This window comes from Zophobas morio, unplaced genomic scaffold (genome assembly GCF_036711695.1).
Source record: "Zophobas morio isolate AGI-343-1 ecotype UQ-CSIRO unplaced genomic scaffold, CSIRO_AGI_Zmor_V1 ptg000030l, whole genome shotgun sequence".
Classification (NCBI taxonomy): domain Eukaryota; kingdom Metazoa; phylum Arthropoda; class Insecta; order Coleoptera; family Tenebrionidae; genus Zophobas; species Zophobas morio.
The window spans coordinates 13,091,939-13,163,926 of NW_026972135.1; the positions used below are offsets into that span (position 1 = coordinate 13,091,939).

Consider the following 71,988-nt stretch of genomic DNA (forward strand, 5'->3'; position numbering starts at 1 on the left):
ACCTCTCCACATTTCTTCCGTCGTTGTGATTCCTTTATTTATTTTGCAGCATTTTTCCGCACAACCTCCCAATAATTTAATAAAGTGTCTTTTCCATTCATGTATTTTGATTTTCCTACTGACTTCAGTTTTCCTTCTCCGTTCCTTGTTTATATATCTCCATACTTCTTCTTCTGTTTTCAGGGACTTTATTGTCTTCTCTTCTTGTTCTCGTTTTACTCTTTTTCCTTCTTAACATTTTCTCCTATAATTCTATCTTGCTTTGAAGTATACTCTTCTTTCCTTCCCCTGTTATTTTTCCATTTTCTAAATTTTTCCTTTGCTTTTCTCTGCAACTCACTACATTCTCATTTTTCTATTTCTTTCCTTTCGTTTCTTCTCTCTTGTGTTTGCTCTTTACCCTTGATTTTTATTTCCAGGAGCATGTGTTCTGATTCTACCCTTTCTACCACTTTGAAACTCTCTATTTCTTCCCACGCCTCTTCGTTGACAATCCCATAGTCTACAATTGATTCTCTCCTAGCCCTTAGGTAAGTCCATTCTCCTTATTCATCTCATTCCTTGTTTCCATTCAAAATTTCCCATCCCATTTCTTTTATTATCTTCCACAATATTTTCCCTTCTTTGTTATTTGCTTTGTCTTTTGATCCTCTTTTCTGTTCCTTTTCTTTATCTATTATTTTTGTCTCCTTATCACCTAGTCTTACGTTAAAATCCCCTCCTATAAGTATTTTTTCATCTCTTTTTCTTTTGTTTCCGTTTCTATGTTTATCTTGGTTTCCTCCATTTTCTTGCTATGAACGATTATTATTTCCCATCAATTATTATTATCCAGCTGTATTACTTTCTTCATTAGTCCGTTTTTATTATTACTTCCCTTTTCCAATTCTTGCATTTCTTTTCGAATTCCCATTACTATTCCCCCGCTTGCGCTCCCCTTTTTCTTTTCCTTTATCGCCCCTTGACACTCCCACACATATTCTTGTGGTAACGTCTTCAATTTTTTATACTTTAGATATTTGAGTGGAACAGGTACGCTGGGACACCCGGTATATGCAATATATGTATACCCATTTTTAACAGGCGCCTACATCTTTTGGACAGGGTTTACTTCTGGGTGATATGAAGGTAACACATTTTTGAACCTTCAATAGCTTTATCAATTCATACAAGTGAGGTTTTGTCTGTGTCGGATCAACAACAATCTCTTTTTCCTTTCAACCACTAGCACAGACTTCGGAAGTAAATCAGTATTTCGCTGAAGTTTTAACCACTGCGGGAAGTGTTTGCCCTGACGGGAACAAATAAATACTGTAAAACAATATAGAAAACAGGATCTTTACAAAACCGCTTTCATTTCCTGCATGGACGTTTCCCTTTGCTACTGGTTTATGTATTATTTTTCGACTTCCATCCATCCACTCGGTCCATTCCGTTCTAAAAAAACATACACATATTACAAAATAAAAAAATGGTATAAAATTATTTAAACAGAACACTAAAAAACTTAATTTTGCGAATGTAATTTTTTTTGCCTTATTCATTAATTTTTTTGAGTCACCTTGTCTAAGCAATTCTTAAAAATATGTATGCAGTCTTAAACCACAAGTATACAGTGTGTAGTTACAAGTGTATGTCCGATAAATACTGAAATCGAATGGGTGAAGAATCTAATGATAGAGAATTATATTTTATATTTTAATTTAAATCAAAAATATTTACGTACGATTTTTATAGTTAGTAATAACTTAAAATATTATTGTTTGTCATTGCTAAAACCTAAATATTGTCGATAACCCCTTCCGCCTCATCTTAACCATATCATTATCAACCATAAAATTTCATGAGACACAAACAATTGTGCAGAGTTCAACAACTTTAATTATCCGAAATCAGTTTTTAACGGAAAAAAGTGTCATGCAGAAATCTAAATCCAAGAATTGTCATTTGCGTTTTTGGGTCAAAAAATTGTGAAGAGAGGTAGAAATTATAACAGTGAAAGTTGTGATTACTCTTACCTTGTGATGTAAGCGTGAGAGCAGTTCATGTAATTGTGTTCCAGTGCTCATAGTTTGTTGCGTATTAATACCTCACACAGTTTTAGACAAAAAGTCATGCTAAGATCAAAAATATAAAACTGTGTTGCTTAAAGTACACGCAAAATTTGGTACAGTGATGTGTTTTAATTGCGAAGTGTGAGAAGTCTCGTGTATATCGCCTTCCTGAAACTAAATTTATTCATGTTATGTTAATTAGTTGATATTTTTTGTTCTCGCTGACGTCTAACCCAATAAAAAGAAAAATTTAACAGGAATCTTTCTTTTTATTGGTTCCATTTTTGAGGTGCCGGTTTATTTACCTACCGCCGGGAAACGATACAGTGTTAGCTGCAAATGCAAGCCTGAAGGTATGTTCCGTCTCTCTTGAACACTTTCGTGACGAAAACACAAGCCTGTTTTAATAAATATATAGCAGACGTCTGGGTGGTATGTTTTTAGTGTTCGATATTTTCTGGTCCGATTTACTACACTCACACCTACTTATAAATTACAACTTTTGAATATTTAAAAAAAAATACTTTTGTTATTATTGCTGTAAGTAGGTTTGCATTTTTTTTCGGTCAAGGTATGCCGGCTTTTGTGGGACTTTAGCAAATGTCATTCAACTAGATTGACAGTGTACTGTGATTTTGTTTTACTCGTGTGAAAAATTTCCATCACATCAGAAATGTCGTTAGAAGAAGCGTATCCTGTTAACATAAAATGCAAGGAAAAAATGGACACTACAAAACAGGATCTAGAAACCATCAAGGAATGGCTTAAAAAGCAACCACATCTACCAGACACATGGGGTATGTAATTTTTTCCTTATTGTTGAAAGTGTTTTCAAAAAGTTTAACCGAAAGTCGTTTGATAGTTCGTTTTTTAATTATTTTATTTGAGAATAAAAATTCTCCGGTTTATTAATGTTGCTAATAATAATAAAAATGAATAAAATTAGTCATTTAAATCGCAAATTTTTGTTTAGTAAATATTCATCAGTAGAGAGCGGATTTTATGAAATTTGCATATCCGTTATTTTTTGCATATAAGTCTTGATATTTAATATGTGAACGAATCATGCTAATTAAAAATGAATACAGCAATAAAAAAAAAGTGCATATTTGCATATATTTGCCTTCTGCTGCATATTTCACGTAACGGGTGCATATTTTGCATTTTTATCAATTTTTGTGCTACTTTGAAAAAAAAAAATGCCATTCGATCGGCATTTTTCTAGAAAGACGAAATTTCATGAATTATATTGCAAATATTGCCCTGAGCTTCAAATAACTGGGAAAGGTTTGGGTTTTATGGTAATTTGGAGGAACCACTGGGTGTTAAGCCATCCTTACAGGTAAATTCGGGTCCTAATTACTTTTGGAAATACCGTTCATTTCAATATTTTTGTTCGTTACTTAAGTGTATTAATGGTATGTTTTATGGTAGTCGAAGGGACGTTATCCTATTATTTTTCATCGTGAGTTTGCATTTAAGTATTTAAAGCGATAGAGATGTGTGTCAATATGTAGATAACTCAAATTAATTTATGAATTAAACCTTTTCCTGAACTTATTCTTCAAGAAGGAACGGTTTTTTGTTGTGCCTGCTCTAATCCGATAAGTATTTTTACATCTGTGGACGCAGTACGCAGTTTTTCTATTTACAAATACATACTTTAGAATCATCGGAAAAATTTCTGTTAGAATATTTCGAAAAATATTTAAAAATAAATTGTTACCAAAATAGTAATTAAATAGGTGATTACTACTATTTTTTAATTCGTTCTGTTTACCTATATTTATTTTTTAGTATAAGAATTTTATCTTAAAAAATGTCATTTATTTGTCAGTGAGATCTAATTAAACACTTTGCAATGTGATTTATGTATTTTTTGTAATAAAAGGTAAGGTGTTTTTGCAATTTGTAAATAAATTTAGTTTGGTTATTACGCTTTTTTTTATTTTTGGAGCATATGCAACTGCATATCTCTGCATATATTAAGAAAGTTATTGCATATTTGCATAAATTTGATGCATATCATATGATCATATTTCCCAAAATTTTGCTGCATATTTTCCGCTCTCTATTCATCAGTAATTTAACACCTTCGGTCTACGTTTATTTAAACTTAAAATTATTTTTAATTTGTATTTTTGTTTTAGATGATGAAATGCTGATGGGATATCTAAGAAACTGCAGTTTCTCCTTGGAAAAAACTAAAACCAAACTAGATAAATATTTTACCATGAAAACTGCCCTTCCAGAAATGTTTGCAAATCGTGACTTTACAAAACCAGAGTTCCAAAAATTGCTGAAGTTGGTGTAAGTAAAGCGTGTTAAATATATTTACTGAGCGAAACATGCGTCAGTCATATTAATTCATTTTATCCGCTAATTACTCACGTTATTTTAATGAGTTATTTTGACGCCACGCATTTTAACAAAACAAGATAATTATTTTTTTCTATTGTAGAGAGTAGTATTTTAATTTACAAGAAAAACTTTTTTTTAATACACTTAAACCAACTTCTAGGATTTCTAAGTGGTTAACATTGACTTTTTATAATTCAATAAAAACTCATTATTAAGTATTCCCGTTTAAGCTGCAAATAGGTTATATTAGAAACAGCTTACTAAATCTTGAATTTTTTTTTACATTCTGTGTACAAAGTTATAAATTGACACGAAGTATTTTAGTGTGAGCTTTCTTATTACTTTTGAAAGTTCGAATATAATAGTTTTTTATAATCTACTTTTTTCCAGTGAAGTGGGTGTTATGCCCGGTTTAAACTCCGATGGCTACTCCGTCTACGCGGCTCGACTCCTAGCTTCCGAAAACGACGATTTAGATTTTTCCCTTGTCCCTAAAACAATTTTGATGATTTGCGACATCTACATTAAAAAAGAAGTCGTAGGGGGACCTGGCGACGTTTTCGTTGTTGACGCGAGCCGTTTCCACCTTAAATATCTCGCCCAAATAACACCAACTCTGGCTAAGAATTTCTTCACCTTCGTGAACGACGCTATTGCTGTCAAAATTAAGCAGTTTCACATCATTAGAGCAAGCGCAATTGTGGAATTCTTTATAAAATTTCTGTCGCCATTTATGAAAGAAAAAATTAGAAATAGGATACATGTGCACGAAGACTTGGACACGTTGTTCGATTACGTTCCAAAAGGTTTATTACCCGAAGAATTTGGAGGAACTGCTGGAAAATTGGAAAAGCACATGGATGAAGTGCTGGTCGCTGCGTATGAATATAACTCGTGGTTGAAGGGGCAAGAAGATGTTAAAGCAGATGAAACGAAGAGAATGGGACGATCTGTGAACCAAGACAATTTGTTTGGGATGGATGGTAGTTTCAAAAAATTAGTGATAGACTGATGGCTGACGAAAGTGATATATTTATTTAGAATTTCTCTAGAAAATAAGTATGAATCTATTTCAAAGTGACTGTGAAAATTTTCGTATTAGTGCAGAAATATTTAAAAAAATGTTGTTACAACTACAGAAAAGTTGTTACAATTTTCAGAAAACAAAGGTAGATATCGAAGTTTCAATAAATGTCTGTTTATACTCCTTTAACTTATGTTAAAAAGTTAAAAAAAAAATGTTATTTTTTTATATAAATATTTACTTCAACTTATACTTCCAGTTTAGAAATAGTGACTACTGTAAGTGGATATAAGTTGTAATAATAAACGCATACTATGCTCATTAGGGTCCTTATTTTACTTAATTCAAATAAATCTTGATCCTTCACTAGCAAAATCTACATTTTTTGTCAAATTAGCCATAAATATTGTTATGAAATTCTTTCTAATTCATGTAAATAGAACTGAATTTTGGTAACACTACATTCAATCTAATTTACATATACAACAATTTTACAGACGTGTTTACAACAATAACACAGCGGTTTTTTATACCGTGTTCAAAATGCATCCACTATGAAGTCGTTTTTAATGGCTACTATAAATTGTTTGTCCTAGGTCGTGAAACTGAATCAAAAGTTCAAATTAAATGCAAAACAATATTTAAAACTAACTGTCATTTTACACGTTTATGTAGGTAGATAACTGTGGTAATGACCTTCCTGACGCACTAGTAAATCACTCGCGGCGATGGAATTACCGAGGTTGTTGTCTTCAGAAAAAAAGCATTCGGAACTTTGGATATATTTTGTTCAGTTCCTTCGATGCAAAAAAATGATGCGCTGTCTCGTGGAAAATTACCTTGTGTACCATGTTATCTTACCGACTTTGATATATATTTTATGTTTGGGTGTTAAGTTTTTACTGGATGTATCCGTATGATTAACAACTTAATTTTGAATCTGTAAAAATCGAATGCTTTGAAATAATGCAGATGTTTTATGGTTATCGTAAACATGTCAAATTTTTAATCAAAACATATTTGTTGGCTCTATAAGTTATTATAAGTCAAAATTTATCCGTTAATACCCCCCAGGAGTTGATGATGTCATCTTACAATTTTGTCGAATAAATGTTATTTAAGTGTTAAAAAGTAGCATAGTCCTGAACTTGTGGTTCATAAATACCCTATTAAGATTTTTCGGCTTTTCGACTTCTCGATTTTTCAATTTTAGATGTTTTAATTTTTCAATATTTCAATTTTAACTTTTTCAATTTTTCCATTCTTCAAATTTTCGGTTCCTCGATTTTTATCCTCTTCAATTTTACGGTTTAAAAAAATTTCGATTTTTCAATTTTTCAAATATTGACGTTTCTAAATTTTCAGTTTTTCGATTACCGAAGAAATCGTTTACCTATTTATTTTCCGATTTCTCCACTTTCAAAATTTTTATTTTTCAATTCTTCAATTTTTCGATTTTTCAAGTCTTTGATTTCTCAATTTTCCCTTTTTTTTAATTTTTCAAATCTTTTCGATATCTCTTTCAGTTTTGGAATTTTTCAATATTCGATTTTTTGACTTTTCGATTCTTGCGCTTCCGGGTTTTTGATTTCTCGATATCTTACTTTTTGGATCTTCAATCTTTCGTTAAATTTTAGATTTTTCAATTTTTCGACTGCTTTATACTTCGATTTCTTAATTTTTCAACTTTTCGATGTTTTAATTTTTCAATTTTTAAAATTCTAGGTTTTCCATTTCTCGAGTTTTCAGTCCTTCTATATTTCAATTTTTCATTTTTCCGAATTTTTAAATGTTTGATTTTCCAATTTTTCTTTTTAAAATTTTTCGATTTTTCAATTTTTTGATTTCTCGATTTGTCGAATTCAGATGTTTGGATCTTTCGATTGTTCAGTTTCTCGATTCATCAATTTTGCAATTTTTAACTTTTCTTCTCGGCTTTCGAATTCTCGATTTCTCAATCCCTTGATTTTTCGACTTCTCGGTGTCTCAGTTTTCGAATTTTTCAATGTTCGATTTTTGGATTCCTCGGTTTTTCGATGTTTGGATTTTTCAGTGTTTAGATATTTAAATTTTAGATTTTCGAATTTTTATTTTTTGATTTTGCGATATTTTAATTTAATGTTTTAGATCTTAGATTTTTTGTTTCCTCGATTTTTTGATTTTTGAGTTCTTTAGTATTTCTATTTTCCACTTTCTCAAATTTTGACGTTGCTAAATTTTCAATTTTCCGATTTCTCAAGTAATCTATTTTTGATTTTCCCATTTTTCGACTTCTCAAAGTTTCGATTTTTAGGCTTTGCTTTTTTGGTGTTTCGATTTCGCAGTTTTCCAATTTTTTAATTTCTCATTTTTTTTGGATATTTCTTTCAGTTTTGGAATTTTTCAGTCTTTCGATTTTCCGACTTTTCAATTTTTGCACTCCTGGATTTTTTGATTTCTGGATTTCTTACTTTCTGGATTTTCAACTTTTCAGCTTTTCGATGTTTTAATTTTTCAATTTTTAAAATTGTAGGTTTTCCATTTTTCGATTTTTCGAATTTTTAGATGTTCGATTTTCCAATTTTTCGTTTTTAAAATTTTTCGATTGTTAAATTTTTTGATTTATCGATTTATCGAATTCAGATGTTTGGATCTTTCGATTGTTCAGTTTCTCGATTCATCAATTTTTCAATTTTTAACTTTTCTTCTCGGCTTTCCACTTCTCGATTTTTCAATCCCCTGATTTTTCGATTTCTTGATGTCGCAGTTTTTGAATTTTTCGATCTTTCGATTTTTGGATTTCTCGGTTTTTCGATTTTTTACTTTTGGGCTTCTTAATTTTCCGATTTTCCAATTTTTCAATGTTCCGATTTTTCAGTTCAATTTTCCGATTTCTCAAGTAATCTATTTTTGATTTTCCCATTTTTCGACTTCTCAAAGTTTCGATTTTTAAGCTTTGCTTTTTTGGTGTTTCGATTTCGCAGTTTTCCAATTTTTTTAATTTCTCATTTTTTTTGGATATTTCTTTCAGTTTTGGAATTTTTCAGTCTTTCGATTTTCCGACTTTTCAATTTTTGCACTCCTGGATTTTTTGATTTCTGGTTTTCTTACTTTCTGGATTTTCAACTTTTCAGCTTTTCGATGTTTTAATTTTTCAATTTTTAAAATTGTAGGTTTTCCATTTTTCGATTTTTCGAATTTTTAGATGTTCGATTTTCCAATTTTTCGTTTTTAAAATTTTTCGATTGTTAAATTTTTTGATTTATCGATTTATCGAATTCAGATGTTTGGATCTTTCGATTGTTCAGTTTCTCGATTCATCAATTTTTCAATTTTTAACTTTTCTTCTCGGCTTTCCACTTCTCGATTTTTCAATCCCCTGATTTTTCGATTTCTTGATGTCTCAGTTTTTGAATTTTTCGATCTTTCGATTTTGGGATTTCTCGGTTTTTTGATTTTTTACTTTTCGGCTTCTTAATTTTTCGATTTTCCAATTTTTCAATGTTCCGATTTTTCAGTTCAATTTTCCAATTTCTCGATTAATCAATTTTTGATTATCCCATTTCTCGACTTCTCGAAGTTTAGATTTTTCAGTTTTTCAGTTCTTCGATTTTTCAGGTTTTTCATTTTTTGGTATTTTGATTTCTCAATTTTTCAGTTTTTTAATTTCTCGATTTTTTTGGATATTCCTTTCGGTTTTGAGATTTTTCCATGTTTTATTTTTTGGATTTGCCGTTTTTTAAACTTTAGATTTTTTAATTTTTCGACTGTTTTATATTTCGATTTCTCAATTTTTCAACTTTCTGATGTTTTAATTTTTAAAATTTTAGATTTTTCGAATTATCGAGTTTTCAGATCTTCTATAGGTATTTTAATTTTCAATTTTCCGAATTTTTAAATTTTCGATTTTTTAATTGTTTCAAATCTCGATTTATTCTTTTCGAGTTTTTGACTTCTCGGTTTCTCAATGTTTTAATTTTTCGACTTCTCGTTGACTCAGTTTTTGAATTTTGCGATGATTCGATTTTTCGATTTGTCGCTTTTTCGATTTTTTACTTTTCAGCTTTTCGATTTTTCGATGTTTCGATTTTTGAATTATCCCTTTTTTTCAATTTTCAATTTTTCGATTTTTTAAATTAGCGATTTTTTGATTTTGCTTTTTTGACTTTTCGATTTCTCAATTTTTCAATTTTTAAATTTCCCAATTTTTAGATGTTTCGTTCAATTTTGTGATATCTCAGTTTTTTGATTCTACAAGTTTTCTCCTATTTTTCAATTTTTCGGTATTTGAGTTTAGGGATTTTTCGATTTCTCAATTATTCAACTTTCTGATATTTTAATTTTTAAAATTCTACATTTTTCAATTTCTCGAGTTTTCAGGTCTTCTATATTTTAATTCTTCAATTTTCCGAATTTTTAAATTTTCCATTTTACAATTTTTTGAGATCTCGATTTATTGAGATTCGGATGTTTCGATGTTTTGATTGTTCAATCTCTCTCAATTTTTTGAGATCTCGATTCATTCGTTTCGATTTTTCGATTTTGGCCCATTTTGGTTTCTCAATTTTTAAATTTTTCGACTTCTGGGCTTCCAATTTTTAAATCTTTCGATTTTTCGACTTCTCGATGTCTCAGTTTTTGAATTTTTCGATTTGTCGCTTTTGTGATTTTTTTACTCTTCGGCTTTTCGATTTTTCGATTTTTGAATTATCCCTTTGTTCCATTTTCCAATTTTTTAATTTTCGAGTTTAACTATCTCGATTTGTTGATTTTGCAGTTTTTGGATTTTTAAATTTCAGATTTTAGAAATTTCATTTTTTTGACTTAGATTTATCCATTTTTCAATTTTACGATATTTTAATTTTTCACTGTTTTAAATTTAAAATTTTTCGGTTTTTCAGTTCTTCAATGTTTATTAATTTTTCAAAGTTTGACGTTTCTGAATTTTCATTTTTCCCATTTCTCAATTAATCTATTTTTTCATTTTCCCATTACTCGATTTACCAAAGTTAAGGTGTTTCAGTTCTTCGGTTCTTCAATTTATCGATTTTTCAGGTTTTTGATGTTTCAATTTTTCGATTTTTTAAGTTTGCGATTTTTCGACTTTTCGATTTCTCATTTTTTTTTAATTTCCCAATTTTAGGTTTTCGTTCAATTTTGTGATTTTTCAATTTTTCGATTTCTCGAATTTTTGCTTTTTGGATTTTCACTTTTTCGGTCTTTAAGCTATGGATTTTTCAATTTTTAGACTGTTTTATATTTCGATTTCTAAATTTTTCAACTTTTCGATTTTTCATCTTTTCAGTTCTTCTATATTTCAGTTTTTCAATTTTCGGAATTTAAAAATTTTCGATTTTTCAATTTTTATTTTTTTGATTTGTTCATGTTTGGATTTCTCGACGTTACAGTTTTTCGATATTTGAAATTTTCAATGTTTTAAATTTTCAATCTTTCAATTTTTCGGTTTTTTAATTTATCCATCTTGGTTTTTCGATTTCTCAATTTTTTCAACATTACCAGTTTTGGGAACTGTTCAATTTCTGTTTTTTTAATTTTTCGATATTTTAAATTTTTTATTCTTCGACAGTTTTTCAATTTTTCGATCACTATTTTCGGAGGCTTCCACGTTTGGAGTCAATATATGATCATTTTCCGGGTTGGGACCGTGTCAATTGAGTTTTTGGGCCCAAGGTTTCGCACACTTTCGTAAGTGGCATCTTCAGGACCAGGGTTGAGAAATTAGGACAATAAGGCAAAAGAACATGGTACTTAACTCAGTATGTCAACCATACCAGAGGCGAACAAAAAATATTTGACGTAAATATTGAAAGAGATATTGCCCAGAATCCAAAATCGTTCTGGTCATTTGTTCGTTCCAAAGCGGAACAAAGCAGAATTCCAGATATGTTGCAGTATAAAGATAAAGAACTTAATTGTCCAGCTTAAATAGTTAATGCGTTTAGTGATTATTTTGGTGAGGTCAATATGTCAGTCATGATTGATGAAATTTCTCCACAATTATTTGGAACTCTGACCTCAGTTTCTGAAGGATATACTTATTTTGGAGGTGCTTAAAAAAACAAAAAATTCTTTTACCATGGGACCAGACGGTATCCCTAGTTTTATTTTAAAAGATTGTGCTAATATCTTCCAAACTTTGTTAAAACTCTTGACCTTGATATCAAAAAGTTTTGAAATTCCGAATATATGGAAAAAATCTTTTAGCTGTTCGATTTTCAAGTCTAGAGATATTACTGACGTTTCTAATTACCGATCTATTAGTTTGTTGTGTAATGTAGCCGATCATTTGTATAATCAACTGTCATTAGGTGTTTTATATAGCAACATCAACACGGCTTTATTCCGAAAAAGTCTACGGTAACTAGTTTGGCATGTTTCACTCAACATACTTCAGGGTCAATAGACATAAAAAAAAGAAGTTGACACAGTTTATACTGATTTCAGGAAAGCGGGAAAGCTTTCGATAGAATAGATCATTTCATATCGTTAGATAAACTTATTAGACGTTTTGGCTTTTCAAATTCGTTTTTACAATTATATATTTTCATCTTATTTTATTGGAAGAAGTCGACTGGCACGATACCAAAATTTTTATTCCAAAATCTATTCGCTCACACCGGGAGTACCACAAGGCTCCAATTTGGGGCCACTGCTTTTCCTATTTTCATTAATGACGTCCAAAATACATTACGTGAGAAACTTTTGTTTGCTGACGACCTTAAATTGTGCACGCAAATAAATAGTGCTGAGGACTGTGAGTTTCTCAAGGTAATATAAATGCTGTTGTTGATTGGTGTGAATAAATGTTTTATTGTTTCTTTTTCAAAAAAAGAACAACTTATAATTTTTAACTACCAAATAGTAAATGTAGTAATTAATAGAAAAAGTGGTTTGAAAGATTTAGGCCATTATCGCCAAGGTTTACAAAATGTATGGTTTCATTATATAGAAATTGTACGGAATTTTGTGATGTTCGCACCAGATTCGCACGCTATGTAACTATCGCACGCAAAATTATTGTCGGTACCCAGCAGCAAGGGGTATTAAGTTCCTCAGACTTTTCTCTGCGGTTTGCCAGAATTCCTTAAAAACTTAGGTAGAATAAAATGGATAAGAGTTAAAATTTCCTTGCTTGATTACAGAAATTGATTAATGAGTACACAGTATCTTCTCCAGGTAGAAACTGGGTTGTAGTATCACACAATATTTTTTAAGACTTACATTTTTCGAGTTTTCAGTTTTTTGATTCTTCGATTTATTGATTTGTTTGTTTGCTCGATTTTTAAAACTTTCAATTTTTCACTTTTTTGTTGTTTCGATTTTTCAATCTTTCGATCTTTTGCCTTCTCGTTTTTAGATTTTTCGATTTTTCAATTTTCGATTTAACGGTTTTCTTTCGATTTTTCGCCTTCTCGAAAATTTTAGAATACAGTAATGTTGGGTCCGCCGAATATTTAATGATGATAAAATAAAAATTGGCATAATAACATCGACTTACCCAAAATATGTAATATATAGAACGTTTTGCTGCATTGTAGTTTAATTAATAATTTTAATCGATTCCTCTATTTTGATGAGACAATTTGCTGCGTGCTTTAATTGTCGCATTCTTTCGATGTATAAACATAAACAATTGAAGCTAAGCATGGACTGATAATATATTTTTACTTCAGAGGCAAGGGAAGATTTGTCTAAATAACTTAAGACCAATTTTTTGCGTTTAAAAGGGAAAGTCTTGTTCTGTTTTGTTTTTAAAATACTTTTAAAAAATTTCGAGGATCTATGGAGTTCTTTATTCGGAAAGGATTTTAGAGAATCTTAGGAGCTCCTAGCGTCATTTTTTTAAATATGTCATGTTTCGTTTTTGAAAGAGAAATCAAAATATTGTCAAACCCGAATAATTGAAAAATCAGGAATTTTCAAAATCTAAAAAATCCAAAAATCAAAAAATTAAAATATCGAATACATGAAAATGTTGAAAAATGTAACATTTAAACAATCGCAAAATTTTGAAAAATGGAGTAAGTAAAAACTCAAAAAAAACAGAAAGTCGAAATGACGAAAAATTGGGAAATCGAAAACTGAAGAACTGAAAAATCGAAAAATCTAATATTAATTGAAAAGCGAAAAGTCGAAAAATCGAAAAAGCGAGAAATTCGAAACACCCAAAAATTGAAAAACTGAAACATCGAGTAATAAACAAATTGGAAAGCCGATTTTTCGTTTTTCGCTTTTTAAATTTTTAATTTTCAAATTTTTGATGTTTCGATTTTTAGATTTTCAGTTCTTCGATATTTCTATTGTTCAATTTTTCGGTTTTTAAAATATTTACATATCATTTTTCGAATTTTGAATTTTTTTATTTTTTTTTGTTTCGATTTCTTGACACCTTTGTTTTTCGATATTTATTTTTTTTTTACGTTGAAATCGACTTTTTTCGAAAACGAAATAATTGACGAGTAAAAGTTAAACTTGTAGAGACAAACAACTCGCAAATTTTTAAAAATCGAGTAAGTAAAAAGTCAAAAAGACAGAAAAATATAAAAATTTAAAAATCGAAATCTTAAAAAATCCCAAAATTGAAAAGTCCCAAAACTTAAAACAGAGAAATCGAAAAACTAAGAAACCGAAAAATCGGAAAATTAAAAAATCCATTAATCGAGAAATTGAGAAAACGAAAAATCCAAAAATTTAGAAACGCGAAAAATTGAAAAATCGAAAAATCTGAAAACGAAAAAGCAAAAAATCGAGCAATCAAAATATCAACAAACCGAAAAATCAAAAATCTGAAAAATCTAAAAATGTAAGATTTAAAAAGTCGCAAAATCGAATAAGTTAAAAATCAAAAAACAAAGTCGAAAAATTTAAAAATTTAAAAATCGAAATACTTACATATTGAAAAATCCCAAAACTTAAGTATTGAAAATTTGAGTATTTGAAAAAATGAGAAATCGAGACATCGGAAAGATGAAAAATCAAAAATTCGAAAAATTAAAAAATCGATTAATTGAGAAAAATCCAAAAATTTAGAAAGCCAAAAATTGAAAAATTGAAAAATCGAATAATTTAATAAATAAATCCCAAAGCTGAAACGTTGAAAAATTGGAATCGAAAAATCGAAAAGATGAATTGTTGAAATACTGAGAAATCGCGAAATCGAATCGAAAAATGAAAATATTCAAAATTGAAAAATTTTTTTAGAATTTTTTGACATCACAATGTTTCGTCTTTTCATTACGTTCTGTTTTTTCAATTTTTCAGTTTTTTAATATATATTTCGATTTCATAATTTTTTGTTTTTACAATATTAATTTTTTCAATTTTCAATTCCTGCACTTCCAAATTTTTCAATTATTCGTTTCATCAGTTGTTCGATTTGCAGTTTTTCAATTTTGCAATTTTTCGGTACTACAATTTTTTATTCTTATTTTTTCAATTTTTCGGTTTTTTAAATTTTCAGGGTTTTGATTTTTATTTTTGATTTGCACTATTTTTTTCTATTTTCATTTTGTCGATTTTATAACGCAATTCTTCGTTTTTCTTTTGTTCAATTCTTCAAACTTTCGTTCTTTGATTTTTCAATTCGTCGAGTCTTTAATTTTTGATCTGCAATTTTTCGTATCGGTTTTTCTTTTTCTTTATTCTTACAATTTGTCGAGTTTTTGGTGTTCGGATTTTATAAAGATTTGTTTTTTCAATTTCGATTTTTTCAATTTTAAAACTAAAAATTTTATTTAAAATTGAGAAATTTTAAATCGAAAAATTCCAAAATTTAACAGTGGAAGAAACAAAAAAAATTGAAAAATTTCCAAATCGAAAAATTGGAGAAATAAAAAATTCAAAAAATTAAAATGAAAAAACCAAAATATAAATTGTAAACACTAAAAAATTGAATATTTGAAAAAATGAAGAAAATAAACGAAACGCAAACTTGCAAAATGAAAAATTGAAAAATAGGAAAGTTTAAAAATGAAAATTCGAAGAGTTCAATGTCATAAATTCGAAAGAACAAAAAAAATTTTAAATCAAAAATGAGGGAAATCGAAATTGAAAGACAAAACTATAAAATTGGAAACTCGAATAATCGAAAAACTGAGACTTGGGGGAATGAAAAAACGCGAAATCGAAACATCGAGATATCGAAATAGCTACTGATCGAAAAATGGGAAAATTCAAAATTGAAAAATTTAAACTTAAAAATCCGATAAAACGAAAATTGAAAAATCGAAAACGAGAAAGAAAAAAATTGAAAGACTGGGAAATCGAAACAACAAAAAAGTGACAAATCTAAAATTTAAAATTTCGAAAAATTTAAATTTTAAAAAATCGAGCAATCAAAACATCAACAAATCGAAAAATCAAACAACTGAAAAATGTAAAATTAATGAGTCGTAATATTTCGAAAAATGTAAAAACTTAAAAATCGAAATACATATTGAAAAATCCCAAAACGTCGACACTGAAAATTTGATAAATCGAAAAATTGAAAAATCGAAAAATCGAAAAGATGAATTATCGAAAAACTGAGAAATCGGGAAATCGAAATCCAAAAATTGAAACATCGTTAAGTCGAAACATCAAAAGATCAAGAAGCCGAAAAATCGAAAAATAGGATAATTCAAAATCGAAAAATTTGGACTCAAAAAACCGATAAACCGAAAAAGTGAAAAATCAAGACATCGAAAAACTGAAAAATTAATTCCGAATATAATGTACATTATATTTTAGTTTAATAAGTTCGCATTATGAATATGGTACCATCATATGGTTCCCCATATACGATGTACACACGCAAATTCTTGTAACTTTTTTAATTGAATTTTTTTTGTTAATTTATTGATTTTTTATTGTTCCCTGCAATTGGGTGCTGTATAACCTATTGGGAATAAAATTATTATTATAATTATTATTACTTATTATTATATCTCAAGCTTCAAGCGTGTACTATGAAAATCATTGTAGATAATTTAGAGATTTTCCTTCCAAACTAAAACAGAAACTTGTTAGTAAGAAAACCCTGCAATTATATAAGTAGGTATACAAATTTTTGGTAAGATTTGATCGATAAGTACAATTTCTTTTATTAGGTAATTATGTCGGTCACCAACCGACAGAAGATGTCTGTTGAACCAGTTGTCTCAAAACTTTTCAAAGTAACCGGCATTTTAACGTCGCTGACCAGGGATACACAAATGTATGCTAGTGTGTCGACTCATTTTTACTTCCCGAGCGTAAGCAAAGGAAGTATTGTAATCGAGTCCGTCGGCCGACTCTCTACTGTTACGTTTTCTCGATCTTTCATGATCCCTAGAAGACGAAGAAATAGGTCTCCCATTTCCGTCTGTCTGTCCGTCTGTCCGTCTGTCCGTCCGTCTGTCCGTCCGTCTGTCCGTCCGTCTGTCCGTCCGTCTGTCCGTTCGTCTGTCCGTCCGTCTGTCCGTCTGTCCGTCTGCCCCCGGATTTTATTAGACAGATAATCTCCGAAAGTACTCGACCGATTGTTGTGAAATTTCGTACTTATATTAAGAATATCATGTAGATGGTAAAACGCTAACCAAAATTTGTCTAATCATCCCCACCACTAATGCGATGACGTCACTTCAAAATTGTACATAGTAAATGGGTTTTCAATTGCATAAAATAACATTGTCCTACACATGTAGTTTACAACTCTGAATCGTCTTTTCACCCGAAACGTCCAGATTTTTGGAAAAAAAATCAAAATTATAAAACAACATTTTGAAATTTAATTTTTAATCTGCTAACCAGAATACTTTGAAATGTTGCAGATGTTTTAAGGCTATAAAGAGCATCATAAATCTTTAGTCAAAAAATATTTGCTTATAACCCTCCAAAAACTTGATGACGTCAGCTCAAAAGTTTGTGGAATAAATCATATCTAAAATGTACAAAATATGATGAGTCTGTACTTGTGATCTTACACTCCATTCATATTTTTTGGATTTGCATATACAGGCTGACTCAAAAAAATTAATGAATGCGTAAATATATTTTATTGATTTAATCAGGAACTACAAAACCGAATGCTCTGAAATCTTGCAGATGTTTTAAGGTCATGAAGAGCATAATAAATGTTTAGTCAAAATATATTTGCTTATCCCCTCCAAAAACTTGATGACGTCAGCTCGAAAGTTTGCCGAATAAATCATATCTAAAATGTACAAAATATGATGAGCCTGTACTTGTCATTTATCACTCCATTCATATTTTTTGGATTTGCATATACAGAGTGACTCAAAAAATTAATGAATGCGTAAATATATTTTATTGATTTAATCAGGAACTACAAAACGGAATGCTCTGACATCTTGCAGATGTTTTAAGGTTATAAAGAGCATAATAAATGTTTAGTCAAAATATATTTGCTTATCCCCTCCAAAAACTTGATGACGTCAGCTCGAAAATTTGCCGAATAAATCATATCTAAAATGTACAAAATATGATCAGTCTGTACTTGTGATCTATCACTCCATTCATATTTTTTGGATTTGCATATACAGGGTGATTCAAGAAAATAAATGAAAGTGTAAATTTATTTTACTGATTTACTCAGGAACTACAAAACCGAATGCTTCGATATCTTGAAGATATTTTAAAATTATCATAAGCATGGTAAATTTTTGATCAAAACGTATTTGGTCGTCCCCCCTAAAAAATTTATGACGTCACCACAAAATTTTGCTGAATAAATCGTATCTAAAATGTACAAAATATGGTGAGTCTCTTCTTGTGATTTATCATTCCATTCAAATTTTTTCGATTTGCATATACAGGGTGACTCAAAATAATTAATGAATGCGTAAATTTATTTTATTGATTTAATCAGGAACTACAAAACCGAATGCTTTGAAATCTTGCAGATGTTTTAAGGTTATAAAGAGCATAATAAATTTTTAGTCAAAATATATTTGGTTATCTTCTACAAAAAACTGATGACGTCAGCTCAAAAGTTTGCCGAATAAATCGTATCTAAAATGTACAAAATATGATGAGTCTGTACTTGTGATTTATCATTCCATTCATATTTTTGGATTTGCATATGCAGGGTGACTCAAAAAAATTAATGAAGGCGTGAATTTATTTTATCGATTTAATCAGGAATTACAAAACCGAATGCTTTGAAATCTTGGGAATATTTTAAAGTTATTATAAGCATGGTAAACTTTTGTTCAAAATGTATTTGTTCATCCCTCCTAAAAAAAATTGATGACGTCACCCTTAAATTTTGCTGAATAAATCCTATCTAAAATGCAAAAAATATGATGAGTTTGTACTTGTGATTTATCATTCCATTCATATTTTTTAGATTTTCTTAAGAGGTGGTTCAAAAAAATTAATGAAGTCAATTTATTTTATTGATTAAATTAAAGGCAACACTTATTATTATTATTATTATTATTATTATTATTAAGAATTACAATGTCCAACAGGCGAACCCAATTATAGGACAAGGATAATCTTCGGTTTGAATTAAGCATATCTGAAAGTCATCATTTTGATGTCAGCTTTGCTGCAACAAAATATATCAAGACCATCTTGTTCAATGCGAGAATAATTTTTTATCATCTTATACACAGGAGACATCTGCAGTGCGTTAGATTTTGGTGTTTGTAGCTGAAAAATATTCAGATTTCGAAAATTGAACGATTTGAACTGAAAGAACAATTTGGACAACAGATCACTGCAGTCAACAACTCCTGATACAAGCTGGTGAAGAAAGTTGATTGAGAGGTATTCTCGCCTGCTGGATAGAGATGGGAGGTCAACATCCTTAAGGAGAAAGCTATGATCATACCCTCTGGGCGGATATGAACCAGTACGAAAATAGAATAGAGACTTTGCAAATCGACGTTGCACCTTTTCTACAGAAGTTGTATGGATATTATATATTGGAGACCATATAAAATTTGCATATTCTAGCTGAGATCTAACAAAAGTTTTAAACAGAATTAAGAATGTTTCATTTGAATTAAAAAGTTTACCATTTCGCAACACAAAGCCCAATGTTTTATAGGATGACGCTATGATGCTATCGTAATGGTCACAGAAAGACATTTTACTGTCAAACATGACACCCAGGTCCTTGATCGTTTTAGAGCGCTTTAGAACTGATCCATCCATTGAATATTCAAAAACAGAACTGTTCAATTTTCTTGTAAAACTCACTACACAACATTTATCTGTATTTAAAATGAGATTGTTATTCAATGACCAGTTTAAAATAACGGCAATGTTTGATTGTAGTTTTTCACTATCTTCAGGTGTTGTAATGATATTATATAATTTCAAATCATCAGCGTACAATAAAAATGGAACATTAAAATAATCGGTACAATCATTTATAAATATGTTAAAAAATAATGGGCCCAAGACTGACCCTTGAGGCACTCCCGAACGCTGAACGAAGGTATCAGAACGAAATCCTCGGTATTGCACAAACTGACATCTGTTACAAAGGTAAGAGGAGATGAGTTTCAACAAGTCGTTTGAGAGACCAAAGTACTCTAGCTTCATTATCAATAGTTTATGATCAACTCTATCAAAAGCCTTTGAAAAATCTAGGTAGGCCACGTCAACCTGCTTATGCTGATCTATATTTTCACAAAGGAACTGAGAGATACAAGCTAAATTAGTTATTGTCGACCTACCCGCCATGAAACCATGTTGATGGATTGAAATTCTGTTTGAGACATGAGAATACACTCTATCAAATAAAATAATCTCAAAAACCTTATTATTAGTATTACACCCCAACCAACCCAATTTGGTAGACACAAAATTTGTTAAAGGAAAAACTCGGTTGAAACATAAGGGTAGCACGCTTATTTACATCGACTTTAACATTACAGACCTGGATTTGTTTTATGCGCTCACTTGGTACCGCGAATGTGAAATAGACATGTTTATAATCAACCAATTGTGAATTTCACCGTCAAGAATTAAAATAAAACCCAATGTTTTATATAATAAGCGGAAGTCGAAGCAATAAAACCGATGGTCGTTTTGTTTACAGTTTCTCTGTTTGACTCTCATGTATGCTGTTACGCTTGTCATCTTAAATTAAGAATGTTTATACATAAACGATTTTCAGTTGCCGTATACGTGAGTAAATTGTTTCGTTATTTTATTGATTATAAAAAATCAATATTCAAAACAATTCATTTTCCCGAAAATTTGGGAATACAATAATTTTATTCTTAGTATTACACTACATCTATCCCAACTGATATACGTGTCCTTGCAAAAATGTTGATGACGTCATCGCAATTTTTTTTAAATTCCCACTACAAAAATGTAATGAGAAAAAAACACAATAGCCATGCAGTCGTCAAGTTTCCGACAGCGAGGGAAGTACTGTCTAAACTCTTTAGACCAATTTTTTGTATACAGCATGACACAAGTCTAATCTCATTTCATACAAGAAACGAGGTTGTAAATTTATCCATAGTCACCCAATACATCAATACGTAATGTATTTTAGATGATGCCAAAACTTGCAGACTTCTTTAAATTATTAATTAATCAACTCTTCACATCTCACGAGAGTAGACGTGTTTTCTATACGCTGCTGTATTATTTTATTCAACTGTAAAGTTATTTGTTATATCGCTTTTATTGTTACTATTATTTTTTTTTTATCAACTAGTGGTGATAATGTCTTCAAAGTGCCAAGTTTGTAAAAGAGTCTGTAAAGATGGGCTAACGTGTGATATCTGCGGGCAGAGCTTTCATCCCAGTTGTGCCGATGTCTCACCACAAGAGGCAGAATGCTTGAAATCTTCAAGCAGGAAAGTCCGCTATTTTTGCGAAAAATGTAATATTGTAGACGTTGTTTCGAACCTGCAGCAGGAAATGAGTGAGTTAAAAAAGCAAATCACCGAATTGAAAAACTCAGCTGGAGGACGCTCCGATGATAATACCGCGCTCATTAATGCTGATAAGCAGTCAAATGATGAAGATCTAATCAATGAAATATTCGATCGTCAACAAAGAGCCAATAACCTTATTATTTACAACCTTCCGGAATCTAATGTTAATGATGGTAATGAAGAAATTAGCGACACAGAAAAACTTCTATCTTTAGTCGGAAATCACATAATCAATGAGACTTCAATATCTAAGTGTGTTCGTTTGGGGAAAGATGCCAGTAAAATAAGACCTTTACTGTTAAGACTCAGAACTCCTCTCGACGTATTTAAGGTACTCAAAATGTATCGGACGCGTAATAATGTATATATTAATAGAGACCTTACAGTGCGCCAAAGAAATTTTGCTTTTAACATCAGGAAAGAATTTAAGAACCGAAAAGAAGCTGGAGAATTAGATATAAAAATAAAGTACACAAACGGTATTCCTAAAATTATTAAAATAAACGAGGCGAGAAAAAACTAAATTTTATCCAACGGTCAAATCATATTTTCAAATTTAATGCAGTATACCAGAACGTACGCGGGCTGAATAGCAAAACTAATGAATTTTACTTAAATGTTCTTAGCATCGATCCTGATTTTATATTTCTTACTGAGACATGGCTTGATGACAATGTATCTTCTAGTGAGTACTTTACAGATAAGTACAATGTATATAGATCGTCTAATGGGCGAAAATGTGTTACGAATTGAAAACTCGCAGTAGCTATTTCGGTTTTTATTGGCATTCTCGGATCTGATTACATTTTGTTTACTCATTTTTTTTTGTTTCGTCATTTCGTGCATTGGGTGGTTGGGTTGGGCACGGTGGCAATGAAGGACAACTTTGGTGGAGGGTTTGTCCCGAGCTTTTGACTCCCCCAGTCGCAAGACTGTCGCGATGATTCTGAGCTTGGAGGGGCTCAGATGAGTGTTTCAGCCTCGCTGTTGTAGATCGGTCTTTTGGATCGTTTCAGCTTGGTTCTTGCTATAAGGAACTGGATGGATCGCGCCATCGCAGAGCTTCACTCTGAAAATCGATTTTCGTTCTTTTTGTTATTTTTGTTCGCGAATTTCATTTGCTTACCTAGGTGGGTACAAACGCCGTGGAGCGTCCCCTAGGATTTTCGTCATTTCTTGAATCCTGATAGACTTGTTTTTTTTTTTCCTTTTGTTAATAACCATCGCATCCACTCATTAGTTACATCGATTAGGGATTTTCGTCGGAATTCGACGTTTCGTAAGTTTGCCACTAGAGGGCCAAACTTCCGTGAACTCTCGCTTCGTCACCTTGCCACGTCATCACAGGTGGAAGGGAATCCATTTTGCTTTGGTACTCCGTGCTGACTGGTGTTGGGGGATAGTGCTTTCCTCTTTTGCAGTTCGTTTTAGCAACCTTTTACTCGTCGTTCGTTTGGAATTGCATTCGTCGGATCTGCTTGGTCCCCTAAAAGGTGCTATCGCTTAGAGCGCTTTTGTGAGCTGCAAGAGAAATAGTGCGTTCGAGCACTACGACTTCGTCGGATTTTTTGGTTAAGGGCACTAGACCATCCCGCTAAAATCGGAGAAGCTGCAGTCGATCCGCAGGTAAATCTTTTGATTAGCTTTTCCCTGGCATCCCTTCGAACAGTGGTTATGGTTATTTTCATGTTAACGATAATATTTTACTACTTACCAAGTGCATGTGACATGTGGAACCCTTGGGGTTGACTGAGTTCGAACATCTTCTCAGACTTTGCTCTCCTTGCAGCTTTTTTTTTTTGTTGCTGATCTTATTATCCCCGAGATTGAGAATCGGATCCAGTTTTGAGTGGGAGAACGAATTCTATGAATTCCGACTGTTGTGGGCAGTCGTGAGCCCTCCCATAACAGCTGGAGAGTTATCATCTGTTGGATAGGCCGTCACACAATCCCCGACTGGACATCGCCCTGGGAATTCGCTGCGACGCCGCTGTTTCGACATCTCGTCGTTGATACCGCAGGAGGCAGGTGCCCATGGTACTTCCATTCCTTCTTATTAGATTTAAGTATTAATAGACTTACCTTCTTCATTGTATCGTAAATCGTTTTCGAATTTTGGCGTAACTAGCACTAGTACATAACCTATTAATAACAACCGGTACGACTGTGACGCTCCGCCCCACACTGATACCTTCGTACGATCGTTAGAACTACCGAGCGTGTGACCTACCTCGTCTTTTCCATTGCACTCGAAATATTTAATCAAATCGTTATTCGTGACGACTTCAATTAATTTGATCGCTTCGTAAACCTCGTTCGTATCGCTCGTAATTCCCGTAAATAGTTAGTCGCCTTTAGTAATTAAACCTCGTTCGTATCGCTCGTAATTATCGTCAATAGTTCGTCGCATTAAATCGTTAACATCTTACTCATTTATTTTTCTGCTTAATTATCTAGTTATTTCTCACTCCTATTTTTCTTTTTAATTAGTGACCTTAGGTTTTATCGTAGTCAGATATTTTAAGTAACAGCTTGCAATTACAATATTTATATTTTTCCGGTTTTTTTTTCTTGTTGTAATTGTGTATTAATAAAAAACTGGTGGCGCCCTGGCGACGTCGCTACACAAAACAGTGTGCTCTATTCTTTGCGAACCTCTAGCGACCTGACACTTTGCACCCGCAGGAACTCACCCCTTCTCTACGAGCAGGCCGGCAGCGAGCTGTGAATTTGGCTCGTAACAAATGTCGTGGTACATTGATTGCAGTAAATCACAAATATGCTGTAGACACAATAATGTGTGAATCTCCGTACCCTGAAATTGATTTATTGATAGTTAAAGTAATAATATGTGGAGTTCATATCTTGATCATTAATTTCTACTTTCCACCTTCAACAAGAGCGGATTTGTATGAAGAGATATTCGAATTTTTAGAAACATCCTACATCTTGACTAACAGTTGCATTATCATTGGAGATTTTAATATTCCAGAATTTCAGGCTTGCCTTGATAGAAATCAACAACTTACAACCATTTTCACTAGTTTTATGTCCATTCTAAACTATTTCAATCTGAAACAAAGCAACCGCATACTAAATAATAACTCAAGAATTCTGGATCTTGTTCTTTGCTCTGAGAATATTACATGTTTGGTTTCTCGAAATAATTTACCTCTTGTTAAAGAAGACGGCCATCATCCATCTTTAAATATGTTATTCTCATTTTCTCTTAACTTTTTTGAGAGTGTAGTGCCTGAAACCAGTACTCCGACATATAATTTCAGAAGAGGTGACTTACCAAATTTGTATCAAGCAATTAATAACACTGGTCAACAGCTAAGCTCTAACTTTTATTATAGCAGCCAATTATTATTTAATTAACAATTTTAAATGATATTATAAACGGCTAAACCCAAACTTAGCTCTCATTTAAAAGTAATCTTCAATATTATCCTTTGAAAAATACAAAAATCGTACTATTAAGTAATAGGAAACTTTCTATAAGGTGTATTTTTTTGTGGTCAAATTGCTACAAACTTCTTGGGAAACAATAAGAAAACTACGTTTAGTAAGTAGAAAACATGTTATCATCATATAAAAAATTTAAAATTAACATATTCTTAAAAGTGCATTTTATGTATTCGCATCTTGATTTTTTCCCCAAAAATTATGACGACGTGAGTGACGGACATAGAGAACGTTTCCATCTGGGCATTTTGTGGATACAAAAAGGTTACCAAGATCGATGGAACCCCTAAATGCTCGCAAAATACTGCGGGACCATCAAGCGAGAGATCTCCAATGAAATTCATAGTAGGCAACCGAAAAAACGTCGGTCTTAGCTGTTTCTTTTGTTTTTTTCTTTTTTTAATCTACAATCGTTGTTTTTTTCTTAATTATGGTTGTTCTTTTGTTAATACATCACTTTTTGCCGTTAAAGATACAAAAATTAAATTGTTTTACCTGCTTTTTTGTTTTTAACATCAAATATGCATTTTTATTTTTAATTGAGCTAAGTTGTAAGATTTATGCCCTTTGTTACAAACACAGAGACAAATTAAACGAAAACATTACAATTATGTCAAAGTTAGAGAGAAAAAATTGAATTTTGTTGACCAGTGTAATTGGAACTGGAATGACGTCCTTCTTCTTCAAAGCACCGAGCAGGTATGCAGGGGTATAAATGATACTGTTCTTCAACTATTTGATATTTATGTTCCGAAAAGCCAAAAATCAAACAAGAAATACCCTATTTGGTTTACACCAGAGATTATCAGTTTGTTAATTAAAAAACAACACCATTGGAAACTATTTAAAAAATGCGGTCTGTTACATCATAAAGATACAACAAAGAAACTGAGTAGCGAGTTACGGTCGTTAATACGACGTGAATTTAATTTATTTGTTACACGTTCTCAGATTGATATGAAAACAAATCCATCAAAATTTTGGGCATATGTCAATTCTAAAAAGCAAACATCAAGAATCCCAAGGCAAATGAAGCTCCACGACAACGTTTTATCGGACCCACAGTCTATTGTCGATGGTTTTGCACAACACTTTTCTAGCGTTTTCTGTGATTCTTCTACAGCTCCTCTATCAGGTGATTCCAAATGCCAAATACTGTGATATGTCCAATTGCGATCATTCTGTCTGTGATATGTGTAACTGTGATATGTTGATATGTGACATAATTCTTGGTTGTGATTTTAATATACCAGTGCTACACAAATTTCATATCACGGAAAATGACATTATTGAAGCTAGTCGGAAGATAAGACCTAACTTAACGATGGGTACTGACAACATTCCTGCTTTCTTTGTTCGTGACTGTATTTCATGTTTAGCAAAACCTTTGTGTTATTTATTCAATCTAATTGTTGAGTCGGCGGTTTTTCCATCTGTTTGGAAGACAGCGAAGGTCTGTCCAATATTTAAATCAGGATCAAATAAAGATGTTACTAATTACAGACCGATAGCTATCATACCTAATTTCGCAAAACTGTTTGAGACCATATTATCTAAGATTATTTATAGTCATGTTATACATCAAATATCCGACTTTCAACATGGATTTGTTCAAGGTAAATCAACCAGTACTAATCTTTGTGAATTTATACATTTTGTTTCATCCTCTTTAGACCTAAGATTGCAAATTGATACTGTTTATACAGATTTGTCAAAAGCATTTGATAAGGTAAATCACAGGATTATGTTACATAAATTAAAATCTTTTGGCTTATGTAATAATTTAGTGTCTTTGGTTAGATCTATACTTGCTGATCAAAAACAGTTTGTAGAATATAGTGGTTACAAATCTTTTGTTTACGATTGTCCATCTGGAGTGGTGCAAGGCTCAAATTTAGGTCCCCTATTGTTTGTCATATTTATAAACGATATTGTTAAAAGTGTAAGTCCCGACTGTAAAATCTTATTATATGCAGATGATCTTAAAATAGTCAAAGTCGTGGATAACATAAAAGATTGTCTAATTTTACAACGTAACATAGATAGTGTTGTCGATTGGTGTAATGTTAATAGGTTGTTTATGAACAGAGACAAATGCCGAATTATGACTTATAGCCGCAAGAATTGTAATATTTCTTTTGATTATAATATGCTAAATGTTTCTTTAAAAAGATGTACGGAGTTTAAAGATTTAGGTCTCATTATGGATACAACTTTGTCTTTTGTACCTCATGTACATTATATTATTAATAAGGCCATGCGTACGTTGGGTTTTATTGTAAGAAATTCTCGTGAATTTAGTAACATTAAGTGCATTATGCAACTCTATAACTCATATGTAAGATCCATCATCCATCTTAGAATACAACTCAGTTGTCTGGAGTCCTTATTATATTGTCCACATAGCATCTTTAGAACGAGTACAACGAAAGTTTTCTAAATATCTTTATTTTAAGAAATATGGTAAATATCCAACACTACATTATCCTCATGATATACTTTTGCGGCAATTAAACTTAGTACCACTATCTGCAAGAAGAGACTATTATTTACTTATGTTTTTATTCAAAATTTTTCATAATATCATACAAGATAGCGCTTTACTAGAATACATACATATATTAGTGCCCAGATCGAATAATGTAAGACAACCTATGCTTTTCCATTGTAATATAGTTAAATCAAATCAACATTTTTACTCTCCATTAGTTCACATGCAACGGTTATATAATAAGTATAGACAGTCTCAGGATTTGTTCGGTATGACATTGCATCAATTCTCTGATAAATGTAAATTTTTGTTCTTTAATTTTTAGTTTGTTGATCCGTTGTAAGATTTTATTTCTTTATTCATTTTAATGTTTATGTCTACTCTTAAAGTATCTGTACTATATTACTATTTATGTGATTATGTAGCTAGAAACACATGTACTATTTTTTCCTAGATGGGCTTCTGCCCGTTGGATAATAAATTACTAATTACTAATTATTATTAATTAATATTTGAAAACTATCAAACTGTAATAACTATATTTATCCACCTGTATCCTACCAAAAAAATATTGTTACAAAATTCTATACGTAATTATATATTTTGGATCAATGAGAAATTTTAAAATAATTTTAGTTATAAACCAGAACAGTTCAACAGTTACCTTGCCTTACACTTTTGTGAGTTTACCAACTTGAAAATATCGACTTCGAGACAAGGTCGGCAAGGTCACTCGCAAAAAAATACAACAAAAGTGAATCTGATGCAAGATATCGCCCCCTATTAATTTTCCATTCCTCACCGACTACAAATTAAATGCATAATGGGATCGAACAGTGTATAGGCAATGGACGTGAGGCTATAATGATAAAGAAACAGCCAAAAAAACACAAAGAAAATTTACATTTTTCGAAAATCTGTTGTCACGAAAAACAAGTTTTTTTATCCATTTTTAGTTTAAAAAATCTGTCTAATGAGTATAAGAAATCTCACTTGATTTAATTTACTTCATACATGATGTAATTTATTCAACAGGAGACAATGAACTTTGGAAAATTAATGCAAACATATTTCATCTAAATATACCTTAAATTTAAATAACAATAATTGTGAATAGTTTTTTCGATTTTTTCACAATAAAATTTTTATTAAATATTTTACATAATTTAGAAAATTAACTAGCTTGTCTTTTGAACCATAAAGATAATAATGAACAACCAAAGGAATATACTGTCGTCCCAATAAAATAATACAGGGTTCAATGAATTTATTAAATGAGCAACTGAAAAATCTGGACTTATTTGTTTCAATTTTATTCCATCAGTCCCAAACAATTAATCTAATGACAATTCATGCAAAAATCTCTTGTCAAACAACTTTTTTAACAATACAATTTTAGTTGTTTAACTTAATTCGCAAAATTAAAATAAGTGGTCATTTTATTAAACCACTTCAAATAACGTGACACACGAATAAACGTGGAAATATCCCAAATTAGTCGAAGTCAACTCTTTTTATGTTCAATTTGTCATTTCTCCGTATAGAACCGGCTGGCGAATTTTTTTGTGCACAACATGGAATCTTTTAAAGTCGTATTCTTATTTTCGTTGATTTTTGTATTTGTTAACGCACAACGAACTCACAAAAAAGAATGGAATTCAACACTCCCCAAAAAACTGTAAGTGATACTTGTACTAAATAAATATAAGTATGTTTCCATTGTTTTAGGAATGAACTGAACGTTATAATGTTGAAAAAAGCCGATGACGCCTTGTCTAACCTTGTTAACATGATCAAAACTGGTTCGCCAATAACCAATTTTTTTAGAAAGAGACTTGAGGAACGTAAAAGTTTCAATCATTACATAGATAATTTTTTACTGCGATTGGGAAACCCGGCTTATATAGGAAGAAGGTTTTGATCAAGGTCACATTTAATTAAATGCCAAAAGTGCTAATAATCCTAATTTAATTGTAAATAATAAAAATTTAAAAATGTGTCGACTGTGCTTAGCACTGTTCATGATGTAAAGATGTAGTATTTTAGTTTTGCAGTAGAAAACCGTGGCATAATTAGAACGGTATTTTGAGGCAAACATTTTATTTTTAGGTTTGCGGCAACATTATCCGGTTAGCGACTAACTATAAAAATAAAAGAATGCACTACCTATTCGAATTTGTTCTAGAATCAACAGCACTGAAATTATCATCGTCAGTATTACTATTAGTGTGTCACTGGCGGCAGGTTTATGTTTCACTATATTTTTTCGAAATTTGAAAATACTCTAATGTTGCGCCTACCTATACTTAATAATAATAAAAATAGGAATTATGTTAATATATTGTAGCAAAACTGCAAACCTAAATTTTAGTTCTGCAGGTATTCGATTTTCTCCGGGGTTTTTATGACTTTTCATTTCTTGTATCATTCTACTCACTTCTTGTCTTGTTGGTTCTTCTATTTTTTCTTGTTTTACATTATTTTCTTGTCTTCTTCTTTTCACTACTTTTGGCTGTTGTCCTTCCTCAGTCTTGTCATTTAGTAGGTCTTCAATGTTTCTACTTATCAAGGCTTTCTTACATTCTTCATCATACCAATCTTGCTTTCTACTTCTTCGTTCGGTGTTGTCCACGTATTTTTTTGGTGTTTCTACCATTTCTGCTTCAATTTGGCTCCATTCACTTTCTTTGTATCTTTACTTCCTAGTCTTTATTTAATTCTCTTTCAATTTGTTGTTATTTTTTTGTCCTTTAGTATCTCAACATTGACTCTTTTTCTTTCTTTTTTCAGTTTTCTATTGGTTGGTAGTTTTTCTTTTATTTTTGCTATAACTAATATGTGGTCGCTGTTAGCATCTGCTTCCCTGTAGCTCCTACAATTGTGAATCATCGTATGGTTTCTAGTTTCTATTAGCACATGGTCTATTTGGTTCTTTGTCTTGTTGCTCGGGGAGGTCCATGTTTCTTTATGTATATTTTTATGGTCAAAATGAGTGCTTATTATTTTCATTTAATTTTCTTGAGCAAACTGTATAAGCATTTTTCCATTTTCGTTGCTTCCTTTGTGTAGACTTTTTCCTCCGGTGATATGCCGGAAGTCTTCTTCTCTTCCTACTTTTGCATTTGTGTCTCCGACAAATATTTTTATGTCATATTTTGGAATTTATCTTATTATATCTGCACTCGTTTCATAAAATTCATTTTTTATTTCTATGCTTTTCTCTTCTGTAGGTACATGTCCATTTATAATGCTTATTTTTTTATATTTTCCTCGGATTCTTATGTAACATATTCTGTTCGATATTGATTTGAAGTCAATCATGGTGCTCTTCGGCTTTTCATTCACAATAAATCCCGTCCCAAAGGACTTTTTGTTTCCTCCACTTTTAAAGAATACGTTTTTTCTTATCTCCATAACTTCATTTCCTTGCTGCTTTGTTTCTTGTAGAGCTAATAAGTCCAACCGATAATTTTCCATTGTGTCTATCAGGTTTCTCAGGGCTCCTTCTTCGTAAGTACCTCTTACGTTCCATGTTCCCAATTTAATTACTGTTCTACCACCCTTGTTCTTCGTTCCTGCTGCTTTTTTCTTGTTTTTCCATTTCGTGTCTCTTTATCTCACCATGTCGTCTTCGTTCGTTCCGAGTTTTTTTTCCACCTTGTCTAATTTTTTAATTCTTTGCTTTTGTCTGTAACAATCTCATTTTTTTCCTTATTCCATCTCTATGTTTCTCTCTCTATTATGATCTTTTGATATCCTACCTTGCTTTTCTTCCCCTTATTCCTTTCTAGTTGTGCTATTCTTCTTTCTTCCTTTGTCAAGTCATCATTTATGTAAATTGGTTCATCATTTCTGTTTTTGAATTTACTTTTGTTTTCCATTATTTTCATTTTATCCTACTGTGTTTACTTTTAGCCTTACTCCCATTTCTTTGTCCATAAAACTTTTCATTGCCTCTTTTAAAATGCTCTGTTTGTTTTCATTTATTTTAATACCTTGTACTACTATATTTTTCTTCCTCTTTTCCTTTTCTATCTCTTCTACTCTCTCTTTGGCAGCTATTATTTCTGTTTTAGCCCATCTAGTACTCTTACCAATTTCTCATTAGATTCTTTTAACTGTCTTATTTCTTCCTTATATTGTTCTTGGTTTTGTGCTATTTCTTTTCTCATTCCCTTTATTTCTTCGCTTGTTCTTTTTTGTTCTTCTCTAATTGTTCTCGTGTCCTCCACGACTGCTATTTCCGTCCTCTGTTTTTCTGTTTTATATTCGCCATTTTGTGGTGTTATTCTCAATCTTCTTGTGATGTCGATACCATCTTCACCTTTCCTTTTCCTCCGCTCATCGGCTGAAAATTTACTTTTAATACGTGAAATAACTATACTGGTGAAAGTATGATTTCTTCTGAACACCTAAAAAAAATGTATTTCCTTCAAGAATATGTATTTGCTTATAAAACCTGTTAGATATTTTTAACAAAAATCCGAGGTCCGATATATTGCTCTGCCGTTATGTTTTCGGACTCTTTTAAGGCCAGTTAGCAATATAGTACTATTAGATATATGATTTCAACAATGAAAATGGACATATTGTGACGGCCGTACAGAACGCAGTGGAGGCAGATTAAGTTGGCGGTGAAATTATAAATATATCTGATTGTTACAAATCATTGTAGTTTGTAGTCTATCGTAAGATACGATGACAGCAGTCGCGATAACGAATCAAACCGCGAATCGCAACAACTGTCATCGCAATTACCATAGCAACGGCACTTGCGATTTTGCAAATCCAACTTGAAATTACCTCCTAACTCAACTTCTCTGTCCACCAACCTATGCAACTAACTATACATTCTACCTATTCATACACAACCCGGTATAATAATAATACTTAATTATACCACGACAGTAGCTAAAAACAAACAGCGAAGATAATAAAAGAAAGAAATCTGATAAATGTTTCAATTTAATTGAACAGTGTTATGCAGGTAATTTCGAAATGTGTGTAATAAAAAAACTGGGGAATAGCTCACAATAAGATTTATCGTTGTGTGAAGTTCACGTTCCTCAGTGGTAGCATCTGAACTGGTTTCGTCGTATCTTAAATATATGAAAGGGGAACATCATCCAGGTTTCATTATACACTGCGCTTCAAAAAAATATACCACCCTGAAGGAGGAGACTTAGAAGGCAGAAATTTTGTAGAAATAAGTAATAAGTCAAACAATTGATTAGTTTATCATGTCTAGCTTGGAATCGACTCCCGAAATAATGTTCTAAAACGAAATCAGAAAACCACTAAATAATAATTCCATCGCTTTTGTCTTGTAGTTGTTTTTAGGTTCCAGGGGTGACTGCTATAGAAGTATCATCAGTCATCATTCACCAGTGTAGATTGTTGTGCAGTCTGAGAGTAGATCTCAAGGAAAATCATTAATAAATAATATAAAAATAAGAGGCCCGAAGACCGATTCTTGTGGTGCTCCGTAATCGATTAATCATAATAATGATTTCCGTTGATTAATTTTCTAGTTGCACGTAGGATATCATCCAATTTAATATTTGTCCTCTAATTCCAACCACAATCAGTTGGGCAAACTTGAAATCTGTGTGGTCAAATACTTTGCATAAATAATAAAATAAACCAGAAACAAATTTATTTTGATCTTGCTGTTTTTATACATATTCAATATAGTCATACATTGCTGTTTCGGTCGATCTTTCACAGCGCAATCCATGTCGACAGTCGTTGTGAGTATATATCTATTCTATTACATTAAATTATTATTAACAAAACTAACGAAATATGGTGTAATCGGTAATATTTTTAAATGGTTAACTTCATACTTAATTGGTCGTACCCAAAAAGTCAATCTTTAGGATTTTCTGTCAAAAGAAATCCAGGTAACATCCGGTGTCCCCCAAGGGAGTCACTTAGGCCCAATCTTATTCCTCTTTTTTATAAATGATATTGTTCATTGTTTCAAATATTCAAAGCGTTTATTATTTGCAGATGATTTAAAACTCTTTTTAGAAATAACGGACAATAATGATATTATTAATTTTCAAAAAGACATTGATTCATTAAATAATTGGTATAAGGATAGCGACATGTCATTAAATATAAATGAGTGTAAAATTATAACTTTCGCATGGATAATACATCCCCTTGAATATCAGTATTTTATTGGTAACATCAGTCTTCAGAGACTTCGGACCTAGGCATTATTTTGGATTCTCGACTTAAATATAATTTTCATATAGATAGTATCATAAAAAGAGCGTATAGATTAAGTGGATTTATAAAAAGACACTGTAAACATTTCAATAATGTATAATAGTAATCATTAAATTATTTCATTCGTTAGTTAGGTCTATTCTTGAATATGGGTGTGTCATTTGGAATCCATATTACAGAAATGGAGTTGAGCGTATTGAAAAGATACAAAATTTCATTTTATTTAAACTTAAAATAGACAAAAATAAATATTCTTATGAGGATGGTCTTCAGTTGCTAGGATTGGAATCATTTGAATTTCGTAGGAATAAATTTGTGTTAATTTACGGCTATAAAATTTTGCATAATAAATTTGATTGTCCAATTTTAATTAATTTTTTTAGCTTTCGAGTTCCTAACTATAATACTAGAAGTAATGATTTATTTTTTATTGAGCTTCAAAGAACTAATTATGGATTTCACTCTCCTTGTATGAGAATTGCAAAACTAATTAATGACTTAATTAACTTGTAACTTGTAATTTGAATCTCTTTAGAAAAATGTTATCCTATAATCATATTTATTGAGTTTTATTATTTCTGTTTGTTTTTAAGGTACAATCTACATTGTTTAAATTAGATTAAGTTTTATTAACTATGTCTCATTAGTTTTAGGTCTAAATTACTTTGTAAATTGCCTATTTGGATTTTTCTGTTGGCAATTAAGTAACAATAAACAATAAACAATATTTGATCAGATATTCCCACAGTTACTTGTAAATTATTATTTCCATAATTTTAGAAATTACGCACAAGACACAGATTGGCCGGTAATAATTTAAGATGTTGGTGTTATACCAGAATTTTTATGCATTGGAAACATAATGCTATTTTTAGATCATTCGGGAAACGTCCACTTTGAACCGAACGATTAATTAAATATGTAAGAATTTCTGCAACGTTATGCCCCAGTAATTTGACTAAATTAGTGGAGATACAGTCAATGCCAACGGGATTCATATTTTTTAATGTAATGACGTCAATAACATCTTCTTACATAACAGGAATATATGCAAATGAATTACATTTGACTTCTATAATTGTATAGGTAATTATCGCGGAAGATGTATTAGTTATAAAGTGAAATTTGGAAAAATGATCATCGAAATATTCCCAAATTAATTTTTCATCCGCGGTAGCATAGTATCATTAAATTTATATTGATAGCCAATGTTGTTGGTTTTTTGAAGAGCTGTATATTTCTCTGACCATGTTCCAAATTAATTTAGATGAGTTAGGAATTGTTTACAATTCTGTCACTCAAAAAAATTTATGAATTTGTCGATTTATGTTATTGAATAAATCAAGAATTGCAAAACTGAATACCTTGAAATTTTGCAGACGTTTTGAAGTTATTGTAAGCATAGCAAATTATTAGCCAAAATCTGTCTGTTTTTCCCCCCAAAAAATGGGGGGTCATAATTAAATTAAATTGAGTTTTTTTTTACATTTTTTGCTTTTATGAAGGCTATTCTAGTCGATAATTTTGTTTAATTTTTAAACGAAATTTTTATTGCAGAACTTGATAGCTTTACTGAACCTGTATAAAAACTAAGAAGTTATCATATGCATGGTCTATTTTTGATCAAAATGTGTTTGCTCATCACCCCCTAAAAAAATTGATGACGTCACGTCAATACATTACTGAATGAATTCTATCTTAAAAGTGCAAAATGTGATGCGTGTGATTTATCACTTTTTATTTATCTATTTTTATCCTACACATCGAGATTTTTTCGAAGTTTTATAAATTTCAGTCTTGCGATCTTTTCAGTATTTCAATTCTTCAATTTGTCAATCTTCATATTTTTAGATTTTTCAGTTTCCTCGATTTTTAGTATTCAAGATTTTGCAATTCTTCAGTTTTTTAATTTTTCGATTTATTGAACATTAAATTTTTTGCTTTTTAGATTTTTCGATTTTTCAATTTGTCCTTTTTTTAATTTTTCGATTAATATAGTTTTATCAATTTTGGAATTTTTCAATATGTAGATTCTACAATTTTTCGAATTCTGGACTTTTGGATTTTTCAATCTCCTTTTTTTTGATTTTTTAGCTTTCTATTCTTCTAACGGAACTTGATTAAAAAAAGAAGAGTGGGCTGATTAGAAAAGGTTGACAGATAGAAAATAGTATCTGAATGATTAATTTTGTTGATGTTTTGTACATTTAAATAAATGAATCATATTATATTCTTCAATTTTTCGATTTTTTAAATTTTAGGTGTTAAAAATTTACATATTCCTAAACGTGTGGTTTATTAATCTGCGTTAAATTTTTATTCCACACATTGAGATTTTTCGGAAAAAATCAAACTTGTGTGACAATTTATCGAATTTTCGATTTTTGTGATTTTCAATTTTTCAATTTTTAGACTTCTAGATTTTTCAGTTTCGATTTCTCAACTCCTCAGTTTTTCAATCCCTCGAATTATTAAAGTTTAAATTTTTGGTTTTTTAGATTTTTCAATTTGTAGATAAAAATACGAGTATCAATTTTTCGGTATTTCAGTTTTGGAATTTTTCAATATTTAGATACTTTAATTTATCGATTTCTCAGCCTTTTGATTTTTCGATTCCCATTTTTCTTGATTTTTTAGCTCTTCGATTTTTCCGTTGTTCGATTTTTTAATTTCTTAATTTTTTAAATTCGATTGATCGTTTTTCGATTTCCCAATTTTCCAAATTTTTGATTTCTTAATTTTTCAACGATTCATTTTTTGACCAATTTCTAGATTTTTCAATTTTTTGTTTCTTCAATCTTTCGATATTTTAATTTTTCAATTTGCCATATTTCGGTTTTTCGATCTTTCAAGTTTTACATTCTGAGCGTAAACTAAGTAAGTACTGGTCCCTTAAGTAGGGACAAATAAGACTCCCGTTTCCGTCCGTACCGCCATGCCTGGTGGGTTTATATCCTAGACATTCAAATTTTTGGAAAAAAAAAAATTAAAATTGTATAACAATTTTTTACTGTTTAACTTTGAAACTGCAAAACCGAATGCACTGAACTCTAGCAAACCTTTGACGTTATAGCCAGCACGATAAATCGTTAATCAAAATGTAACAATTCTCCGAATAAATGTTTGTTTGTTTTGAGTATGCAGCATATTTTTTACATATCTCTTTAGCCTCTTCTTAATTTATTCTTAAATTTCGTTAAGACATTGCCATGTTATGCCGATTCTCTTCAAATTGTTTGGCAATGCAAGGATTGGCTGAAAAAGTTGCACAAATAAGATCTATTATCTGTTCGTCAAATATAAATGACAAGCAATGTAAAATTTTCAATAATCGGAGTGAGGCTACCAGAGCGTAGCCATTATTAAATTATAGGTCATGTCAACAGGTTTGTTTAGTTTATTGATAGATATACATTATAAATGGTATTGTGGTGTCCGGATTTGAAAAATAAAATTTCATGCTTAGAAGAAAACAACACTGCGGAACCGCATAACGAAAATAAAAAAATAGGTAGCGCGTTAAAGACATTGGCAGAAGATCACTCTTAAGGCTGTTAGTTTAGGAGTTTTGAAATGTTGCGAAAGCAGATATGAAAAGGAGTCTTTTGGTGTTTGTTTTTAACTTCACAAAAGGAGAACAGTTTAAACAAAAAACAAACGCATTGGACGCTAGTGTCTTCTTCAGGGTGTGTAGTTAGAGTAAGACCATTTAATTAGCGATTTTCTAATCAGGAATGGTGTGAAATTTTGAAAAACTCGCAGACTGAATTCGAAAATAACTACAACTTTAAAATTGTTGATCAAAAAATTTGCGTTTGGTATCATTTTCGACTTTTTCTAATAATACATCTAAATCTGTCAAAGATATCGGGCGTTACATTTAACAAATGCAAGTACTTATGTATTGTTATTTTGAAACGAAACGCTTGTAAATGAGAGTAACTTGTAAAAAACCAGTTTGTGTAAAAACAAAATTTCTTCTGCACATAGTTATTTTAATAATTTTTAATCGAAGTGCAATAGTAACAACTTGTTAATATATGTGAAAAATATTCTCTGTGTCTATGTACCTACTAGTCTATGTTCAGCTGTTTGAAACTGCCATCTAACCCAAACAAATCGTCGCACCATTGTGGCTTTATTATTCTTTTCGTTTCATCCGATTTGATATTTTCTTGTTCTTTCAGCCATGAGGTAAACTTTCCATTAACTATCGTAATAAATTCGTCCATATATGGTTGCATTTTACCAGCGGCTCCTCCAAACTCCTCTGGTGTCATACTGTTGGGAATATGATCAAAAAGGGACTCAACATTCCGGTGCAAACATATTCGATTTCTTAGTTTTTCTTTAAGAAATGGAGATAAAAATTTTATAAAAGTATCCACAAGTGTTGGTGCATTCATTACATGAAATTGTTTAATTTTGTAACCCAGGGCATTTTGCACTAAATTTAGAAACTTCTTGGCCCGCGTCGGAGTACTTTGAGCAACATGTTTCAAACTGAAAAAACTTGCATCTAGAACCACGACCTCACCAGCCACTTCCACATTTTCGATTTTAACATAAACTTGGGAAATCATTATTATTAGTTTTATAAATGTGATAAAATTAAAATTATCTGGTTGCGATTCAATGACGCGACCAAAGTGTAGTCGGTACCCTTCAGATGTGAGGCGTGGACTCGTATAGAATTGGCTAAAAAAAGAGGTAATTAATATTTAAATAAAAATAAAAGACTGTTTCAGAATTTACACATTAATAGATACGTTAACCTGTATTTTTACTTACACTGTATGCATGCACTCTTGTAACTCCGGTCTTGTGATATCAAAATTTGCAAAAACTTCCGGGAGTACATTCTTGATAGTGAAGTACTTATCTAGTTTAACCTTGGTTTTTTCTAGCGAAAAATTGCAGCTGCGCAAGTAACTAAGTAACATCTCGTCATCTAAAATGTAAAAAAATATATTAGGACCACTTTTGTCAATTCCTTTTATTTTACTCACACTAGTTTTTTTTTATGAAAAATACACTCACGTTTGGGAAAATTGACTACTTACCCCAAGAATCTGGAAGGTGTGGCTGTTTTTTGAGCCATTTTTTAATTGTTTCGAGATCTTGATTTCTAGTTTCAATGTTTTCATTGCATTTTATTCTAATTAGTGCTAGTAATTCGGGGGAGGGTTTTTCTAAAATCATTCTAGTTATAACTCACTTTTAAGAGATTCGGTAGTTTGAAGGCTAGTGCAGTCTACAACGACTGTTGAAAGATGTGACACAAAAATAGACTTTTGTGTTAAAAACTTGTTGGACTAGGTATTTAAACAAGGAAGAAATCCTTGAGTTCGAGATGAATGTTCATAAAGTGTATAATTTCGAAAGTGTCGTCTAAATTACTACAAAAGTACATCCGGTATAAGTGATACATCTATATGGACAACCATTAAAAGCTTTCCAGCTACTGGTTACGAAAGTGTGCCTTACGTTATAAGAAAAACAAAATATAAGCGGCTCGTGACATTTCTTGGTTCGAACAAAGTTTCTAATCCAATTAAGAATTTAACTTAATTTAGCTTTTAGATAAAGCTTACTTTATAGTTATATTGTAACCGTTTTATGGTTATCATAACCATGGTAAATCGTTAAAAATAATTTATCAGTTTAGGCCTCTTAGGAATTGATTACATCATGTTACAATTTTCTGGAATAAATGTTATTTAAATGCTAAATTTTTGTTTTTTTTACTTCTTAAGTTTTTAAATTTTTCGATTTAATGAACCTGAAACTTTTTTATTTTTTCAATTCTTCAGTTTTTCAATTTTTCCGTTCATTGAACTTTAATTTTCTTGATTTTTAGATTTTTCGATTAATCAATTTATTAATTTTTCGATATTTCAAATTTTCGATTTCTCGGTTTTTTGATTTATTGGCTTTCCCTTTTTCTTCATTTTTTAGCCTTTCGTTTCTTTAAATTTTCGATTTTTTAAATTTTAAATATTAAAAAGTAATATAGGTATTTTTGAACGTGTGGTCTATTAATCCGTATTAAATTTTGACCCTACACATAGAGATTTTTGGGATTTTCCAATTTCCTGCTTATCCCTTTTTTTAGAGTTTTAGATGTTTCAGTTTGCGATCCTTTCAATATTTCAGTTCTTCAATTTTTCAATTTTCGCATTTTTAGATTTTGCAGTTTCGATTTCTCAACTCCTCGATTTTTCAGTTTTTCAATTCTTCGATGTTTAAACTTTAAATTTTTTGATTTTTCAATTTGTCCGTTTTTTGATTTTTCAGTTTTGGGATTTTTCAATATTTAATTTTTCTGGGTTTAAGATTATCGCTTTCTCTTTTTCTCGATTTTTTAGCTTTTCGATTCTTTAATTTTTCGATTTTTTTAGATGTTAAAAAGTAATATAGAACTTGTGGTTCATTTTTATCCGACACATCGAGATTTTTGAGAAAAAATCAAAATTGTATGACAATTTTTTGAATTTTCGATTTTTTGGATTTTCATTTGTTGACTTCTCCATTTTTCGGTATTTGAGTTTTAGAGGTTTCAGTTTTGCCATTTTCTCAATATTTTAGTTCTTCAATTTTTCAATTTTATATTGTTAGATTTTTCAGTTTCAATTTCTCAATTCCTCGATTTTTTGATTTCTCGATTTTTCAGTTTTTCAATTTTTCTATCCACTAAACTTCAAATTTTTTGTTTTCTAGATTTTTCGATTTACTAGTTTTTCAATATTTAGATTCTTAAATTTTTCAATTTTTACATCTTCAAAATTTTCAGTTTCTATTACTAAATTCCTTTATTTTTCGTTTTCTCGATTTTCACTTTTTCAATTTGTCAACTTTTCAAATTTTTGATTTATTAAACTCTAAATTTTTTGTTTTTTTCAAATTTTTCGATATTTCAGTTTTGGAATTTTTCAAAATTTAAAATCTTCAATTTTTTGATTTTTTAAATTTTAGATGATAAATTTATATGTTCCTGTACGTATGGTTTTTTAATCTGTGCAAAATTTTTATCCTACACGAAATTTTTTGAAAAAATCAATATTGTCTGAAAATGTTTCGTCTTTTCCGTTTTTTGGATTTTCATTTTTCGGTTTTTCACTTTTGGAATTTTTCAATCTATTGGATCTAGATTTTTTCAAAGTTTTAGATATTCCAGATTTGCCATCTTTTCAACATTTCATTTCTTCAATTTTTCAATTTTCAAATTTTTAGGTTTTCAGTTTCTATTTCGCGACCCCTAGATTTTTCATTTTCCCGATTTCTCAGTTTTCCAATTTTTAAGTTTTTCGATTATTTTTCGATTCATTAGACTTTCTTGATTATTGTATTTTCCGATTTGTCCGTTTTTCGGTTTTTCGATTAATCGATTTATTAAGTTTTTGATATTTCAGTTGGGATTTTTCAATATTATAGATTTTTGAAATTTTCGATCTCGGCCTTTTTATTGTTCATTTTCTCTTTTTCTTAATTTTTTTAACCTTTGTAAAAAAATAAAAAATTTTGTGACAATTTTTCGAAATTTCGATTTTTTGGATTTTCAATTATTCGATTTCTCGATTTTTTGGTATTTCTGTTTTGGGAATTTTCAGTTTCTTGGTTATAGACTTTTTCAAAGTTTTAGATGTTTCAGTTTTGCATTTTTTCAATATTTCAATTCTTCAGTTTTTTCAATTTCCACATTTTAAGATTTTTGAGTTTCGTTTTCTAAACTCCTCGATTTTTCGGTTTTCCAATTTTTCAGTTTTTCAATTCTTCAATTTTTTAAACTTTAAATTTTTTGTTTTTTAGATTATTCTATTTTTCGATTTAACAAATTATCGATGTCTCAGTTTTGGGATTTTTCAATATTTAAATTCTTCAGTTTTTAGATTTCTGTGCTTTTAGATTTTTCGTTTTCCCTTTACCTTTATCTTTTAGCTTTTCGATTCTTCAATTTTTTCAATTTTAGATGTTAAAATGTAACTCATTCCTGAATGTGTGCTGTATGAATCCGCGATAATTTTTTACCCTACATATCTGGATTTTTGGGAAAAAATCAAAGCTGTATGACAGTTTTACGAATTTTCGATTTTTTGAATTTTCAATTTTCCGATTTCTTAATTTTTCGGTGTTTCAGTTTGGGGATTTTTCAGTTTTTTGGTTCTAAATTTTTTCGAAGTTTTCGAAGTTTCAGTTTTGCGATCTTTTTAGTATTTCAAGTTTTTAATTTTTCAAATTTTAAATGTTAGATTTCTCAGTTTCGATTTCTCAACTCCTCGATTTTTCATTTTCTCAATTTTTCAGGTTTTCGATTTTTCGATTTATCGATTTAACAATTTTTCCATATTTCAGTTTTTTGATTTCTTGGCTTTTTGATTTCTCGCTTTTCCTTCTTCATGATTTTTTTTGCTTTTGGATTCTTCAATTTTTCGATTTTTTAAATTTTAGATGTTAATTTTAAAATGTTCCTGAAGGTGTGGTTTATTAATCTGTGTTAAATTTTTATCCTACACATCGAGATTTTTTCAAAGTTTTAGAAATTTCAGTTTTCAGTTTTTCAATTTTTACATTTTTAGATATTTTATTTTGGATTTCTCAACTCTTCGATTTTTCGTTTTCTCGATTTTTCGGTTTGTCAATTCTTCAATTTTTCGATTTATTAAACTTTAAAATTTTTGTTTTTTTTCCATTTATAGATTTATACATTTTTCGATATTTAAGTTTTGGGATTTTTGAATATTTAGATTCTTCAATTTTTCGATTTTTCAGTTGTATTTTATTATACAAATAATTGTCGAAACTGCTGGACTGATTTTACCGCAGGCATCCAAATTTTCGTAATAAAAAAATTAATGAATACGTGATATTATTTTATTGATTTAATCAGGAACAGCAAAACTTATTGCTTTGAAATGTTGAAGATGTTTTAAAGTTATTATAAGCACGGTAAATTTTTGATCAAAATGTATCCCCCCCTAAAAAATTGATGTCGTCACCTCAAAATATTGATGAATAAAATTAGATTTGCTTATACAGGGTGACTCAAAAAAATTAATGAATGAGTAAATATGTTTTGTGATTTTCAAACGAAAGGCCTGTAAATGAATAATTCGTAAGAAATCAGGTTGTGTCAAAACAATTTTTCTTCAATAGATAGTTATTTTAATAAAGGTGTACTTGATTTATATACAATAAAATTCGGAGTGCAATGATAATAATAGCTTTCTAATATATTTGAAAATTATTCCCTGTATCTATGTGCTAGTGTACTAGTCTACGTTCAGCTGTTTGAAAGTGCCATCTAACCCAAACAAATCGTCGCACCATTGTGGCTTTACTGTTCTTTTCGTTTCATCCGATTTTATATTTTCTTGTTCTTTTAGCCACGAGCTAAACTTTCCGTTAATCAGCGTAGCTAATTTGTCCGAATGTGGTTGTATTTTTCCAGCAGTTCCTCCAAACTCCTCTGGTGCCATACTTTTGGGAATGTGATCAAAAAGGGACTCAATATTCCGGTGCAAACATATCCGATTTCTTAGTTTTTCTTTAAGAAATGGAGATAAAAACTTTAGAAAAGTATCCACAAGTGCTGGTGCATTAACTATATTAAATTGTTTAACTTTGAAACCCACGGCATTTTGCACAAAATTCAGAAATTTCTTGGCAAACATCGGAGTAATTTGAGCAGCATGTTTCAAATTGAAAAAACTTGTATCTAAAACCACGATTTCACCAGCCACTTCCACAGCTTCGGCTTTCAGATAAATGTGGATAAACATCATTATTAGTTTCAAAAATGTGATAAAATTAATATTATCTGACTGTGAATCAATAACGCGAGCAAAGTGTACTCGGTACCCTTCAGATGTGAGATATGGACTCGTACAGAATTGGCTAGAAAAAAAAAATAGGCAGTTAATATTTAAAAACTTCCAAAATTTACACCTTAACATTATTTTTCAATATATCTATTCAAACATCATTTCCAAACTTCAGTATCTCAAAAATTTAGGTAGTAAATACTATTGAAATTTTATAAAATAATGCTTTAATTTTTTACCGCAGGCATCCATATTTTCAGAATAAAAAAATCAAAATTGTATAACAGTTTTTAAATTTGAAACTTCAAAACCAAAAATGTTTAAAAGCATATTTTTTTACCGTAGTTTAGGGGCTTTGAGCCAGTTCTTTACTTACACGCTACGTAAGCACTCTTGTAACTCCGGTCTTGTGATATCATAATCTGCAAAAACTTCCGGAAGTACATGTTTGATACTAAAGAACTTGTCCAGTTTATCTTTAGTATTTTCCAATGAGAAATTAGAGCTGCGTAAATAGGCTAGTAGTATTTCATCATCTAAAATATGAACAAATAAGTTAAAATAATTTTGATCAATTACCATATTTTTCGGGAAAAATGACTCACCCCAAGTATCCGGTAAATGCGGCTGTTTCCTAAGCCATTCCTTGATTGTTTCGAGGTCTTGATTTCTAGTCTCAATGTTTTCGTTACATTTTGTTCTAATTAGCACTTGTAGCTGAGCGGAGGGCTTTTCCAAAATCATTCTGTTGATAAAATTATTTTTAAAATATATTATGAATACTTTATTGCTGCTGCAGTAAACATCAATTATTATTAACCACTATAAATTATGCGAAACAAGTTCGACAAGGTCATGGATTCATCAGACACACATATACAGGGTGACTCACGAGGGATAATTACGCAAACATTAAGCATATATAAAAGTTTGTCAGTTTTGACACCAAAATGATAAAAGACTCAAAGAAGTGAAATACTAAGGAACAGAACATAAAAACGAAGCAGATCAATTAAGGAAATGTTCAAATTTCATTTTGTTAACAAGATTATTTTTAAAATATATTATGAATATTTTATTGCTACTGCAGTCACCAACAACTTTTTATTTAATTGGCTGTTCTACATGATAAATGCATTAGTGATAAAACGAGTAAAATGAGTTCCACAAGGTTTTTTTTTAGCATACCAGGCGTGGACTTATGAACCACACATATATAGGGTGTATAATTTCAATAATAATTGATCAATTTGCTAGAAAACTACTACATGAATAAATAATAGAGTAATATAAATTAACCAAGAAGTTTCTGTATATTAATAGATCTAAATACATGTTTGCCAGTTGCCAAAACTATTATTATTTGCAATTAAATTGCAACAGGAAACAACTGATTGTTATTGTTATTTAAGCAGAGCATCCCTCGCCCCTGAAGTATAGTCGAACAAATCCAATGCAGAACGTGGCAACAGATGTCGCTAAAAGTCTCATTAAATGCGCGATTAACTTAATTGCAATTAAAATATGCTAAAAACTGGCCCGCATTATTTCATTGTTGATCCTGTATCGAAATGTTCTTCTTACGCAATACGTAACAAAAACTAGTTCGTTTTTGTTGCATTATATTGTGCATATTTTTATATAATGAATAACGGAATTTTTGATTGTTTTAATCATTTAATTCTAAAGGGAAAAGTTAAAATGTTTGTGGCTGTTTTTCATTATGTTACTTAGAGGGTGCAATGGGGTTCACATTTATTTAATATTTTAATTAATGGCATTTGTTCCAACCCTCAATACTTCATTGCAAGAGAATGAATCCTTTCAATTTCAATTTTTTAGGCCTATTAAATCTTTAGACGACGTCTTCACTTACCCTCAGACATTAACGAATTCGAATGTTAATGTCAGCGTTATCATATGAAATTTTATGCATTTAAATTTGAAGTTATCTTTTTTGCATGAAAAATATTGGACGTAAACTTTTATAAACCTATCTACCTTGAATGGAGTAGGTATAAGTAAAGGTTATTCATTTTATCCGAGATTTCAAAATTTCAAGGAATATTAGGTACATACTTGGTCTTATTCTTAAATTATCCTTTAACATCCATTAAATTAAGACCCACCACTGACCCGGAAATGACCGGCATTCAGGCAAGACTTCTATCATTACGGGTACCAAGACCAAGTAATGATATGCATTGATTAGATTAACAAAACAACTTTCGAGATTCTAAAATTACAGCATACAAATTAGTCTGCTATTATTCTCTAATCTCACCCCATCCCCAATAGTCTAGCGTAACTACCGATCATTTATCCGCGCATCACTTGGAACTACACTACTCTGACCTACTGGTGCTAATCTAATCTGACTGACATGATCAGACTGTTCGAGGAACTTACGAACAGTATGACATGTTCCTAATAAAACAGCTTTTTGAATTTTGACAATTATTGAATCATTCAAATGCAAAGACTTTAAATTTTCAACTAAGCTATTTGGGACTATACCTACATTAGAGATAACTAAGGGTAGAATTGAAATTTTTTTAAGATTCAACATGGATTTCATTTCTATCGATAATTGTAGATATTTTGAAATCTTGGTGTGGTATGTTTGAATAATATTGTTTGTGTTAGGAATAGCAATGTCAATGAGAATGGCTTCGTTCGTGTGTTTTTTGAGAAGTATGATGTCTGGTCTGTTAGCTGTAATGTTTAGGTCTGTAAGTATTGTGCGATCCCAGTATAATTTGTATTTGTTATTTTCAAGGAACGGAGATGGAATGTAAGTGTAATAGGGTGTCGTATCTTCGATTAAGTTCATAAGTGTTGCTAATTCTTTGTGAATGATTTTGGCTGCGTTGTCGTGTCTAGCTTTGTAGTCAGTTTGTGCCAGGATGCTGCAGGAGGAGATTATGTGCTGGATCGTTTCAGGTTTTGCTTTGCAGAGGCGACAGCAATCGTTTCTTATATTCGGATCTTTGATGATGTATTTTCTGTAATTCTTGGTATTGATTACTTGGTCTTGAATAGCAAACACAAATCCTTCTGTTTCGGCATACAAACTTGATTTTTTTAAACAAATCAATGACATCTTCTTGTTGATATGAGTTTCTTCAAGTCTTTGTAGAATTTTCCATGTAGTTGTTTTTGTTTTAGTCCACTTATTATTTTGTCTATTGTGTGGGGGGTGTGGATTTCTTCGGTGTTCGACAGATTTAAGGGATCACCCATGAAATAAATCATTGCGGTTTGCACCTGAGGTAGTTCGTTGCACATTTGATTGACTTCGAGGACCTATGTCAGCTTGCCGTTTTCTCGGCATTGTAATGAACTTCATAAAACAACACAGCGTCACCTGAGAACTGGTTTGGCACATAGACCAGACCGCGTCCGAGGGATTTTCGCCTCTGCTGTTTGGTGCAGATTTGCCGCATGTAGCACTTGGGCGAAGCGAAACATAGTTTAGATTGAATGGTGATTGGCCCCATGTCCAAGCAGAAATCGATACAGTACCGTTATCCGTTTTTACGTATTTGCTTGCTGTTTTGCTTTTCAGCGTTAGGTTTGATATTTCTACATCAATAATCACAAATAATAGATACATTTTTAATTTTTTAAATTAAAATGTTGTAAAAGTAATATGAAAATTAAAATTTCGAATTAAGTTGAACTTTGCTTGTAAACAGGTATGTGAATAGCGCTCCGTAATTAAACTTGTTGTAAGATTACGAGGGTTACACACACGAATTTTGGAGTAGACTACGGTAGTAAGGTGTTGAGGATTGGGGAAGAGCAGGAAAGGACGACAACCAGAAGGAACACCCAAAAATTGGCTAGACAAGCGATTTAAGGTTAGTCAGAATTATCTCCGCTGTGGTGATAAAAAGAGAGATATGTTTTTTTTTGAGAGCTAGCCTTTCCACAAATAGACAACACAGAATACAGGAGACCAGACCAAGTAAAAAAGCATATAGGTAAGCAGAGAAAAATGTTGTGCCTCGGTGGGATTCGAACCAACGTTTCCAAGCATTCCGGGCTGGTATGCTAACCGCTACACTACAAGACAACTTATCTTTGCTCTCCTTACCCATTTGTTATTGTGCCGCTACAGTACTCCCCCCCCCCAGCGACACAGCGCGCGGTCGTGCTGGGGTGCGAAGGAGATAGATGCTGGCGTCGCCCCTACCACTCTTACGGTCGTTGTTCGAACCCTGGCGGTGCTGCGGACCCCGAACACAGCGGGCACAGGGCGGTGGCAGAAGGATGTTGCGTGCGCGTTGCCTGTCGGAGGTCACCAATATAGGTAAGCAGAGAAAAATGTTGTGCCTCGGTGGGATTCGAACCCACGTCTCCAAGCATTCCGGGCTGGTATGCTAACCGCTACACCACAAGACAACTTATCTTTGCTCTGCTTACCCATGTGTTATTGTGCCGCTACAAGCACAAAGAACACGCACGAAGAAGATAAGCATCGAGAACGATATGGAAAAGTTAAAGAGCATGTTAAAAACTGTCATGCAGGACGTAAAGGATATCAAAACAGACCAAAAAGCGTACCAAGAAGAGATCAGAAGTATAAGAGAAGAAAATGTTAAAATGAGAGAGAAGCTATTAGCGCTGGAACGGAAAGTAGAAAGAATAGAGAAAAAAGAGAGGAAAAATAATATTGTTATTAAAGGACTGGAAACGTATGGCACGAACATAAAAGAAAAGGCAGAGGAGTTTCTAAAAAACCAAGTAGGAGTCGAAGTTGGCCCGGAAAGCGTATATCAAGTACAAACTCAGAAGGCAAATCCTTTTATAATAGCTAAAGTCAACAACTGGCAAGAGAAAATGTTGATAATAAAGAATAAGAAAAACTTGAAGGGTAGGAAGGAGTTTATCGAGGACGATATGACGAGTATGGAGAGAGAAACACAGTGGAAGCTGAGACAAATAGCAAGAGAAAATAGGGCGATGAGGAAAACAGCGAAAGTCATGTACCAGAAGATAATAATTGATGGGGAAGACTGGAAATGGAACCCAGAAGATGAAGTATTAGTAAGGGAGAAGACGGACGAACGAGCAAAAAACTAGTAACAGTCGAAACAGTGGGAGAAATAAATATAATGGCAATGGCAGACACGGGCAATGGAAAAGGTTAACCAAAAAGGAAGAGAAACAAAAAAGCGAAGGGTGCAAGTAAAAATTAAGGAGAAAGGATTGTTTGTGGGGACATGGAATGTGATAGGTATATATGAGGAAGGGGCAGTAGAGAATCTAGTCAATCAGGTCAATATGCGTAAACTGGATATCTTGGCGCTACAGGAAACTAAATTAAAGAGTTGTGAAGTAAAGCAAATAGGGAATTATATTTTGTTCTGTAGTGGAGGTGACAATAGAAGGCTAGGCACAGGTTTCCTAGTACATGTAAGGCTCAAGCCTGCAATAGTGGAATTCAAGGCAGTTTCAGACAGAATGTGTATGCTCAGAATGAGGGGTAAATATCAAAAAATTAGTTTTATAGATATTCATGCGCCAACGGAGGTCATGCAGATGGGAAAAAAAGGAGGAATTTTATAGCCAACTAGAGATAGAATATGAGCGGATCTCAAAATATGATGCGAAAATAGTCTTAGGGGACCCGAATGCGCAGATTGGTAAAGAGCCAATGTACAGATCGACAATAGGTAATTTTAGCAAGCACCAAGTGAGTAATGAAAATGGGAAGTTATTAATTTCATTTGCAAGAAGTAGAGACATGAAGGTGAAAAGTACTTTTTTTCAGCGTAAAGAAATTTATAAAGGTACTTGGAGAAGTCCAGATGGTAGAGTAGTAAATCAAATAGACCATGTTTTAATGGATAGTAGGAACGAGAGATGCATTACAAATGTAAGAACATACAGAGGGCCGCATATAGTACGGAGTTAGTGGAGAAATATAAACAGCAAAGGAGGAAGTGTAAGATGATATGCAGAACCAAAAAGAGAATTTATGAAGAGCGACGCTTGCGTAATTAAGAAGACAAATATAAAAATAAAGAATTACGGTACTTTTACCAGGAGGTGAAAAATGTAAGGGGCACACGAAAACAGCACATGATATTTGGCAAAGATAGTGACGGACATTGGATTGGGGATGAACAAAAGTTAATGGAAGGGTGGGCGAATTATTTTGAGAAGCTACTTAATGGTGACAACGACAGAGCTACGGTGGTGGAGAGGGAGGAAGGATATGGGGAAGTGGAAGGAAAAGAACTACAAAGAGAGGAGGTAATGGAAGTTATACGGAGGTTAAAAAATAATAAGAGCAGTGGGGAAGATATGATTTTGGCAGAGTTCATTAAATATGGTGGAAGAGTAATTTATGAAGAAATATATCAGCTGGTAGCAGTAGTATGGGACAAAGACGAAATGCCAAGCGAATGGTCAAAGGGAATTATAATCCCAATACATAAAAAGGGATTCAAGTCAGAATATGAAAACTATAGAGGCATATCGTTGTTAAGTGTGGTCTACAAAATATTAGCGACGTGTATAAAAAATCGAATAGTAGCATAGATCGAGAGTAGTATAGGAGAATACCAATGTGGGTTTAGGGAAGGTAGATCTGTAATAGACCAAATTTTTGCGCTACGTGAAATCCAGGCTGAAAGCTACGACAACAAACTTAAGACACATGTAATGTTTGTGGATTTTAAGCAGGCATACGATAAAGTAAATAGAGAGCAGGTATACCAGTCAATGAAAGCGATAGGGGTAGAGAACAAACTAATTAGATTCGTACGAACGACACTAAGCAACACGAAAAGTAAAGTAAAGGTGGGGGGAAATGAGTCCAGAGAATTTCATATAAAAGAGGGTTTGAGACAAGGAGACCCACTATCGCCAGTGCTATTCAATATAGTTTTAGAAAGAGTGGTAAGAGATAGTGGAGTGGACAGGACAGGGCTGACATATCATAAAAGGCACCAGCTGTTAGCGTTTGCAGACGACATTGCAATAGTGACAAGAACAGAGAAGGAGTTAAGGGAAGTAGTAAGAAAGCTAGAAAGAGAAACGAGGAAAGTAGGGTTAGAAATAAATCAGAAGAAATCAAAATATATGAAATGGGATGATGAAGATTATGCACAATCAGACTTTAAAGTGGAAACTTGTGACGGCGGAATCGTACAATTCGAAGAGGCAGACAGGTTTTGTTATTTGGGCACGGTGTTTACGAAGTTGCCGGGTATGAGTGAAGAGATAGCAACTAGGTTATCCCAGGGAAATAGGTGCCTACACTCGCTAAACAGCATCCTAGCGAGTACTAATATTTCGAAAGCCACGAAAGTCAGAATATATAAGACAGTAATAAAACCGACAATTACTTACGGGAGTGAGGTAAGGGTGATGGGCTGATGGGAGTGGAGGAGGAACAAATGATACGCGTGTGGGAGCGAAAAGTCCTCCGAAAAATTTTTGGGGGCAGAAAGGTGGAAGGAATATGGCAGAGGAGGACAAACGCGGAGTTATACAATTTGTATAATGAACCTGATGTAGTTAGAATAGTAAGAGGGCAGTGAGCAAGATGGTTGGGGCATGTAGCTAGGATGGGTATAAACCTAAACATTCATAATTTATTACTGGAAAACGTTTACAAAAATCAGCTTTTGACATAAAATGCTTGCAAATTTGAAACAGAATTGGAATGTTTCTTGACAATCATGCCTAATACATTTTTGACTTGTATCTTTTAAAAAGAATTATTTCCGAATTTATAGCTATTTACAATTTACGACTTAGTTCAAGAATAAATTCCGTATTAGAATTTTACCTATAACTAAATAGATGTATGTTGTTAACTTATATAAGGTACCTTACATCGAAACGAGTAATTTGTTTTTAATATGACGTTGTCTTTCTTTATCATTCTATTTCTCTAACAATTATTGTTGTGCAATTATACGCGTGTAAATAAAAATAAATTTACAATAACTTATTTATGGGTAAATTTTTTTACTAATTAATTTAAGTGGCTGGTTATATGTAATGGTAATAATAGCCGCATAAAATTCACTCACTGTTTAGACCGGTGTGAAGACAGCAACGATTTACCAGCAACGATTTTAGTTCGAACCGTAATTTCATGCAGGCGGCACACACATAGAAATACATATAGGGCTACCCTGTAATTCGCTTATCAGTGGTTGTGCCACGATGTAATTCAGTGTGGGAAATCTTTAGAATTTATAACGAATTGTGGTTTGAAAAAAATTTAAAATTTTAGGGGATGAGGGTGTGCACGGTCATACCATACAGGGCACCCCTGTAATTCGCTTATCAGTGTTTGTGCCGCAATGAAATTTAGAGTGGGAGATCTTTAGAATTTATGATGAATTATGGCTTGAAAAAAATTTCAAATTTTAGGTGATGAGGGGGTGCACGGGCATACCATATAAGACACACCTGTAATTCGCTTATCAGTGTTTGTGCCACAATGAAATTCAGAGTGGGAGATCTTTAGAATTTATAACGAATTATGGTTTAAAAAAAAATTAAAATTTTATGGGATGAGGGTGTGCACGGACATACAATATAGGACACCCCTGTAATTCGCTTATTAGTGTTTGTGCCACGATGAAATTCAGTGTGGGAAATCCTTACAATTTATAATGAATTATGGTTTGAAAAAAATTCAAATTTTAGGGGTTGAGGCGGTGCACGGACATACCATGCATATAGAGCACCCCCCTAATTCGCTTATCAGTGTGTCTGCCACGATTAAATTCAGTGTGGGAAATCCTTAGAATTCATGATGAATTATCGTTTGAGAAAAATTTCACGTTTTAGGGGATGAGGGTGTGCACGGGCATACCATATAGGACACCCCGGTAATTCCTTTATCAGTGTTTGTTCTTTTTCTATAATCCCACGATATAGACAGTAGTCACTCATATAGTCGGAATTTTTAATAATTAATTGTTTCATTTCATTTCTGTACAGATTTGGCCAGCATGTGATTTCAGAAGATTTTTTTAAAGAAAATTATGGAATAACTGAATTATTATAATTCCGCAGATGCAGCTATCTTACTGTCTGTTATAATTGTCACTAACTTATGCATGCCAGTTGGTTACCGGAATTTTTTATTCGATACGGGATTATATTCTTTCGAAAATGTTTTAAATTTGTCATTAATATCACTAAAGGCGCCTTTACATTATGTGATTTAATTACATGATTAGTCACGTGATTTTTGTCATACGCTAAAATTTGACGTTTACATCTAGTGATTTTATCATAAGGAACTTGTCTTAAAGACAGTCACACAGAAAATCATGTTGAAGTCTTGACGGTTCCAAAGAATAGAACGGTGCCTATTCTGATGTGTTAATATTTGTGATCTGTTTTATTGGCATCTCAAATAAAATATAGGTTCACAAGTTAATATCAAAAAGAAATTATGCTGTGTTCTCTTTTTACAACTGAAGATTCAAGGTTTTGAAAATAACCTTAACATCAACTGTCACCAAAATGTAAATACTGTCTGTGTAGTGTCAATTCAGATGAGCTATGTCATAAGTATGGATTGTAGCAGTGTAAAGTATTCACATAAAAATCAGTATCACGTGGTGGGCTGGTCAATGATATTTGAAGGGACAAACTCATCTGAAAAATCATGTGATTTAATAACCAAATATAAAGGCGCCCCAAGAGTCGTTCTAACGGGGTTAAAAAATTTAAATTCTTTATTGGGAATATTTGCACTAGCCAAAGTACAGTGATTTCCATTCACACGCGTCGGCATTACAATTAGAGGCGCTAACATCAATAAGCGCATTACAAGGGTGCCTCATATCTCGTATGGTATGCTCGTGCACACACTTATCCTCTAAAATTTGAAATTTTTTTCAAACCATAATTCATCATAAATTCTAAAGATCTCCCACTCTGAATTTCATTGTGGCACAAACACTGATAAGCGAATTACAGGGGTGCCCTGTATGGTATGACCGTGCACACCCTCATCCCCTAAAATTTTAAATTTTTTTCAAACCATAATTCATCATAAATTCTAAGGATCTCCCACACTGAATTTAATCGTGGCACAAACACTGATAAGCGAATTAAAGGGGTGCCCTATATGTATGGTATGTCCGTGCACCCCCTCATCCCCTAAAATTTCAAATTTTTTTCAAGCCATAATTCATCATAAATTCTAAAGATCTCCCACTCTAAATTTCATTGTGGCACAAACACTGATAAGCGAATTACAGGGGTGCCCTGTATGGTATGACCGTGCACACCCTCATCCCCTAAAATTTTAAATTTTTTTCAAACCACAATTCGTTATAAATTCTAAAGATCTCCCACACTGAATTCCATCGTGGCACAACCACTGATAAGCGAATTACAGGGTGGCCCTATATGTATTTCTATGTGTGTGCCGCCTGCATGAAATTACGGTTCGAACTAAAATCGTTGCTGGTAAATCGTTGCTGTCTTCACACCGGTACTGTTTAGGTATACCAGATATCAAAAGTTATTAAATCCAAATCTTACTGTTTATTTTTTTACGTCTCGAGTGTAAGCTAAGGAAGTATTGTAATCAAGTTCATCGGGCGACTGGCTACTTTTATGGCTTCTCAACGTTTCATGACCCCTATAATACGAAAACATGGGTCTCTCGTTTCCGGTTGATAAAACGCTGACCAACATTTGTAATCATCCTCCCCATCATATAACGTCATCTCCAACTTTTACAGCAGTAAATGTTATATAAATTTAAAAAAATAACATACTTTTTCATTTGTTGTTCATTGAGTTTTTACCCTAAGCATCCAGATTGAATTGAATTACCATAACTCTAATTTCTTGAGATTTTGGAAATAGGATGTACTACATAAAGAAAATTAAAAGAATTTGAAGTAATATAATGATACTCTTTTTACATCAACATACTATTACTTATCAATTAATTGGGCATTGTCCAAAATACTGTTCATAAATTATAAGTGCAGGAAGTTTATGCAAAAGCATGCAAATACATTTTTTGCGTTTAATAATATGTATTGCTTTATTATTAAATATCTACTCATTTACAAGAGTTATTAAAATTACTAAAAAAAGTATTCAAGTCTCTGTCTAGTTTAATACCTTACCTTATTAAAATAATAAGTTTAATCAATTATGTAGTTAGCAAACAATGACGTTTAATTTATACTTAGTAGGGTTCACGACAATAACTTTTCACATTGCATGTTTAATTCGGACTTATAATTTAAGAATATAATTTAGTCGTTTATTTATTTTTGTAGTTTAGTAGTACTTGGCAATTTCAGAAAACTGTATGTCATTTAAAAATACGTGACAAATCACGAGGCCAGGCAATCTAGAGATCTGAGTGCTCCGGTGCTCCATGGTTTGCGCGGGAAATACTGCATACTTTTTAGATAAAAGGAGTCTATCATAAGCGCACGTAGGAGATGCTAGACAGAGAGCTAACGTATTGGAAAGAAATAGGACAAGTTTACGTGCGCACACCACAGCCTCCCTTTCTCTTCTGAACAGTTTGGGATCATACCATAGTACCATAAATAATAATTGACAAAGAGTTCGCAAAGGAACAGTACAAATAATTCTTTCATTTTCAACTGAAAAGCCTATAATTATATTAAGTACTAGATATTATAGAGTTAGGGGTAATCAAATAGATTTGGGTTGCAGTCAACATAATTGTCACTGATACATAAGACATGGAAACGAATAATTTATTTCCAAATCCAAATATACTGCATTTACAATTTTAAACAGTATCACTGCTAATTTTCTCTGGTTGCCGGACAATAGCTACTTGTAGTCAATATCCACGTAATGTAATAAAATACTGGAATCTAATTGTTTGAGACAACAACAACCTATTTTTACCCGAGTGTGTGTTCTTTATCAGTTTGAATATTTTATATAAAAAAATTACATATTAAGCTGCAATTTTAGTAGGACTGCAACGAGTCAATGAGCCGCCTCTACTCCGCCAATGCAAAGAAAATATCATTTTATTATCCTTTGTAAAAATAATTCCTTTCTGTAAAGCATATTTAAATTTGGTACTCCGTATTTCGTTCACAATTCACCATTTAAGAATGGAAATTAACAATGCAATATTTGGGTTCTACAATTTTTAGGTAAAATGAATGACTGCAATGAGTTTTATCAAATGTAGATTTTATATAAAAATAAAGAAAAACAAATCTCTTTATTTTAAAAATATTTAGAAAAAATCGAATCAAAACATCAATAACTTAACATTTATTGTTGGTTATACTTAGTTAACTACTTCACCACGCGATTTCTAATATCGTTTCAATTTTTCATTTTTTTCAAATTATTAGTCCTTGCCGTATTACTTGTTCTGCGCGTGAAGTTGATTAAGAAATCTTAATCTTAATTATCTCTTAAAAATGTATCTATTATCTGTAATTATTGATGTGGAAATATCATTTCTACAAATAAGAATACAGGTATGCAGCATTATGAATTTTGTTGTAAAATTTTAGAGAAAATAAGTTCAATCATTCCCGAGAAACAATTGAATAAAAATGTTGCTGTTAAGTAAAAAATTAAATTATTTGTTTAACGAGCAACAAATCTATTTGAAATTAAAATTTGTAAAATTTCGAATCTAATAATTGGAAACTCAATCTTTCTAAAAAAAAAATCGAAAGTATTTGTAACATCTACAACAAAAAAAAAAGAGTTGCACAAATTACAGTTTTTTTAATTTCAGATTCATCAAAATTGTTAAGTCACTTTTTGTTTATTTCACATTATGGATCATTCCCATAATGTGAAATCTTAATCAACTTCACGCGTTCTGCGCGTGAAGTTGATTAAGATTTCTTTCCCAACCCCAAACTTAACGCTGAAACGCAAAACAGCAAGCAAGTAGGTACGTAAAAACGGATAACGGTACTGTATCGATTTCTGCTTGGACATGGGGCAAATCATCACTCAATCTAAACTATGTTTCGCTTCGCCCAAGTGCGACATGCGGCAAATCTGCACTAAACAGCAGAGGCGAAAATCCCTCGAACGCGGTTTGGTCTATGCGCCAAACCAGTTCTCAGGTGACAAAGAACGATTTGAAATGCAATATACTTTTCACAATCGCACGGAAGAATTAGTTTTGTATGGCACGTCAGTTAGACGACAGGTCCGTCAGGAACACCAACTATTGAAATTAATTCGAAGCGACGATTCCTATACAAAATTTTCAGAATTTTTTGATTTTTTAGCTGTTCTTTTAAGTTTTCGGTATTTTTTTTATTTATAAACCATCCCCGTAATATAAAAAATTCTTCAAATCGATCAAGCCGTTTTTGAGTTTTAGCGAAACTAACAGGAACAGCAATTGATTTTTATTATATATAGAAGATTAAAAAATGGGGGTTAAATCTTAAAAGAATAAAAATAAAAAATTTTGTCAATAAATAAACAAACAATTTTTAGGGTGGGCCACCCTTATCGCTTAGGGGCATTAAAAATAGTTTACAACCTATTCTCAGACCTGCCGAATATACATAATAAATTTCATACAAATCGGTCAACCCGTTTCGGAGGAGTTCGGGTATAAACACTGTGATGCGAGAATTTTATACATAATGCATTATTATTTTAGAACAAATTTCATTACCATAAAAAAGGTTATAGTGAGTCGACCTTAAAAGATAGACACATGCTGTCCGGGACTTTTCTTTAGAACTTTTAGAGGGGAACAATTTCGACCTACCTGATTTTTACGTAACTTTAACCGTTTAAGCAACGTAAGCAACGGAAGATGTCAAAGGAGGAATAATTTTCCCGTTTTTCCGAATTTTTCATTGCTACTTCGCTCCTATTGATCGTAGCGTGATGTTATATAACCTATATGTCGATACAATACATGGACTATCCAACACAGAAAGATTTTTTGAATTCGAACCAGTAGTTTCTGAGATTAGCGCGTTCAACCAAACAAACTCTTCAGCTTTATAATATAAGTATAGGTACTAACTGGAAATGACAGGGACACACTTTTCACGCCAACGGTGCCTTTCGTAGCGACTTTAAAAAAATAAAGAACACACAGCACCCTGTGTGTTCTTTATTTTTTTAAAGAACACACTTTTTCACCAAAAAGGCAACGGTGAGGAGTGATAGAATTATGAAAACAGTAGGAATAAATTTAAATCATGTAGTATTGTACTTGACAGTAAGAAATAAGTTGAGTGAAAAGAACATGTACTTGCAAAAAGAGTCTTAAAAACAAGAATAACAAGTAGATTGCCTATTAATAGCAATTCCCAAAACACCAATCGATAGAAGGCACTGATGTAAAAATTAATAATAAATTCCAATAATAAACCATGAAATTCTTTGGTGGAAGTTACGAATTCACACAAGCACGTACGCACGGTCAACATAATCACGAAATAAATTTTGTAATTAAATGTGAACGAGTACTGCTGTAAAATATTTATTTTTTAAATTTAACACAACAATGCCTTCTTATGCACCTTTGGAGTGGAGAAAAAATAATTTACGCGGCAACATATTTGAAAGATTAATTTTAAAAGATTCATTAAAAAATGAATAAAAACAACCAAAAACAAATTTTAAAAGAACAAACTTACGAAAAACATAATGAATTTAAACAATATATACCAAAATACTCCTAGGAGAGTATAATGCGCGACACATAAAACCCTTAGTCTTCTTTCCGCTTTTGGAATGGTGTCTAGCGATTCGTTGAATAAGTAACTTCTCGCACCCCTTACAAGATGATACCCATAATCTATAAAATCAATATTTTCCATATTGAAACAAAACTGTATTTTGTCTGCATCGTTCATATCATTCCACAACTCCATAACATTACGATCATCAAATTTCCAACTTTTCATGCCAAAATAAGCAAGCAGATCCAGTGTGGTATTCAGTCGTCGATATTTCTCTACCGCCCTAAAAATTTACAAATAAAGTCTTTTCCTTCAAATTAAACTGCAGTTACAGTGTAGGTCTTCTTAGACACAAAAGAACAAAATCTACCATATATGCTGTCACTGTGTGTAGAAAGAAAACACAAAATTTATGCCAAAGCCTGTTTTTCCTAACCTTAAACCAAAAGTACCACAAGACTTTCTCGGATGGAACTTTCCAACCCTGTTGCTCTATAACTTTCATATATTGTCCTGGAATTGAAATGTTATTTATTTTTTATGTCCATAATCATCAAATAAATGCCAGTTTCACCCCATGTGATTTGATTGTTTTCGTGCCCAACAAAATTGTAAATTGTTGTTGTGACGGAATTCTCTCTTTTCCAAGCGGCAGCCAAAACACAATTGGATACATAATCCACCGGTACCAACTGTGCCCGAGAGTTTGGGTTGGCGTTCATGGATCTGATGACACCCAAGGCGGCACCCGCACTGATCCCAACCACTCCATAAAAATTGTCGATCCATCCCGGCATGGGTTCGGCTATGGTGCTGATGACTACAAATGTCCCACAGTGAAAAAGTTTGCAAAAGTTAATGCTCACCAATAGCCGGACGCACAATAGTTATTGGCAAATCTGCACCTATTGTTTTGATAAGATTTTCTGAGATACTTTTAGTGTAAACATAGGTGTTTGGCCATGTGTTTAGGAACCTGTTTAAAAGTAGTTAATAGGGTATCACATGGAACTACTCCAGGATCATCATTGTCACCTACTGAGGAGTAATAGCCTGCAAAGTGTCATCGTCGAGAATATCCACTAGCTGCAACAACTTTTCCGGTTTCATTGGTGGCTCATAGAATTGTTCTGTGATATGAGAGTGAACACAGTTGGAAAACGCAGTCGAAACAAAAACAAAAACCTACAATTTTTGTCTATTATATTGAATATAATAATTTTTGTCCGGATTCACTCTTAAATTTAGCATTTTCTTCGCTAATTCTAGCAAATCTCTTGTTGCTCTAACATAATAAGCGGCTTCTTTAAGAGGTTGATCAAATTTAACATTAGCTGCAGCATGGATGACGCATGTTGTTTCTTTTAATAAAATGGCAACATCTTGCTCAGTCAGCCCCAAAAAAGGCTCATTACAGTCGCCATGAACCAAGGAAACTTTTTGCAAAGGATTTATATGTTTCGATTTCAGCAAGTCGAAACACTAGAAAAACAGTTATGAGGAAGAAATACTTCTACCAGGACTTACCGGATAGCTGAAAAGATCTTGAAATCGTTGCTCTGGGGTTTTCTCCTTTTTGGGACGTATCAGGACGTAAATTTTTTTTATGTCTTCACATTCCCGTAGTAATTTTTCGATCAAAATTTTGCCCAAGAACCCCGAACCGCCCGTTAAAAAAACAGTTTGATTTTTGAAAAATTCTTTGATTTGACTGCTTGAGCCCATTATGTAAATTATGTAAAATTATTTGTTATATATAAAGCTTGCCACTTGTATTATAAAAGTGATAACAAACTGAAACTATTACTATACCTAGTGTAAACTAACGAAGTTTTGGGAATTTTGTGATTTATAACGGTAACTGAAATTGTAATAAATTAAAATAGCTTTGTCACGATCATGCATAACAAAACAAAAGAATTTTCCTACGAAGATGATCACAACAAAACTAACGCAGTTGCATTCATCCGGGTTAAGGGTTAACCGTATTGAAAACAAATTAAATAGGTTATGAATTAGCAACAATGTTGCATATGTAGAGTTGCCTTGATTCCGAGACAGCACACCAATAAACTTGCACAGATGACAAAATTGCAAACGAATTGTCTTTACATTTAAGAAATGGCCACACTCAGTAGGATACGTCAGATGTGTTACTTGTGTTCAACATTCAAGGTTTTGATGATACTATCTCAAAATTTTGCACAGTAAATGCTATTTAAATTGTATAAAATAATTTGCTAGGAAGCGTTTCATTTGAAAAATTATAGAATGGAACCTTATCTCGGAAGAAACTTTACAAATAGAGAAAGAATTTTTAGTTACAATTTGTCTAGGTCCAGGGAAATTATTGAAAGTACTTTCGCAATATTAATTGCCAAATTTCGAATATTAGAAACAAATAGATATTGTACAGTAAGCATTCATTTAGTTATTGTAGAGTAAGCGTTAAGTTACGAAATACTAATATAGCATAAGTCAGCAACTAACATAGGATAGGAAGTGATAATTTATAAGCAGTCACGAATGTACATCCGTAGTGAATAAATGGGTTTAAAAGGTTAAGGGTGTCTTCTTCAAATGGTCCCATCAAAATAAATCAACATTTATTACATGGCGACCCTGCCATTCAAGATCCTGTCATCGAAGAATTCTTTTCGTAAAAAGGACACAACCGGAAAAAAATGGGTACGCAGCAATCCAAGGAAGACATTGTCATAAACAGCAATGCTGGCGAGGTCCAGAACTCAGTATCAGCAACCCCCGAAAATTTAACGTTGCACGAGATCACGACAATAACTATCGTAGTGATCTTAGTCGGATTGTTTGCCGTGTTTGTGGGAAAGATTTACAAGAAATGGTTGGACAAGAAAATTGTACGAGAGATTGGGAAATTCCAAAGCCAGGAAGCAGTCTAAGAGGAAAACAACAGTGATGCCACCCATAGCAGCAGAAGTCAGTTACCACAACCATATTCGTCGGGAACCCGTCCCAAGGAGCCCTACCAGCGTTCCTTCCTGCTCCACGTACTTGCGGAATCAACAGCAGATCAACGTGGGAGAAGATGGTGTCAAAGTAAGTGTAATTTGGTGCAAACAGATTAATTACTAGTGGTGGATTAATGACTTTGATGATCGATAGTAAATAAGTAAAATAAGTTAAAAAACTGGCTATGAGTTCCAATATTGAACTATTCAAACAATTACTTGAGGAATTACGAGTGTTTTCGCGAAACCTTGTTAAAGATTCGCACGAAAGACGGACGGATATTCAGAAGGTGACTAAAAATAACGTGAGAAATTAGACAAGCTTACGGAAAGTTTTGAGACGTTAAAGACAAATTTCAATAAAGAAACTCACAACCCTGAAACCATTAGTAAAGTCAAAATTTACGTAGGTAATATTGTTAAATTAATTGACGAAATAGACAAGGTTTTACAAGATAGGTTAAATAATATTAGTGTAGAAAATAACAGAGAAAGGCTCTCAACAATGACGGAAAAATTCAATTTAAAGACCGCAACGAGCTTGTTGCCTTTGATGAATGGTAACGAAAGTGTCACTAAACAGCTGATTGATGCCATAGAACTGTATGATTCGTTGCTAGACAATGATGGGAAACAAGCTCTTACTAACTTGTCCTTAAAGCTAGGTTAACAGAAAGCGCGAAAATTAGGTTAAAGAATGTGTATGCTTCAAATGCTCTTTTAGTCCAGGATATGAGACGTTTCTTACTGACTACAAAGTCAGCCGCATCTTTATCCACACAGTTTGTTCAAATTAGGCAAAATAAAATGTCGATTGAGGATTTTGGGAAAAAGATCGAAAATTTACTCGTTGAGCTGACGATTGCTCAAGCCGACGGAAATAGTGAGGGACTCCAAATCTTAAGAGAAACAAATGAAAAGTTGGCTATAAATGCGTTTGCAAACGGTTTGCAGAATCCTGAGCTTCGCACTATCATAAAAGCACGAAATTATTCAAAATTAAATGAAGCGATCCGTGGATCTAAAGACGAAGATGCTTCCACACAGTCTAGTAGAGTTTTTAGTTTGCGTAGAGGAAATTATCATAACACAGTCAGAGGCAGTAATCATAACTATAGAAATAATCAAGGATCGAATTACGGAAATTTTAATAGGCATAATAGTTCCTGTAGTCGGGGAAATTTTGAAAATTATCAAACGCGGAATCCACAAATACAATTCCAATCTAGATCAAATAATTTTGGAAGTCGTGGTAACTACAGAGGCACAAACTACAGAGGTCTTAACAACAATAAAAGTAACAATAATAACAGATATAACGGCAGGCATGAATATAATAACACAAGTTATAACAGAAACCACCATTCGCGAGGTTATTTTATGTCAAATTCGGAAACCGCCAATACAAGCACAAATAGTGAAAATAATAAGTCATCGTTTTTTCGTGAATCAAGCCACTAATTGCAAACTTGATGATGCAGCAGTTCTGAATGTAGATGGTCTAAATTATGTGAAATTAATACATGGGGAGAATGAATTAAAATTTTTATTAGATTCAGGAGCGTCAGTTAGTGTTATTTTTCCAAATTCTAAATTAATAGAATGTCAGTTCATTGATCGAAACAGGAAAATTGCAATAAACGGAATTGCAGGTTCAACAATTTCCCAAGGTGCATGTGAGTTAAAGTTAAAGGTAAATGACATAGAGTTCAATCAAGAATTTTTGTTGATAGATAAATTTGCAAGCGGAATTGATGGAATAATAGGTTCAAATTTCTTTACTAAGCATAATGCGATAATTGATTACGAAAAGTACTTGTTTTCATTTTATGTTGATGACTGGAAAATTGCAATACCAATAGAGTCAAGTTACGAAGTTTATGCGGAAATACCGGCTAGGTGCGAAATTATAAAATATTGCTACGTCAAAGATGACGACAAATATGTAGTCTTTCCGGAAGAATTATGTCAAGGAGTTTATGTAGCAGCCGCATTAACAAAGTCAAGGTCAAGTAAAATTCCAGTAAAAATACTTAATGTTACAGAGATGAAGACATAAAAATTAAAAATTTTAAACCTAAATTGGAAAAGTCAGTTGATTATTACATTTTTAATTTTGACAACAATCCACAATCGGTAAATAGGGTAGATAGGTTATTAAATAATTTAGATATGACAAATTTGAATAAGGAAGAGGAAATGTCAATTCAGAAAATATGCGCCAAGTATTCAGACGTTTTTTATCTTGAAAACGATCCACTTACAGTGACCAACATTTATAAACAGAGTATTAAGTTGCAAAACAACACAACACCTGTTTATAGAAAACCGTACCGCCTTCCCCAATCACAAAAAAGTGAAATACACACGCAAATTGACGAAATGTTGAAAGATGGGATAATCGAAGAGGCCAAGTCTTCAGCATGGTCCTCTCCATTATTAATTTTTCCGAAAAAATCTGGTCCTAATGGTGAAAAGAAATGGCGAATTGTAATCGATTATCGTGAGTTGAATAAACAAATTGAAGACGATAAATTTCCTTTACCATCTATCATTGAGATTTTGGATTCATTGTCAGGAGCTGTGTATTTCTCACATTTAGATCTGTCCCAAGGATTTTATCAAATTGAAATTGATCCAGAGAGTAGACCGTGTACAGCATTTATTACCGACAGAGGTCATTATCAAATGAAGCGTCTGCCAATGGGATTAAAAATTTCTCCTTCAAGTGTTTCTAGAGCCATGACAATAGCTATGTCGGGACTAAATTACGAAAGTTGCTTTGTATACTTGGATGACTTAATAGTTTTTAAAAATTTAATCAAAGTTTTCGAAAGAATGAGATCAGTTAATTTAAAATTAAATCCAAACAAATGCGAATTTTTAAGGAAAGAAATTTTGTATTTAGGACACGTAATTTCAGCTAATGGTGTATCGCCCGACCCAAACAAAATTAAATGTATTCAAAATTTTCCAATACCGCGAAATGCTAACGATGCAAAAAGATTTGTAGCTTTTGCGAACTATTACAGACGATATATTAAAAATTTTGCTGACATAGCAGCACCATTGAATAAATTGAGCAAGAAAAATGTACAATTTAATTGGAATGAGGAATGTCAAATTTCTTTCGAAACATTAAAAAACTCTCTAATAAAACCACCAATTTTGCAATATCCAAATTTTTCCGAAACAAACACTTTTATTTTAAAAACGGATGCTTCTTCCATTGCATTAGGAGCCGTACTTTGTAACAGAGATGATAAACCAGTTGCTTTTGCTAGTAGAACACTCAATGCAGCCGAATCAAAATACTGTACGATAGAAAAAGAATTATTAGGAATCGTATTTGCAGTAAAACATTTTCGTCCATATTTATTTGGAACAAAGTTTATTATCCACACTGATCACAGACCGTTAGTGTACTTATTCGGAATGTCAGATCCATCTAGTCGTTTAACAAAATTTAGATTAACTCTTCAAGAATATGATTTCACAATCAAGTATATAAAAGGAAAGGACAATGTAGTAGCAGATACTTTATCGCGTATAGAGATAACATCAGACGAATTAAAACAAATGGGAAACGGTGTATCCGAAACCATTTCTGCAATAACTCGAGCGCAAAGCAAAAATAAAAAACCTGAAAATCAAAACGTTGAATCGGTTTCATATGACAGACTTGATCACCCTGGAATAGTGGAGCTGATAAAACGTCCATCACAATCATTTGAGTTAAGATGAATAGACAAAAAAGAATTTAAAAAAGCTGTTAACAATAAAACTTACGATTATAAAGTAGGCAATTTAATATGTAAAGCTGGTGAGCAAGTAATTTATGTGAAAGAAGATACTCGATCGGCGTGTGCCTTAGAAGCAACGTTGAGAGATCTTCATACAATTGTTACGAAATATAATATTCCGGAAATAGTTATAATCAAGAGGAAAATGTGTGCACACAACATTTTAAATGAATTAATAAAACATCCAAATGAAGTAAGGAAATTAAATTTAAAACTCAGCATAATAAATGATGTTCAAATTGTCGAGAATCCAGAAATGAGACAAATAATTTTAAATGACTTTCACATGCTTCCGACAAGAGGGCATGCAGGCATAAATCGAATGTATAATAATGTCAAGAAATATTTTTATTGGTCAGGATTAAGAAAAGCTATAGAAAAATTTGTACAAAAGTGTGACGATTGTCAACGGTTCAAATATTCAAAACCAAATATTCAGCCAATGTCAATCACAACAACAGCTAAGTCTGCTTTTCAAAAAATCTTTCTAGACATAGTCGGACCACTCGAACAAGATTCTGAAAATAACCGATATATTTTAACTATACAATGCGAGCTAAGCAAATTTGTCGTAGCATATGCTATCCCAAACAAGGAAGCTGTAACAGTTGCCAAGGCATTTGTAGACAATTTCATATTAAGATTTGGAATACCTAATGAAATTGTCACCGATCAAGGATGTGAATTTCTTTGTAGTACTTTATCTGAAGTTTGCAAAATCCTTAATATCAAAAAACTAAATTCAACGGCATATCACCACGAGACTCTTGGAGCACTTGAAAATACACATAAAAACTTAGGTGCATATCTTAGGATACAATGCGCGAAATATTCGAACAGCTGGAGTGCGTGGGTGTCGTTTTGGTGTTTTGCGTTTAACAATACAGTGCATACGGAAACGCGTTATACGCCATTCGAACTGGTTTTTGGGAAAACCTGTGTTTTACTGACAAATGTGTCAACGAACATTAATCCGTTGTATAATTTTGACAATTATCCGTTAGAATTAAGATATAGATTACAGATTGCATGTGCCGATGCAAGAAAAAATCTATTAGAGTCTAAGTGTAAAAGGAAAATAATGTATGACAAGAAAACTAAGTTTGTAGATTATAGCATAGGATCTTTAGTCATGTTAGAAAATAATGAGGGAAATAAAAATGTAGAAATTTTTAAAGGACCGTACAAGGTAATAGGGAACAATTCTCCTAACATAGTAATAAGAATAGATAACAAAGATGTCACGGTTCATAAAAATAGAGTTAAGCCTTATCATTTTTGAAAAATTTTATTTTCGCTCTAGACGTCCGCGAAAATAAAACTTTTTTTTTCAGCCGAGGGAGGTGTACAGTAAGCATTCATTTAGTTATTGTAGAGTAAGCGTTAAGTTACGAAATACTAATATAGCATAAATCAGCAACTAACATAGGATAGGAAGTGATAATTTATAAGCAGTCACGAATGTACATCGGTAGTGAATAAATGGGTTTAAAAGGTTAAGGGTGTCTTCTTCAAATGGTCCCATCAAAATAAATCAACATTTATTACAAATTGAAAAATATGTAGACAATATCCGGAGTTACTAGCAGAAACTCTTTGGTTTCAACAAGACGGTGCTCCACCCCATTTTGGACGTCAAGTGCGACAGTACTTAAATGAAACTTTGCCTGGCAGATGGATAGGCGGAATGAATACTACGGGTCACCGGTTACACCACTTGATTTTTTTTTGCAGGGTTATTTGAAAAATCGCGTTTATATCAACAGAGCGATTCGCATTGAAGACTTACATGGAATGCATATTCGGTTATTATTGGTTAATTTATTTATTGTTAGTATTAATTATCGTAAAATCAATAACTATGACGAAGAAATATTTCTTCCGGGACTTACCGGATTGTTAAAAAATTCTTTAAATCGTTGTTCTGGAGTTTTCCCCATTCTGCAACGTGATTTTATTTAGAACAGTATTTGCATCTGGTTAACACTAACACTGTTTTCCTGCATTTCCAATAAACAAAAATAGCTATGTCACGATAATGTATAAAAGGACAAAAGAATCTGACAACGATGATGATGCATCTTATGACGACAATCTTACTGCACCACATTAACTTGGGTGAAAGTTTAACCTTACACAAAATCAAATTAGGCAACTGTGCTTCGGAAAACTGCGTTACTTCCCGAGCGAAAGTTTGTACCACTTTCATATATTCTAAACGTTTCATGACCTAATTACACGACGTGAAAAATCAGCCGGGAGCCGGCTCCGAAGCTGGCACCATCTGTTTGAACGTGGTAAGGATGTAGGCCTTGTTTTTTTAATGCACGATGCAAGAAAGCTCTTTTTTTCAAAATAAAAGGAAAGACAATATTTACTCTGAGTCTATCAGGAATTATAAGGCACAGAGCAGACAATTTACAAACAAATATTTTCTGAAACGTTTAAAAAATGGGCAACAATTAACGAGATCTTGGTTATCCTATTCGAAAAGCAAAGGATGTGTTTTCTGTTTAGTGTGCAAATTATTCTCCAGAACACAAACATCTTTAATGAGTGGTTATTCAGATTAGGCAAACATAGTTCGTACTTTGGACAGTCATGAAGAATCTCAGGATCACAAAAAGGCGCTGTTAACCTGGTTATCCCGCAGGAAAAAATAAAAAATGACTGTGAATATTATTACAATGTCCTGATGCGAGTTGTGGCAGTTATTAAATTTTTAAGTGAAAGAGGAGTGTCATTTAGAGGACATGATGAAAACTGGGGTTCATCACAAAATGGAAATTTAATGGGACTTATGGAACTTATTGCGGAATTTGATCCTTTTTTGAAACATATAGTGAAATGCCAAACCGAACAACTAGTTGCAAGTTACTTGTCTAAAACGCTTTACGAAGAGATAATCGACATAATGGCAACTCAAGTAAGAAAAAAAATTACGCAAGACATAAACGATGCAGATACAAAATATTATTCAATTATTGTGGATTCTACTTACTCCAAATTTGTCACATACGGACCCACTGGCAATTATTTTGAGATACACTTCCCAAGTAAAAGTTTTTGAAAGATTTTTATCATTTATACCAATTGACAGTCACACAGGAAAGAATTCATTTAATACAGTACATTTATTTTTAGAAGAAAATGGTCTTTCAACGAAAAATTGACAATGCTGCGAATATGAGTGGAAAATATAATGGACTTCAAGTACGTGTTAAGGAAATTAACAAGTTCGCGGATTATGTACCATGTCCAGCTCACCCTTTAAATTTGGTAGGAGTCGCAGCTGCAAGTGTCATACCCGATGTAATCAGCCACTTTGGGGTTTTACAACAACTGTACGTGTTTTTTTCGGCGTTACCTCACCGGTGGAATTTGTTAAATCGACATTCAAAACTGCCACTTTCAGTTAAAGGTTTGAGTCAAACTAGATGGTCTAGTGGATACGACGCTGTTCACGCGTTAAAAACAAGTTATAGCTTAATTGTAACCATATTAGACACTATTATTAATGATGATTTAGAAAAAAATGACTGCAAGATGGAAGCGAAAAAAATATTAGGTAACCTATACAAACTCGAAACGGCTATATTGACTGTCCTCTGGGAAGAACTTCTTGAAAGAATTAACAAAGTCAGTAAAAAGTTACAAGAACCTGGATTAGATTTGTGCGAAGGCCTTGCACTAATAACATCTTTAGAAATATTTATCAAATCTCTTAGAGAAAAATCTAATGAGAAATTAATTAACTATGAATTGGGAGCGAAGGGGTTTAGCAGTAAAGTGGAAGAAAATTATAGTAATGCCAAGAATAGGATTAAAATTTATAAATATTCGGACGGCACAACAAGGACTAGTCCAGTACAAGGTCGTGACAAATTTCTCGTGGAAGTTCTTAATCGATTGTTGGACACTTTAATAACCGAACTCACCACAAGAAAAGATGTATATAATGAATTAGGGAAGAAATTCAAATTCTTAACGGAGCTTACAAACAAACATGTAGCACATATTGACGAAGACAGCGTTGACTCTGTTTTACAGTGTTAGGTACAATGAGGACATCGAATTAGGATTGAAGAATGAATGTTTACAATTTAAGGAATATTTAAAAATTTCTGCTGACTTAGCTCAGAAACGTACTGTAACATGTTCAGATATACTCGACTGCATTTAAAAAAACAACCTCATTGACATTTTCCAGAATCTGTACATATTAGTTAAGATGTTCTTGACACTGCCAGTGACCAGTTGTGAAGCTGAAAGAGCTTTTTCTAAATTGAATTTTATTAAAAATAAATATAGATCGACAATGAAAAACGAAAGACTAAGTTCTTTGTCGATTCTTGCAATTGAGAATGACATCACAAGTTCAATTACGTATAATTTGTTTCCGTTTGTTTATTATATTTTATTTTTGTATTTTTTGTTATTGTTTTTTTTTATATTAAAGTATTGAAAATGTGTAGATTAAATGCTTCTAACAAACTTCTATTCATAAATGAGGCCCCAATTAAATAATAGCATCAGGCCCTCAACAGTCTAGATCCGCCTATGGAAGTCCTATCATGGTCAGGATCGTGGGTTTGAGACTTGAAGGTACCATGATCTCGGAGATGCTGTACCCCTGAAGTAGTCGTTCTTCTGCCGAATATGGGAAAAATATAACAGTAATCTGTTGCTGTAACGCTGCTGCTCAGTTCGTAGCTCCCATGTTCATATTTCCTAGGAAGCGTATTACAACAGCTTTGGAAAAGAATGGACCAGTAGGCGCTATCTATTCGTGTTCTGCCGTGGTTGGAGCAACGAAGACTTGTTTTTCCAGTGATCGTTTATTAATGAGGAGATTACTACATGATTTATGTACGAAAATCATTTATTAATAAGGGCTATTAATGCATTATTTTAGGCAACCAGATATACACCTCCTCCTTTCCTTCATTTATCAGGGTTAGTCACGAGAGAATTACTTCTGAAAATTCTTTTTACGCAACCCAAAATACTAATACCCTGTACCACTTGATATTATCTAAATTTAAAATGAGATGCCTAATCCATGATTGCGTTGACTTTGGCAGTGTCACTTTGACGTTAATTAATTTTTAACATTTTTTTTCATCGTTGACTCGTCTCTAGAGCCGCATTGGATCGACGACATACAGTCAGATCAATCTGGGCTATACTGAAGCCGTAAGTGCTCTACCAATGTTGTTCGCCGCTAATGTGCATGTGTTAATTCGCCATCTCTGCGTCACCTAGAGCCTCTTCGAAGTGCAAATCTGCAACCTTCTTCGGCCATCCATATACAAAAGACCCGTAGCATCCCCCCAAATTGCCCAACATTTTCAACAGATTAGTAGTTAAATTATTTACTTACTTGTTTGAGTTTGTGTTGTAACCTTCGAATAAAATGCCGTAAAAGGAATTTTTAGAAATAATTTTCTCGTGATTAATCGGTTGCAAAAGATCAAGAGGCACACTGACAAATTTATTAGTGGCGCCGACGAAGATCTCCGACTGGCTGCGGTACCCCCATGGACACTCGCGTAACCTCCTTTTCCACAATTGTCAAAAGGAGATTGCCAAACTCAAAGCAATCATGGATTAAGCATTTCATTTTAAATTCAGTTAGTATCAAATGGTACATGGTATTTGTATTTTGGGTTACGTAAAAATAATTTTCAGAAGTAATTCTCTCGTGACTAACCCTGTATGTAGATCAGAATTATATATTAGACGCAATTTTTTAATGGAGCAAACAAAGGTTTTCTTTTTATCAGCATAGATAATAATTTGTCATTGTGACAGATTCACAGATCGTTGCGACATTATTTAAAAAGAAAATGCCTAAAATAGTTTTATTGCAATAAAAAGATGTTTTTGCAGTTTCGAAAAGACAGACCCAATCTTTCCATCGAAGAAGTAACTATGAGGGTCTCGAACATATTTTGTGTAATATTAAAATACGCTGTAAAATATATATATTTTTTTCACATAGGTGGGAACATCAACTGTGGCGAAAATTTTATCAACAGGGGACCAAAATTTAAAAATATCACTATCTGGCAAGCGAAAACCAACGGATTTATTTACAAATTATATGTCTCGGAAGGACCGGCAACGACAAATTTGGCAACTTAATGAAAAAAACGAATATTTCACTATAGATACTTTTTTTGCATATTCTAGGAAACAGTTGGAATTTAAAGGGGGGCGAACCACATTATACAAAATTCTTAAGTCAATGGGTTATAAACACAGGGAAGTAAATGGTCGCAAAATTCTATGGGAACAAAAATGTGTCGTTGCAGCCAAAATTACTTTTTGAGAAAATATTGATGATGGGATAATTTTTCAAAATTGGATGGTTAATCAGCTCATTCCTGCTTTGGAAAAGTTGAACCAAAATTGTGTGGTGGTTTTAGACAATGCACCGTATCATTCGGTTCAGTTGGATAAACCACCGACTTTTTCTAGTAAAAAATGTGAAATGCAGGAATGGCTCTTTAAGCATAGTGTTGAATTTGACAAACAATTTTCGAAGAAACATCAGTTGTGGGATTTAATTAAACCAAAAGATATTTGGTAGATGTGACATTAAGAGAAAGGTGCCATGAAGTTCTTAGATTACCTCCGTACCATTGTCAATATAATCCAATTGAAATGGCGTGGGGATTTTGTAAGAACTATTACAACAAGCATATAAAATCTCAACCTTCATTAAAAAATATGGTGGACAATTTATAGCTTGAGGCGCTTTCTAAATGTACTCCAAGCATGTGGAAAAATTTTTGTAAACATTGTGAAAAACATTTTGGCAGATTGGGAAAAAAATATGGGAAATCTTTCGTACGAATCTATACCTCCTTTCATTATTTCGCTAGGTGAATCTGATTCAGAATCTGAATTTGAAAATGACGGTGATGATACAGATTTTCATTGCGAAATAATGGAAATGGAGTGAATTGTAGCTTGTGGGGAGGTGATATTTTTACGCATCTTTCGTTCTAAATTTACCAAGGTAGTATGTGAAAAACTATCTGACGTACAACAAAATAAGTATAATTTTAGTTAGATTATCCACGTTGTTGCTTTGCACCAAATTTTAAGCATTTTCTTTTTTTTTTGTAGATCTTCATGGACCTGCAGAAGGCGT

At 32.2% G+C, this 71,988-nt stretch overlaps 4 protein-coding genes across 7 annotated transcripts; 1 reads left to right on the forward strand and 3 right to left on the reverse strand.

Moving 5' to 3' along the window:
• Nucleotides 1–1,882: 1,882 nt before the first annotated feature.
• On the forward strand, nucleotides 1,883–5,634 carry LOC135137997 (alpha-tocopherol transfer protein-like). 3 transcript variants are annotated; one of them, XM_064067801.1, is made up of 4 exons: nucleotides 1,883–1,980; nucleotides 2,626–2,851; nucleotides 4,205–4,364; nucleotides 4,806–5,634. In XM_064067801.1, exons 2-4 carry the CDS (start codon nucleotides 2,728–2,730, stop codon nucleotides 5,425–5,427), a joined length of 906 nt encoding a protein of 301 aa, XP_063923871.1. In that variant the 5' UTR covers nucleotides 1,883–1,980; nucleotides 2,626–2,727; the 3' UTR covers nucleotides 5,428–5,634. The 3 variants fall into 3 exon arrangements, with proteins under 3 accessions (XP_063923871.1, XP_063923870.1, XP_063923869.1); XM_064067800.1 differs by lacking the exon at nucleotides 1,883–1,980 and adding an exon at nucleotides 2,198–2,407; XM_064067799.1 differs by lacking the exon at nucleotides 1,883–1,980 and having other exon boundaries at nucleotides 2,493–2,851.
• Nucleotides 5,635–27,268: 21,634 nt separating this feature from the next.
• On the reverse strand, nucleotides 27,269–38,783 carry LOC135138843 (alpha-tocopherol transfer protein-like). The gene is made up of 4 exons (XM_064068865.1): nucleotides 38,589–38,783; nucleotides 38,317–38,476; nucleotides 37,600–38,223; nucleotides 27,269–27,326 (listed from the first exon to the last, which is right to left on the reverse strand). Coding segments are annotated over exons 1-4 (924 nt in total). The 5' UTR covers nucleotides 38,728–38,783; the 3' UTR covers nucleotides 27,269–27,325.
• A 4,011-nt stretch (nucleotides 38,784–42,794) lies between these two features.
• Nucleotides 42,795–44,090, reverse strand: LOC135138602 (alpha-tocopherol transfer protein-like). Its single transcript, XM_064068580.1, has 3 exons — nucleotides 43,952–44,090; nucleotides 43,723–43,882; nucleotides 42,795–43,419 (listed from the first exon to the last, which is right to left on the reverse strand). Exons 1-3 carry the CDS (start codon nucleotides 44,088–44,090, stop codon nucleotides 42,795–42,797), a joined length of 924 nt encoding a protein of 307 aa, XP_063924650.1.
• Nucleotides 44,012–59,761, reverse strand: LOC135138287 (fatty acyl-CoA reductase wat-like). Of its 2 annotated transcripts, XM_064068229.1 has the most exons (8): nucleotides 59,564–59,761; nucleotides 59,273–59,518; nucleotides 59,076–59,221; nucleotides 58,903–59,012; nucleotides 58,611–58,856; nucleotides 58,369–58,549; nucleotides 58,023–58,319; nucleotides 44,012–44,091 (listed from the first exon to the last, which is right to left on the reverse strand). In XM_064068229.1, coding segments are annotated over exons 1-8 (1,425 nt in total). In that variant the 3' UTR covers nucleotides 44,012–44,090. The 2 variants fall into 2 exon arrangements, with proteins under 2 accessions (XP_063924299.1, XP_063924298.1); XM_064068228.1 differs by lacking the exon at nucleotides 44,012–44,091 and having other exon boundaries at nucleotides 57,946–58,319.
• Between the last annotated feature and the right edge of the window lie 12,227 nt (nucleotides 59,762–71,988).

Excerpts from the sequence above, each read along its gene's own strand:
- LOC135137997 (XM_064067801.1), top strand. The coding sequence starts at position 2,728 with ATGTCGTTAGAAGAAGCGTATCCTGTTAACATAAAATGCAAGGAAAAA. Across the intron at positions 2,852-4,204 it reads ACATCTACCAGACACATGGG|ATGATGAAATGCTGATGGGA; the intron begins GTATGTAATTTT and ends TTTTTGTTTTAG. Across the intron at positions 4,365-4,805 it reads CAAAAATTGCTGAAGTTGGT|TGAAGTGGGTGTTATGCCCG; the intron begins GTAAGTAAAGCG and ends ACTTTTTTCCAG.
- LOC135138843 (XM_064068865.1), bottom strand. The coding sequence starts at position 38,727 with ATGATTTTAGAAAAACCCTCCCCCGAATTACTAGCACTAATTAGAATA. Across the intron at positions 38,477-38,588 it reads ACACCTTCCAGATTCTTGGG|ATGACGAGATGTTACTTAGT; the intron begins GTAAGTAGTCAA and ends TTTACATTTTAG. Across the intron at positions 38,224-38,316 it reads CAAGAGTGCATGCATACAGT|CCAATTCTATACGAGTCCAC; the intron begins GTAAGTAAAAAT and ends CTCTTTTTTTAG.
- LOC135138602 (XM_064068580.1), bottom strand. The coding sequence starts at position 44,090 with ATGATTTTGGAAAAGCCCTCCGCTCAGCTACAAGTGCTAATTAGAACA. Across the intron at positions 43,883-43,951 it reads GCATTTACCGGATACTTGGG|ATGATGAAATACTACTAGCC; the intron begins GTGAGTCATTTT and ends TTCATATTTTAG. Across the intron at positions 43,420-43,722 it reads CAAGAGTGCTTACGTAGCGT|CCAATTCTGTACGAGTCCAT; the intron begins GTAAGTAAAGAA and ends TTTTTTTTCTAG.
- LOC135138287 (XM_064068228.1), bottom strand. The coding sequence starts at position 59,761 with ATGGGCTCAAGCAGTCAAATCAAAGAATTTTTCAAAAATCAAACTGTT. Across the intron at positions 59,222-59,272 it reads AGAAAATGCTAAATTTAAGA|GTTTTTGTTTTTGTTTCGAC; the intron begins GTGAATCCGGAC and ends CAAAAATTGTAG. Across the intron at positions 59,013-59,075 it reads TTGCAGGCTATTACTCCTCA|GTTCCTAAACACATGGCCAA; the intron begins GTAGGTGACAAT and ends ACTTTTAAACAG.